Source organism: Ursus americanus, chromosome 22 (assembly GCF_024610735.1).
Source record: "Ursus americanus isolate L20-20 chromosome 22, mUrsAme1.1.p, whole genome shotgun sequence".
Lineage (NCBI taxonomy): Eukaryota > Metazoa > Chordata > Mammalia > Carnivora > Ursidae > Ursus > Ursus americanus.
Window position 1 is genome coordinate 6,260,282 of NC_142148.1, and position 54,715 is coordinate 6,314,996.

The 54,715-nt window shown below is 47.3% G+C and overlaps 3 protein-coding genes across 5 annotated transcripts; 1 reads left to right on the plus strand and 2 right to left on the minus strand.

Annotated features, from left to right (window-relative positions):
* Positions 1-3,242: 3,242 nt before the first annotated feature.
* Positions 3,243-5,699, minus strand: LOC123799391 (protein FAM209-like). Its single transcript, XM_045808467.2, has 2 exons — positions 4,821-5,699; positions 3,243-3,601 (listed from the first exon to the last, which is right to left on the minus strand). The coding sequence occupies exons 1-2, from the start codon at positions 5,067-5,069 to the stop codon at positions 3,338-3,340; spliced, it is 513 nt and encodes a 170-aa protein (XP_045664423.1). The 5' UTR covers positions 5,070-5,699; the 3' UTR covers positions 3,243-3,337.
* A 2,567-nt stretch (positions 5,700-8,266) lies between these two features.
* Positions 8,267-48,550, minus strand: RTF2 (replication termination factor 2). Of its 2 annotated transcripts, none has more exons than XM_045808430.2 (9): positions 48,374-48,550; positions 44,304-44,398; positions 43,514-43,607; positions 41,601-41,740; positions 37,635-37,713; positions 12,866-12,979; positions 10,152-10,206; positions 9,938-10,033; positions 8,267-8,982 (listed from the first exon to the last, which is right to left on the minus strand). In XM_045808430.2, exons 1-9 carry the CDS (start codon positions 48,440-48,442, stop codon positions 8,807-8,809), a joined length of 918 nt encoding a protein of 305 aa, XP_045664386.1. In that variant the 5' UTR covers positions 48,443-48,550; the 3' UTR covers positions 8,267-8,806. The 2 variants fall into 2 exon arrangements, with proteins under 2 accessions (XP_045664386.1, XP_045664385.1); XM_045808429.1 differs by having other exon boundaries at positions 8,267-8,985.
* On the plus strand, positions 18,038-37,098 carry LOC123799366 (putative beta-1,3-galactosyl-O-glycosyl-glycoprotein beta-1,6-N-acetylglucosaminyltransferase 7). 2 transcript variants are annotated; one of them, XM_045808426.2, is made up of 4 exons: positions 18,038-18,913; positions 24,636-25,664; positions 26,618-26,713; positions 29,841-37,098. In XM_045808426.2, exons 2-4 carry the CDS (start codon positions 24,695-24,697, stop codon positions 30,062-30,064), a joined length of 1,290 nt encoding a protein of 429 aa, XP_045664382.2. In that variant the 5' UTR covers positions 18,038-18,913; positions 24,636-24,694; the 3' UTR covers positions 30,065-37,098. The 2 variants fall into 2 exon arrangements, with proteins under 2 accessions (XP_045664382.2, XP_045664384.2); XM_045808428.2 differs by lacking the exon at positions 18,038-18,913 and having other exon boundaries at positions 24,524-25,664.
* Positions 48,551-54,715: the final 6,165 nt, after the last annotated feature.

The following is a 54,715-nucleotide window of genomic DNA, read 5'->3' on the forward strand; positions in this document are numbered from 1 at the left end:
TGTAACCTCTGGTTTTAAGGAACAAGATATCCCCCCACTTTTTTTTTTTTTAAAGATTTTATTTATGTGAGAGAGTGAATGAGAAAGTGGCAGAGGGAGAAGGAGAAGCAGGCTCCCTGCTGAGCAGGGAGCCCGTTGGGGGGCTTGATCCCAGGACCCGGGGATCATGACCTGAGCGGAAGGTCACTGAGCCACCCAGGCGCCCCAGATAGTCCCATTCTTGATCGTTTGTCGATATTCAGAGGGAAGGTGGACGCGTCGTCCCAGGCATCAGAAGCAGCAGGTGGAGAGATCTGGCATGTTTGTGTGTATCCGTGAGCAGCGTTACTTTTTTCTTTTTCTGTGTCATAAGTTACCACAAACTTAGTGGCTTAAAGCCCCATGCGTTTACAGTTTCTGTGGGTCGGGAGCATGAGTCTGGGGAGTGGGCTCCCCTACTCAGGGCCTCACCAGGCTGAAATCCAAGTGTTAGCTGGGGCTGTGGTCTCACCCGACTCAGGGGGTCTCTTCCTGGCCACAGGTTGTTGCTAGAACCCACGTCGTCACTGTGGTGTGACCGAGAGACCACGGGGAGGGTGTCTGGGCTAGGACGGAGCCTCACAGGACACGGTGCGAACAGGGGAGTGACCGCTCCGTCACATCGTTCAAGAGAAAGATTGACTCCACAGGGCTGCATGCCCCCCCGGGGACCCCCAGGGTTCTGTTCCCCACCTGTGCCCAGATCCAGGAGAAAGGCCTTGCAGATGACCATGCCAAGCAGGGCACCGACGGTCCTCCCACTTCTTCATTAGTCCTTGTCGATTCTCGCCAGAGCGGCCTCCCTCTCTGCAGCGGGGTCTGGCGGGGGCCCCAGACCTGGCGCTCACACTGGGTGTAACCCCCGCCTGCCCCTGGAGGGACTTGTTTCTAACCGGTAGCTGGTGTGACAGCTGTCACTCCTGCGATCGCCTTACAACCTGTGAGACTGGGGTCTTTACCCCTCCTGCCGGCCTCAAGGGAGCAACCACTGTGAGTGCCCCCCCCCGCCCCAGGTGACCACAGGGAGCTCGCGGTTACTGGTGGCCTGTCAACTGCTCTTCTGAAACCACAGAGGAACTGAGTTTATGTTAGAACGGCAGAGTTCAGTACGTTCTGAAGCTCTAGACCCCAATTCGAACACGTTTTGCATGAAAATATTGCATGAAATTGACTGAGTTCAGAAAACACTGTTGTCTAGGCCAAACTGTGGTCTGCAAAGCTCTGTGTGAGGCTAGGCAAAGACTCTGGGACACTATTTTCTAGAAATTGCTACATCCAGATGCACAGCAGCTTCTGTTCTAACGTACATCCTCGGTCAACTGCTCTAAGGAATTGTGAGGTTTTGCCTTTTCTTACTGTCCCCATCTTCCATTGCTCATGACCTGGACAGAACTACAAAAGGTGTGACTTATAAAATTACATGTTAGCCTAGCAGACAAATGTGGGAGGTTTGTGAAGTTTCCAGCTGAACAGATCTGCGTTTCTTGAACACTCTCCCTGGTTGTTAACATGTAAGATTAGCATAAACTAGGGGTTGGCAACCTTCCTGTAAAGGGCCCGTCGGTAAATAGGTCCAGCTCTGTGGGCCGTAGGGTTTGTGTTGCAGTAACTCACTCCTGCCCGTGAGCACAGAAGCAGCCACAGGCAACATGGAAGTGAACGCGCGTGGCCTCGTGCCAGTGAAGGTTAAGGACGCCAAAGTTTGAGTTTCATGTAACTTTCGTGTCATGAAATATTACTCCTCTTTTCTCAACCATTTAAAATTATAAAAACCATGATTAGCTTGTGGGTGGTGTCAAAACGGGCAGCAGGCTGGATTTGGCCCATGAGCCATGGTTTGTTGACCCCTGGCCTTTTAGATGATCTCCATTCATCTAAAATCTGGGCCATGCTGAGATCACAGGTTACACCCGAAATATTTTTCGCCTCTCGGAACGTCCTCAGAGTGTGCTGTGAAAACAGTTCGTATAGTCCCATTTGCTTGAACTTCTCAGAATACTGAAAGCACAACTCCGCTCCTTCCATTTTTTCCCACCCTGTTGAGCCAAGACAAAGAGTCAAGTGTTCAGGAGTGACAAGATGGGAAGAGACGGGCAGGTGGCTTTGGTCTGAGGTCTGACTCCCACACACCCAGGACAGAGCCTGGAAGACTTTGCCCAAATAGTGGGGATTCATGGATGGAGATTCAGAACTCCTCTGCCAGGCACACATTAATTTGGACTGAAGTAGAAATAGGGACCTTCCATTGTCTTCCCCACTCGCTTCTTCCCCAGGCCTGCACTTCTGTGTCTGGAGAACTGCCTGCTGACCTCAATTGGGGGTCAGGAAAGCTAATTTAACAGCCTCGGGTATGTGTAGTTCCCATCAGCCACACTAAAATGCCAAAATGTCCCTATTTTTAATAAGTATTATAAATATTCATACCAACTACTTTGCGAAGCCCTGGTTAGCTCACCTGTATCCAAATCCCATTGAAAATACAGATCGATTCTCTATTTCTTTTCTTTTTTTTTTTTTTTTTAAGATTTTATTTATTTATGTGACAGAGAGACAGCCAGCGAGAGAGGGAACACAGTAGGGGGAGTGGGAGAGGAAGAAGCAGGCTCATAGCGGAGGAGCCCGATGTGGGACTCGATCCCATAACGCCAGGATCACGCCCTGAGCTGAAGGCAGACGCTTTAACGACTGCGCTACCCAGGCGCCCCCGATTCTCTATTTCTTAATCCAACTACATGTTTGGTAGAAGAAGAAGTCAATACATGTCAACCATGAGACAGAATGAATAAAAAGACTTTTCTGGTGGGAAGAGAATCAAATGTTTCTAGAATCCACCATTCCCTGACATTCGCACATGTGCACACACCCTCTTAATTCAATCATTTTCTTTTAAACCTATAATTAAAGTTGGCCTTTGAAATAAATTATAAAGATAAAAATTGGCTCCATCTTTTGCACAAATAGCTACCACAAAGATAACTACTATGAATATGGTATCCGGATCTTATCCCAAATTTCCTAAGCCTAATCGTCCTCCGGGGGCCTGGGCACCAGAGCCGAGAAGGCCACCTCCCCTACTACGTTGCTGTCTGTGCTCTTCTCACCACTGACTGCTCTAGGGGAGGTGAGGAAGGCAAAAACAAAGGAGTATCTGCTGTGGTTACTGGCCTCACATTTATTTTTCCTTCCAGATTAAAAAAAAGAGGAAGAAAAAAAAAGGTGTCAACTTCGAGAATTCTTTTTCTTCAGAATAGTTTTATTGGTTTGCATATGGTTTGTCAACACTCAACTTTGTCTCTCCTACTCTGACACTCAAATCCATTCATTCAGAGTCTTCTTCGCCCCATATTTCATAGATGGTAATATTATTGTGTGGGTCTGCAGGTACCTCCAAGTTCTGAAGCTTGAGGTTACTGCTGGTTGCCATGACGACTTTCAGATTCCGCACCTTGGACAGGAATTTCACAAGGTCCATCTCCAGTTGGGTTAAGGTATTGAACGCATAGTCTTTGTTGGGGGAAGCATTTTGGTTTTTCTTTAGTGGAGAGCGAAATGAACAGCCTCGAAGGGCGGAAGGATTCTGCTCCTGTCAAGAAAGACAGTCAGGGTGAATAATATTGTTGCCTTTACTGGTTTTGACACAGTTCCAAGAGAGTCAGGCTCCCCTAAGAAAAGATGTTTCTAGCATTGCACTCTAGTCCAGGGATTGGCAAACTAGGGCCCGGTCTGGCCCACCAGTTGTTTTTGTAAATAAAGTTTTATTGGAACACAGCCTTGCTCGTTTATTTGCACATTACATAAGGCTGCTTTCAAGCTAAAACGGCAGAGTTGAGTCGTTGCAACAGAGACTGTATGTGTTGCAAAGCTGAAAGTGGCTACTATCTGGTCCTTTCCAGAAAAGGTTTGCCCACCCCTGCTCTATCAGTTTGGACACAGTGTCATGAAGTGTTGGGGCTGGATAGCAGAGAACATGCCGTATTTCTCTCCCTTTCCCCGTCTGAGACTTGTTCAGGCACTTCAGGGAGGAGTTGTTACTTCTTTACACCTTTATCCCTTCAGGACAGGTCTTTTCCCTTACCTGGGATAACGATAATCATTTCCATTCGGTCCAGCGACTTGTAAGAAATAATGAATTTCAACAACAACAACAATGAAACAACAAGAAATAAAGAATTTTTTTCTAGGGAAATTAAGAATCAGGGGCAGTGAATCTGTCTCTGTGAATAATTTTGACCTGAGACACACCAAGTTCTCGAATCTCTCCTTCATTAGAAAAAACCCCATTTAGGGGCGCCTGGGTGGCACAGCGGTTAAGCGTCTGCCTTTGGCTCAGGGCGTGATCCCGGTGTTATGGGATCGAGCCCCACATCAGGCTCCTCCGCTAGGAGCCTGCTTCTTCCTCTCCCACTCCCCCTGCTTGTGTTCCCTCTCTCGCTGGCTGTCTCTATCTTTGTCGAATAAATAAAGAAAAGAAAAGAAAAGAAAAGAAAAGAAAAGAAAAGAAAAGAAAAGAAAAGAAAAACCCATTTAATAGGATAAATATCAAGCCAAGCTTTTATTCAGCCAATCAACGGAAGGTCATCTTCAACCCTTAGCCCCGACCCCTGAGGGTCTGGGGACCGTCGTCTTCCCGGAGGACACGTCAGGAAATGAATGTGCCCGTGTGTCCCGGGACCACGAGGTAGGTGCCTCACATGTACTTCGTTCTACTGAACGGCCCCGCCTCTCAGGACGAGAACACCGTCCTGAGAGCCTGGCACGTCTGAGACGGAATCAGGGCGGGTAAGAAAGGGAGCCTTCCTTACCTTACTCTTCTCACTATCTCCTCGAAACTTCAGTATCACGTACAGTACAACAACAAAAAGAAGCCAGAGCCATTTGCTCCCAAGCCAGCCTTGGGCATGCTCTGGGAGATTCTGCCTGATCCGAAAGTGCCCTCCGCAAGGCACCTTCCCCTGGGGTTCTTTGACCTTCTCTCTCAGAGGAGAAAACATAAAGGCGTAGCCGCAGGAGAGGCACAGAGGCAAGAACAAGAACCATGTCAGCGTCCGCATGGTGAGCAGAGATGGGGGACGAAGTTGCTCATGGTGGGTCTGTTTGCCTGCTCACCTGGAGACTGGGTGCCTGGGGCCGGGCCGTTGGTGATGTCACAGAGCCCACTGTGATGACTTCCGGCCAGAGGGTGGTCGCCCGGGAGCAAGGCTTAAAGGGAGGTGGAGAATTGTCCAGTGGGTAGGAAGAGCGGGAGGATAGGCCTGTGGGACGCCAGCTCCCTGCCAGGACATTCTTTCTGACCCCCGGGCTCTACTGGGAGAGGCCATCACCTCTTTCTGTTTCTTGCCTGTTGAATCCAGACATGATGGTGAGCAGGGCGGACCCACACATGCCCCTGCGGGACGGAGAGCCGAGTGCGAGACAGAGGAAACCAGAGGCCACAGATCGGAGCCACTGGTGTGTTTGGCTTGGCCCACGTTTTTCCTGAACAGGATTACTTGCCAGTATTTAGATGCTGGGAGGGACTCAACTTTTAAAACCAAGATTTTTGGATCCTTTGAAAATAGGGATGATCTGATCACACCGGGCTGTTCTCTGCTGGAGTCAAATAGGCCCTCTGGGTGGCCGCGCTCTCCTCAGTCCCCACCACTCCCTCTTGCCTCCCACCTCCACTCACTGATCGTCCCTGAGTGTGCAGTGCCTGCGTTAAGGGTATAAATTACTTCATTAAAATTGTGATAAGAACAGAGTAAGAGAGTAGAACAAGGGGACGACCCTAGGTTAGGTTATGTAGGGAGGCTTTCCCGAAAAAGACATTCGGGTAGTTTGAGGGGTGATGAGGAGGTGGCTGGGTAAAACGGGGGCTGCTGACATCTGCAAGTGTGAAGACCCTGACGGGGGAAGGACCCAGCCTGTAGGACAACCGAAGCCAAAGCCGGGAGTAAAGCCAGGGCTCACTGGCCAGTGTGTGTGGAACCATCAGTTTTAAAAATGACACCAAACCGAAAGAATCTCGGAACACAAAGCGGCTTATACCTGGTTCCCCCGTGTCATCTGATTCAGAGTCTGTCCCTAGGAATGAAATGTTCTGCTATCATCAAGGATCCACTGGGGGCCCTCCCTGTGCCTCGAACTGTGTTGAGCTCTGGGCATTGAGCAAGAAGTTTCGTAGGACTGCTTGAAACCACAGGGGAAAGCAACTCCTCCACGCGCACAGCTCATGGTAAGGCGGAAGCCTTCCTGCAGGAGGTGGTCCGAGCGGGGCTTGCAGGGGCGCAAATCCAAAGGGCTGATTAGAAAAGTGGGCGGTTAAGTACATCCGTTCCTCACGAGGGGCTCCTTCGTAGCTGCTCCTTCGGGAAGCAGCTGGCCGGTATCTCTCCCACGTGCTAGAGGGGGTGCCCCGTGACCCTTGGGGGCTCATCCTTGGAACGGAGACTCTTGTGGAGACTCACGTGGCTCTTGTGGGAGTCGGCCCTGTTGCCGAGCTACGGCTACAGAGCATTTTGGGGTGGCCCCGAGTCTGAGCGTACCCTGTATTTTAAGTCACCCCCCCCCCCCCCGTAGTGCTCTAAAATGAGGTGGCCATGGTGCGATGCAGTGAGGGGCACAGACTTCACGTCCAGATGACCCCGCGCAACGGGAACGCTCGGGAAATTTCGTCCCACCTGATTGTTCTTAGTTGTTAATGTTGACGTAGATTTCATGATAGGAATCCCACTGTTTTGGTTTATATTGTGTTCAAAAGTCTAAAGCACTTTTCAACAAAAGGAGGGCAAGTGGAAAAGCAGGTAAGAAGCAGAAAGATCTTTGCGCCAAGACGCTCTCTGGGTCAAAAGGCAAGAACGGGTTCACAGTGTTGAGCGGCAATCTTCTCAGTTTTATTTCTTGGAAATGAAAGACCGTGGACAGCCCGCGTGTGGGAGCGCTGGCCCTCCCGTGTGCCTCCCAGCTCGCAGCCCGGCTCAGGCCCTGCGGGGCGGGCAGAGGCGGCAGGAGCCCGCGGGCGCTCCGCCTTCTCTGGCCCACACCCGCCCGGGGGAAGCCTGGCTCAGCTTCCCCTGACTTACCCACCTGGCAGGTGGCTGCGGGAGACGGCTCGGCTCTGACCTGACACGAGCTGTGACCGCGTGCGCAGTGCCGCAAGGAGGGAGGTGCTCGCCAGCCCTTCTGTGGGTCCGTGAGCCCCAGGAGACGAAGCCCATCAAGGGCTCAGCTCTTCAGGGGGGCCCTCAACACAGCAGCAGCTCAGAGCCATCACTGCCCTGCGCTGCTTCTCCCGTGTCCCGGGCATCCAACCAGGCCCGGGGGGGCCCCGGGCAAACACTGTCCGCCACCAGAAGGACAAGTGTCGCCCCTCGGACCTCTGAGGACTCGATGCCTTGCTAGACACGAAAGGCTGGAGGGCATTTCCACAGCAAGCTCCCCTCCGGGGGCTGCGGGGCTCTCAGGGGGAAGGCGCGGGCAGGCCAGAGGTGGGGTGAGAGGCTGAGGCGCTGGCCTGGCTGCCGGGGGTGCAAGGGCGGGGAGGGGGTGACATGCCGAGCTTGGAGGGGACCTTGAGGGGAAGCAGGCGGGCTGAGCTGCTCAAGTTTTGATGCTAGGGACACTGTGACTGGGTCACGGGGAAAAACTGGAGACAGTCAAAAGAATCCCCGCAGCATAAAATAAAGGCTACAATTAGGGAAATTGAAGTTGGCAGAATAATGGCTGGAACGTAAAAAATGCAACCTAGGAAACGGTTTAAGCGGGCTGTATAGGAAATGGGTCAGGAAAAGAAAATGGGCAAATCAGGTTTGTTCTGGAAAAGTCCACAACAAAAATTTACTGACGTGCATAAAATTCTAATTAAAATGCTTTTCTATTCATAGCAGAGACGCCTTGGGGCCGAGCTTCCCACTGCTCGGACACAGAGGACATGGGGATATGGTCCTCCCACCCAGGCCTCTGGCCCTCCTCCCGGGCTCCTTCTCTTACGTGTTGATGGAAACCAGCCAGTCCCGTCCACACACAACCGGCTCTAGAAAGCCGTGCTGACGTGGGGTATCCCCGGCTCTTAATTCGCCGTCCCAGGGGACATTTCAATGTCTGACATCAGCATACGCTACGGACAGGTAACAGACACCAATTTCACAGAGAATTCCCTTCATCTGAGAGAAAAGGGAACGCATAACATGGAAACGCTCTGATCGCCATCAGTAGAGAAGCTGTCATTTTCTTACTAAAACATTACGGAAGAGAGAAAAATACAGACAGATGAGAGAAAAGGCAGACTTGCTTTATTTTTCTATCAAACCCTCAGGTGCCCAACAAAAAGGCTTTCATCTTGAAAGTGATAAAGGAAGCTCCCTAAATACTCGACTGGCGAGGCCACGGCTCCGCTGGGGGCGGGGCAGGGCCCGCAGACAGACAGACGCATGGGCACAGTGCATTTAAAGCTCACTTTCTAAAGTACAGTTTCGCCTGGCCTGTTTCACTGTTGGCAGCAAAATCATGAAAATTTTAGGCAAAATGGGCCAACCGCACACCCCAGGGAATCTGGAGTCTTTATTTCGGGCATAGAAAGTGCAGCCAATGCATCTTACTGAGCCGTGAGGTGGGGATGAGCCTGTGGGAGGGGGCGGGCAGGGCCCAGCACGTCACGGCGGGAACCCGCACACCTCACAAGCAAGAGCGACCACGCCATCTCCGGGGTTTGGGAGCACAGCTTTATAACTCGGCGCAAACGGAGAGCTAGCAGAGGACGGGGCCCAGTAACGCCCACACCGCCTGCGTCGCGAGCAGCGCAGCTCGGGCTTCAGAAGCAGTAGGACGTGTGGGTGACCCAGTGGGCTGACTCCTCCTTGGAGCGCTTGGCGGAGCTATGAGTCGTGAAAAGGGACTTGTAAGCTTCCGATTCTTCGCTGTCGGCAATGGACCTCTTTGTGGCTCCACACAGAGGCTTCCCGACTTTTCCAGAAGAGCTCCCATTTGCTGCTGGAAGAACGAAAAGCCAAGTACTTTAAGGTTGGGCCTACAGATCACTCCAAATATCACATTCTTAAAAAGGAACAAAAGTCCGTTAATCTCAGGAATTTTCCTCTTCCTTTCTTGGGATAAATGTCAAAGTACATCATCTCAACGGCCAACTCCTAAAAACAGACGAAGCTACTCATTAACGTCTATCATCGAAACCCACACCAATAACTGGTTGCTATATTCTCCACTCTGGGCCCAGCCCCGCGAACGCTGTGGATCAGATCGTCCTCATGAGGGCTGCTATCAGCCTGTCTCACAGGAGCAAGAGCAGAAGTACCAGGAGGCCGGGTCACCTACCCCAGGCCAGGTGGCAACTCCGTGTAGGGTGGGGACTGGAATCCATTAAGCATTGTGGGTGCCACTCATAAGATTACATCTCCTTTTATCTAATAATAAACCTGTGTTTCCTTTCTGTGAAGTAAGTATTTTCTTTGAGCTAAAGGCAGCGAGGAGAAACGCACTGAGCTCTGGGCTATGTGTCAAACAGCCCTCTGACACTTGGCCAAGAGGCGGGAAAAGGGAAGGCTGGCTCCGAGTGCCACATGTGGTGCACACAGAACCCCAGCCTTAACGGCATAGAGAACATTCCCGCCCACCGCCCCGAGCCTCAGGCCGCTAACCAGTCTCCGCGGTAAGTGTGAGTCCAGCTCCCTGTGCAGCCTCGGTAGCTTGGCACCAAACGCACCCTCAACAAAAAAACAATTAGCATCTATGCCCAGACTCCTTCAACCCAGCTTTGGGCTAGAGTGACTGTTTCTTGGCCTCCAAGAGCTCAATGAACTACTGAGAAACATGACTTAGATGAGCTCGAGCTTTCGAATTCACTCGAATTCACTCCAGTAGAGCTGTGACATCACCACCTAGTTTAGCAGCCCTCTGAACAGCTCCCCGTGGTCTCAGTAGGACCCACCCGCACTTTTGGGAGCTGAGCTGGCTTTCTTCTCTTTAGAATCAAGGTTGGTTTCCTCAGGCTTCCCTGTCTTAATTTTTGATGGCCCTGGAGATTCTGTTAAAAAAAAAAAAGGTAAGTCAAACAAAAACAAAGCGATAAAGCATGAACTTTTGAAAGAAACAGCTCCACAGCCTTATTTTTGCTAAAACAAGGACCTCTTTTAGTGTCTTACCTTCACTGACACCTGGCTTTGAGACAGACTCTGGCGCCTTGGGTTTCTTTGCTTTCTGTAAAAAGAAAGAGCAAACCGGAGATGTGCTTGCACTCTATTCCGGTGTGAGTGTGGCTGCCGCCGTCCGGGGCCCCGCCGACAGGCTGCTGCAGTCCATCCAAGCAGGTGCTAAACCCCGACCCTTGGCATGTGTTTCCAGGTACGCGCTTCTGCTCACTCAGGAATATAGCCGGAGAGATCCGCCTGGTTCTCTATTTATATTCCAAAAACCACATTCACAGAAATCTTAAATGAAGACGCCAGATTTCCGTGATAACCATGTTACCGATGACTGGTGTACAAAGAGCAGTTCAGCACGTAATGAAGTCCAGATGGACACCTGAAGTCCAGCCAGCACAAGAATGTACCAACTCTAACCCACTTCAGTCACTCTGCTCAGAGCTGTCAAACTGCTCTCAGACTTGAGGCTAGGGACGCCTGGCTGGCTCAGTTGAAGAGAGTGCAACTCTTGATCATGGGGTCATGGGTTCGAGCCCCACGCTGGGGGTAGAGTTTACTAAGAAAAAATAAACTTAAAAAAAAAAAAGAACTTGACACTAGGCTAAAGGACACTTTAGAGAATTCTCCAAAACTCTGGATTACTCCTGTTAGGTTTTTAGGCACTAGAGTTCTGTCACTCATAACACATTGGTCAGCAAAAATGTAAGAAATGAAATTAACCATTCTAAAATCACATGGCTGTGCTGGAACGGATTCAGAGCACAGACAGAAGGATGTTTATTCCGAGAATTTAACTCGCACTTTCCTACGTATCCAAAAGGTGGCGCTAAAGACACACGGCCTAGTTATTGCAGCAGGCCGCCGTCACTGGAAAATATGGGGACCAGACCTTCCGCAGGCACTGGCCTTGAACCTGTAACACAGACTCGCAGAGAGACTTGCAATGCTTGTACACAAGGTAAAAACTGCCTGTTTGTTTCACACACGCAAGGCACACACTCAGATCCATGAGGACGAGACAACTGTGGATTTCCAAGCCTTTCCTGCACAGCTGAGGTGCTATAAAAAGCAAGAGCAGTAAGAAGTTAGGAAATGCCGTGTCCTGTCTTCGGCTGAGAGCATATTTGGGAAATATTTTGGTATCCTGGTAGCAGTAGCTAAGAGGCATTCCCAGAAGCTGCAGTGAGTATTTTGCGGAGAGGGGTGTGTGGGCCCCACTGGGCTTTGAACACCTCGGCAGGAACTCTGGGCCTGGTGACGACTCACCACAGTGGCACCGTTAATGACCATACGGACACCAGCAGCTTCCTCTGAAACACATTTTTTCCCCTTCGTGCTTTTTAAAAACGGAGTTAGATCAATGACAGCAAGGAAGAACAAGCAGATCCTTTTTGATAACTCAAAAATATCTCAAGCTTTTTTCTTTTTTGCTCATACAATAACAAAATCAGTCCTTTAGAAAACCAACGGAGAACGAGTGCACTTCTATTCCAGGGGGACAGGGTCCTGCTCTTTCCTCTATGGTGATTAAAAAACACATAACTGACAAATCTTAATCCCTACACTACTGGTAAACACACGCCACACAGAGGAAGGCTATTTTCCCCCACAACTTTAAGTCCTCAGGACACAAATGAATTTTCTAATACTTCTAGCATTCCTCTTAGTTGGGATCACAAAATTTCTCCCACATTTACCCTGAACCTCACTTCTTTTTTATTATTTTTAATTTTATAATTTAAAATTATTTTTTAAAATTATTTTTTTTTAACAATCTCTATACCCAACGTGGGGAACTCGCAACCCTGAGATCTAGAGTCGTGTGCTCTATGGACTGAGCCAGCCAGGCGCCCCTAATTTTTTTTAAAGAATGAAAAGTTTGCTGTTCACAAAAGATCATAACGATCACCTGTAAATACTTAAGAAATAACAAAGTTTGCTGCTGGATCCAGAATGGATGGCACACAGCATGACTTCTTAGCTGAGGAACTGTTGAGCCTGGTCATTATGTCAAATCATGAGGCAATGAACCCACTTAATGGGATCCTAAACCCAGGGCCACAAAACAAAGCCTTCCCGTCCCGCATCCATGCAGAGCTTTGGTCGCAGCCGTGGGTCCGGGCACTGGCCTCTGTTCCGGAGAGCCAAGGCAGCCCTCACAGCTAGGGGGACTCAGGAAGGCGGGGCGCGGCTCCCAGTCGTGGAAGGCTGCTTAGCCCCTCGCTACCTGAGGTGCCTCAGCAATGGGTGGGGATCGCAGGCTCCCGGGCCCCCCGGATCTCCAGGGGACCCCCAGGACATTCAGACATGGGCAGCAGAGGCTCTCCAGATGTGCTTTCCACTTCGACTGTACAAGCTTTATACACCCAGGGCATACTCTTAAAGTCAGCGCGGCGGCGGCGGCTGCCCCTCCCCCGGCTGCATCCGGGCGCCATCTTGGTGACCCTCCTGAGCACGCCCGCCCCACGCAGGTGCTGTCACCAGCCCCACATCAGAATGAAGCAGCTGAGTGGAGGAGGGCAGAACCGCTGTGCCCCACAGTGAGCCCTGACTGGAACCCTTCTAGAGCCCAGGCCCTTCGAGGTTGTAAAAAGCGCCTCAATCACTGCACGCCCGAAAGCCGCCCCCAGCCGTGCAGTTCGGGGGTTCGCCACTGGCCCGGCAGCACCTGAAGACTCCAGGGAGGGGAGGGGTGGACCCCAGGGCCCTGTTACCTTCCCCAGCTTCGTCCTCAGCCGCCTCTCCTCCATCCGACTCTTCAGCGTTTCCACGTCCTCCTTGGTGCCATTGAGCACGATGACGTCGTCCTCCTGGAAGGCAGCCCCACACTGCAGAGGGCAGAACACAGAAGCCACTCCATCACCACGTGGAGGGCAGCTCAGCTACCCCCCAGACGTCCCCCCGAGCCCAACCACTGCTCTGCGAACCCTAGGGAGCTTCCCGCCTGTACCCTGGCTTAGCCCGCTTCTGAGTGTGAGCCCAGCTTTGGCAAGTGCTGTGTTCGAGCCAGCGCGGCAGGCCCGAGGGCTAACCCTGAAAGGGCCTGCCTGGCTCTGGGAACCGGGAGGGTGCCCATCATTTCCTAACTACATCGGGCTTCTTCCCATGCAGGCCGGGCCCGCGGCCCCAACCTCCAGGTGTGCGGGAGAAGGGCTCCGTGCACAGCCGCTGGCAGCTGGGGGGCGTTCAGGGGAAGTCTGCGGCCAGGACCCCAGTATCTATTCCGCACTCGCTGCTGGTTCATCTTAGGAGGACGCGCTCCACCAGAGCCTGTGCTGTGCCCTCTGCACACCGAGGGCCCTGGGCCGGAAGGGAAGAAACCCGCAGAGCTTCCCCCAAATGGAGCAGACGTTCTCCAGCGTGACCCGGCATCAGGGTCTCCAGCAGCGAGGGGACCCTCAGCTGGTGTCCGATTCGGGAGCTCCGGGGTGGTGGGGGCATCACCTGCATTTCGCACCTGTTCTCAGGCGATGCAGATGCTGCCTCGGGGGAACCCTGCTTTGAGAACCCCCGCTCCAGCATTCGGGAAGATTGCCAACTGGGGGAACCCGGCTCCATCGCAGCTGCCGGCGGGGGGGGGGAACCCTGCTCTGAGAACCCCCACTCCAGCATCCAGGAAGATGGCCAACTGGGGGAACCGGCTCCATCCCAGCAGAAAAGCGGAAGGACCTGTCTGGAGGCCGGAGCAGCACTTCAGCTCTCTCCTGGGCCGCTGCCCACTGTCATTCCCACGGGAGGCGGATTGGGGGGGCGTATCCTGCATTTTCAAGGGCCCCCCTGGGGACCTGCCCCGCTGAGGAAGGATCTGAGCCAGCATCTGTTTTGTTCTGTGTTCTTCCTCCTATTGTGGGTCCCAAGGCCCAGACACACCCGTGGATTCTCGACCTCAGTTACCACATCTGTTAAATGGGCAGTAAACTGAACTCCCAGCATGGTCCGGATGAGGCAGGAATTCAGGGTGATGGTGCAGGGAGCGCAGCACAGGACTGGGCACCGACCGTCAACCACTATGGGCTACAGCTGCGGGTCTGCGCTTTCCTGGAGGACAGCGACCTATCCTGACACAGACCATCTCCAGGACACATCTCTGCATTTCTAACTAGCTTCCCTGGGCGAAACCTCACACACACGTGGCTGCATGTGTCTTGCTGGGGAAAGTGGGCCTCTGTGTCCCTTCATGGAGGAAGAGCACATGAATTCCTGCGGACGCCTCCCCGGTCTGTGTCCCTTACCATCGGCCACACAGCCTTACTAGCCTGCTGGGATAAATGTGAGCCTTGAGCATGACGTGCTGACGCCAGTGAGGCCTCGAAAGCCTACCATGGCCGGGACAGGAGCGGCCACAGACCTACTGCTCCCACAAGCTCTTTTCTACAACACATTCTTAGCACAAAACGCTGAAGCGCTCTTCTTAAAAGCTTCCAAGCTCTTCCCGGCACTTCCCAACACACAGGAGAGCCAGTGGACACGCACTGACCCCCAGGTGCTGTCTTAGCTCGGTTATTTACCGTGGTTCTCCCCTCCAAAACCCACCGCACAGGCCAAGGCCCCTCCTTTCCTAGGAGGGATCTGGTAAGATGTCACAAAGGAAGAGACCCCCCTCCCCAATCAGGGCCACAGAGAAGTCCTATGAACAACAGAAGGGGGCTGTTGTGGCACCTAGCTGGAACTGCCTTGGAGGAAAAGGAGCTTGTTTTTCGCCATCACTGCAGGGAGGCCTCCAGGCTCTGCAGGAGGAGGCCCCCTGGGAAGCCCCACGCTGTGGGAGATTTGGGTAGAGCCTTCCCTTGGGGGACCTCCTTCTTGGGCAGGGAATGAAAAGGGATCCGCAGGAACAGAATCAGGTGGTGGATACAGCCCAGCGGGGCTGGGGCGATGGCGTCAATAACCCTCCTGAGCACACAACCAAGAGGCAGAAAGAAGTCCCCATTTGTTCCATTAGCCTGCCCCCCTCTCCTTCCCCGCTCGGGGTTTCTGCGGCTGATTTCCACCAGTTCCCGGCACCCCCTTTCCTGGAGCGTCAGCAGCCTCTCTCCTCTACATGTGACTGCTCAGTTGTCTAGATAGGACTGTGGACCCCGTTCTACCTACAGGTGTGCTGCGTTGTGCCTGGAAAGCTGAATTAGCCACTAACCATAAAAAGTCGGGAACCTCTCACACTAAACATCGAGACATCTTGCTTTCTCTCCCAAATTCAAAAGATCCATTAACACTAAACCGACACTCTCAAGAACTCAACTGCTGCGACCTGAGCGGGGCTGCCCCCTAGAGCCTGGGGACATGACCCTCCCACTGGCGGCAGGCCCTGTCATGCTCCTGGTGTGTGCCTGACCCTGGCAGCTTCTGCCAGACCCCAGGAACTTGGGTGAGCAGCCCATCCCGTGGGAGCAAGTGAAGCCAGTGCAGGAGGCAGATTCCCATGCACAGTGCCAGCTGCCAGGCTGGGGCTCTTCTCTACGGACTGAAGGGTTGAGGGAGGGTTACTTTCGGCAGTGAGGGCAGGGCTGCAGCAAAGACACAGCTGACCCAAACGGATGGACCTCTCTCTGTTCATAAGGGAAAAACACCCATATTTTCCGGCAAATGTATTATTCTATGTGTACGATTACTGCACAGTTGAAATCATGTATTTGTTTTAAATTAGCTTCCTTTTATCACTTATAACTTAGATGTCCCAAAAATGGGGGAAATGGTTAAAGAAATCACAATACATTCTTAAAAACGAAGGCCAGATAGTTATTTCAGAGTTTCTGACAATGTAGAAAGCGCTTGGTAAGCTGAAAGAAAAAAACTACAAATTATATGTCCATGACCTCTGGATATTAGCTTTTTTTTTTTTTTAAAGCATTAGGAAAAAAAGCCAGCAGGAAAGTGCTGAGGGAACAGGGGCAGAATCACAGTAACAGGCTGCTCTACTGTAGGCCTGTATCACAGACAAATGGAAGAGCGGTTTCGCACGCTCTGTTCTCGCAGACACTATCTGCACGAACACCCAACGGCACGCATCTCACACCCCGGGGTCCCACCTGTGGGACCTGCCTGTTTCCCGCGTAGTACTTCGTGGCACGCAGGAAATAAACGTGTACCTGTGTGTGCTTTTACAATGGTGCTTTCCTCTGTCACACTGTAAGCTCCAAGAGGGACGGACTGGTCGTCACCCGCCTCGGCGGTGGCCCAGGGCTAAGCCCAGGGTCCTGCTCACAGTGGGCACCAGGAAGTAAGTGCCATATGCGTGGATGAAGACAGCCCGAAGAGATATTTCAAACCAGGATGAAAGGGAATAAAATTTTAAATCCAAACAGTTCCCCTGAAAGGTCGTATGAACTTCACACTCCCGACCACATGTAAGAGTGCCCATCACACCAAATAATTTGAAGAAACACAAACACTTACGTGATCGAAAAGGTTAAAGAAGATAGCTCCTTTATGGCTTTAAGAAACAAAAGGCCCCACTGCATTCCTACGGCCTCTCTCGCACATCATGCGTATATGCTGTAGGTCTACTTTATTAGGATTTTTTTTTTTTAAGATTTGTTTGAGAGAAAGTGAGAGCGAGCATGAGCGGGCGCAGTAGGGGGAGGGACAGGGAGAAGCAGATTCCTTGCTGAGCACGGAGCCCCACACAGGGCTCAATCCCAGCACCCCAAGATCACGACCTGAGCTGAAGGCAGATGCTTAACCGACTGAGCCCCCCAGGCGCCCCTATTTATTAGGATCTTCATTCAAAAAGTTTTACTTTAACCACTCTGTATAATCTGATACATTAGGCCTATTGACCTTTGGTCCATTTATCGCAATTCCTCCCGTGTGTTATTCTGTATTTCCCTTTGAGCTACGGAAGTGTAAAGCTGTATGCAGGCCACTCTACGTTCTCAGCTATCTCTTCCACTGCTTTTTGGCTTAGAGAATCTTCCTCCTTCCAGGTTCAGGATGTGAGGTCCCAGGTGAAATCCAGCACCAATTCTTTTTTTTTTTTTTTTCTGGAGGCTTGATTTTATTTTATTTTATTTTATTTTATTTTTAATGATTTTTTATTATATTATGTTAGTCACCATACAGTACATCCCCGGTTTCCGATGTAAGGCTCGATGATTCATTAGTTGTGTATAACACCCAGTGCACCATGCAATACGTGCCCTCCTTACTACCCATCACCGGTCTATCCCTTTCCCCCACCCCCCTCCCCTCTGAAGTCCTCAGTTTGTTTCTCATAGTCCATAGTCTCTCATGTTTCATTCCCCCTTCTGATTACCCCCCCCTTTCTTTATCCCTTTCTTCCCCTACTGATCATCCTAGTTCTTATGTTCCATAGATGAGAGAAATCATATGATAGTTGTCTTTCTCTGCTTGACTTATTTCACTTAGCATTATCTCCTCCAGTGCCGTCCATGTTGTAGCAAATGTTGAGAACTCGTTCTTTCTGATAGCTGAGTAATATTCCATTGTATATATGGACCACAACTTCTTAATCCAGTCATCTGTTGAAGGGCATCTCGGCTCCTTCCACGATTTAGCTATTGTGGACATTCCAGCACCAATTCTTATCCCCTCGGGGCGTGCTACCACGAAGGGCCCGGCTCACGAGCACCCAGCACCCACGGGCTGACCTTCCTGACAAGCACTCAAGGTACAGGGGACACAGCTGCAGCAGGACTTCACCAGCGGCCAGCGGCCTTTCCTTTCCTGATTCTTGCCCGATAAACCTCAACTCCTGGCACATGAAGATCTCCCTACAAACATACAAGGTCTCACCACTGACAGGCGGCACGAATCTGTTTTTATAAAAAAGCACACATGCCACACACAGCCATGCCGCAACCCCGGGAGCTTCAAGAGACTCGACTTTATCTGCCCAATTAAGAAACCTTTCTATGGCAACAGCGACACCTATTCGGCAGAAGGGCCACAGGCACAAGCCACCTGCGAGCAGGCGAAGCGAAACTGCACTCATCTGACTAAATGCCAAGCTCAGGTGCCTGGACACCTGCGTGAGGAGAAGTCTCCCCGGCGTGTGACTCCTGTCTCTTGGCTCCACGATTCTTAGATCGGTCTGTGGGAAACCCGAAGAGACAGCAAGTGAGGGAAGCTTGTAAGCCAGAGAAGGCAAAGAAGGGAAGATTACAAGCATCCAGCCGCGGAGAACAACAGAAGGTTAGAGTTGCTGGCGGTGGGGCAGCGAGGCCAGCTCAGCCACGGGCCCTGGCCCCGCCCCGCCCCTGGCAGAGCCCCGCAGCGCCAGGCCGGGCACAGCTCCCCTGCGTCCCTGAACTCAGGCCCTCTGGAGAGCCATGCTGAAACGTTTGGATTGTTCTGAATGCTATTTAGGAAGCAAACACGATTTTTAAAGGACTTTTATTATTTATCCCTTTAATGAAAAAGGGTCAGATAACCACATCTGGCCTCTGATTTTTAAAAGCATTTATAGACTTTGCCCCACGACCGCCAGGACCCTATCCAGGCTTCAGAACACCAGACCACTCTGCTGCCCTTCATCTGGGCCAGGCTGCCGTCCTGTTGCGTTTTGTAAGGCAGTGATCTAGTCCTGGAGAAATACTGAGAAGCCACTATTTTTCAATCTACGGGTCAGGACCAACAAGAATAAAATCCTCCAGGGATGAAAGGGTAACAAAACTGGCCAAACAACTCCATTCATGTGATTTCAGCGGAAGCCACGGGAAGAGAAGCACCGATGGGAGAGAAAAACCCGGCTGGCACGGCCTCGGCCAGCATTCCGCCCCCCGGCACCTGAGCAGCAGCTTCTGGTAAGTGCTTCCTTAAGTACGCCCAGGTCGGGAGGGGCAGAGACGGAGCAGGTGCACGTATTAAAATAAAATGTTTTTCTTTGCCTCCTTTATAGTTTTAAAACACAAATATTGGAAAGCCAGCAATATTTTTTAATGCAGATGTCGCAGGCATCTTTTTCTCTCAAAACCAGCCTTCGGGTTTTCGTTTCAGCCAAAGAAAATAAAAGGGAATATTTTCAAGTTTGAGACTAGAATTTTTTTTTTTAAGATTTTTATTTATTTATTTGACAGACAGAGAGAGAGAGAGAGCACAAGCAGGGGGAGAGGGAGAGGGAGAAGCAGGCTCCCCGATGAGCAAGGAGCCTGATGCAGGGCTTGATCCCAGGACCCTGGGATCATGACCTGAGCCAAAGGCAGACACTTAACGGACTGAGCCACCCAGCAGCCCGAGATTAGATTTTTTTTTTAAGATTTTATTTTTTCATTTGACAGAGATAGAGACAGCCAGCAAGAGAGGGAACACAAGCAGGGGGAGTGGGAAAGGGAGAAGCAGGCCTCCAGTGGAGGAGCCTGACGTGGGGCTCGATCCCAGAACTCCGGGATGACGCCCTTAGCCGAAGGCAGACGCTTAACGACTGAGCCACCCAGGCGCCCCAGATTTTTTAATTTAAAATGCCACCAGCTGCTCCTTCCTCACACGACAGATAATAACCAAGTCAGCCTCAAGGCCACATCCAAGTCCTCAGTCCTCTCTTTGTGCCAATCACACACATGCTATTTTTGTTGTGGTGGTTTTGAGTAGGATATCACACTGAAGTTTTCCTCTTCATACTGGAGTGGCTGAAAAATGTATACATGCTGTGACTAAGACGTCTGTTTTGCTGGACAGCTGGACAGTGCTTGAATTCAAAATTAGTCTCACATTATAAACAGAAAGAGTTCAAGAAAACCAAATGTTTTAACCTGTGGGTATCGTTCTGAGCCCAGAGACCACAAAAATAAGAGGCATCAAATTTTCATTGCTGTGGCTGGAGTGACTTTTTTAGGACAAACCTACAGTAAATGGAGAGCATTGACATTCACGGTCTTGGGGATCGACACTAACACCCCAGTCCTGCTCAAGCTGGGTCCCTCCCCTGGCCAGGCTCAGTAGGGAAACTCACATCCACCCACTCCCGAACACCCGTCCCGGTGTTCCTATGGGGCCGGGACCATCATACACCCCAACTTCAGTCCAGAAAATGGACACTAAATTGTTTCATCTGGGCAAGCTAATGTTAATGCTCTAAAACAGTAATATTCTAGAACATATGGCAAAGTATTTTAAGTTCATCTTTAAAGATGCCCATTCATTGTCTGTTTACACACAGAAACTACCTTTGTGTAAAAAAAAAAAAAGTATAAAAGATTCAGCAAAAAGTCAGAATATAGGATGTTGTCAATTCCCCTGGAAAGTCTTTATAACGAATCCCATCCCAACAAATTAAAAATGATTGCCTTTAAAGAAAGTGTTCTAGTGGTAACACACGATGCCAAACCCATGCTGCCAACTTCTGTTTCTGGCTGTTAAGGTTTGCCAGGGGGTGGCGAAGGGGGGGCACTGTGGCTGGATAAAGAAGAAGAGAAGAAAAACATACTCAGTTGGTCTAATAATTAGGGGAGTCATGTGTTTTGAAACAACTCTTCAATAGTATCATACGCTTGGGCAAAAACATAAAAAGCAAAACAAGTCCATTTTGACAACTATTAACTGAAAATCATTTCTGCTATTATATAGATTATAATGCTATAAAAAGGAAAAAAACTTAAACCCCATCCCTAACCACAACTTCGGTAATTATTTCTACTGAAAGAGACTCTCCACTATCTCTTGGATGTGGTATGTCTTCAGTCGACTGAATCTATGATCTTCAGAACATTACTCCTTGTTTGGCAACTATTTGTACACTGAACATATTCACTGATTCCGCCTCCCAAAGGCTGCAGTGATGGAGGGACTAAAAGATTATCAGGGTGTATAAGGCCCAGGAAAGGTAATTTCAGTAACTGACAGCACATAAAAAGAGACTTAGAATGCGCTCACTCACACACAAAATAATAGTTTCAGGAAAGATGTGTGACTCCAGCAACACGTGAGGAAACAAGATACTGGAATAGTAAAAATGGGTCTGGTCTGGTCAAACGCACTTCATATCTGCTCCATAAAATACAAGGATAACTGCCAGTCTTTCTAAAACCTTTATTTTTTAAAAAAGATTTTATTTATATATTTGAGAAAGAGAGAGAGAGAGGGACAGTGAGTGCATGTGCATAAGGTGGGGGGGGCAGAGGGAGAAGCAAACTCCCCACTGAGCAGGGAAGCCTGACACGGGGCTCGATCCCAGGACCCCGGGATCATGACCTGAGCCGAAGGCAGACGCTCAACTGCCTGAGCCACCCAGGTGCCCCTTTCTGTAAAATAAAATTTTAAAATATACTTTTTATGGAGGGAAAAAAGGGTCCAAAAATCAGTAAGACCACACTTCTTAATGAGCTGTGTATTCCCCACACTTGAAAAATACCACTTACATGTTTTGGAAATTAGTTCAGTGGTAGAAAAGTCACCTGTTTAATAATTACATTTTCATTATGGCAACAAAAGTCGAGTTTACATTATAGACAAAACCACAACAAGTCACCAAGAATCAAGGCTTGGAAATGTTTGCAAAACTGAAAATGGCACACACCCCCACTTAAAGAGGAACGAGCGGCCAGCCCCGAAGACGCGATGCCCGCGGGGATTTCCACAGGACCCACTAGCTGTTGTGTTAAAGCGACAGCAAGAGCTACGGCAGCGCCGGGGCCTCCAGAGGCTTCACTTACGAGGCGGGCCTGCCTGCCTGCCTGCATGAGCTTGTGTTGAAGCAACGACAAGGAAGCTCAAGTGCCGGTGACCCCGGTCCCCACGGCAGGTGGCATTCTAGAGCACACCGACCTCTCCATCACAGAGGAAAGCCGAGCTGGAAGGAAGGTGTAACCGGGCAGGTGTGAGGCCAGAATCAGAGGCAGAAAGGCGGCAGATGAACACAGCCCAGTTCACACGCCTGTCTCCATAGGAGAGAGAGAAAACACTTAGCCCAGGGATTACCCTGAAGGACAGCGGATTACACACGGGACTTGTCCTCATTTAATTATTACAAACTACTGAAAAGATCCAATTCCCTGTGGCAGAGCCAGAGTTTACATGGGGTGTGATCTGTTGGTGAAGTGGGGCTAACAACGTTCCTATGATGAAACCAGAATCTTCTACTTTGATCACAAGCCTAGAAACAAAACCAAAGAGGACAAGCCAAAAAACCTCCAAAACCTCCTTCCCACACTGCAGCGGTAACACAGGAGAAAATGCAACAAACTATGGCAGATGGGTGCCCTTTAACCAAAACGTGTAAAAGTAGTGAAAAGCTTGATTTTAAATTCAAGAAGGTATTTCCTTCTTGCTAAATTTCTAGGTTTTGTTTATCTTACAGACCAGATAGGAAAATGTGTTCATTACGGTGAGTTTTTGTGTTTATAAAAAGTACTACATAATTTATAAAAATGTCTTTAGAACAATGCCATTACGTTTCATGTTTGGGGCTATCCTCAAGCGTTTACCGACCTGGCACAGAACGCTGTAGCATGGCATATTTGGGCAGTGACTGCTTTTTTATTTTTGAAGTGGGATGGGTAAAAAGAAACTATACGAGGAAAATAAATCCATTTTTTTAAATTCACAACCCGCAATCAGCATTTACAGCTTTTACTGGCTCACAGTTGAAGAACACAAGAAGAGCTCAAAAGGCTGCCTAGTCCAGCTTCATCCAAATGGCATTTGTAATAATGACACAGATGGGCAAGGAGCCAATGTCAATGTGAGCTAGAATGCTGCTCAAAAGCAAATGGGCTTTTTAAATAGGCAATGATATGACTTTTTATGGAAACCAGGAGTCAGGGATTTGTAAACAAGAAAAAAGTCGTTACTAACGTAATAGCTATTTGACCTGATCAGACTTCTTCCTAAATTTCAAAGGTGATGATGTCTTCATGCGTTAATAATTAATTAATCAAAATGCTTTTGGTCACCTTTGCTCCTGCTAAACCTATCCATGCATTTCTGTAGGGCTCCAGAAAGGCAACTCATTATTAAATAATTTTATTACATAAAGATATCTTGTTTTTAATTAGTGAACCCTTCTCTAAAAATAATCATAAACTCAAGTCAACAAGCCAAATTCTGCGATCATAAAACTTCTTTTGATTTGTTGCTTCCTCTACTGGAAAGAGTTGTAACATGACACAGAATAACAGCATAAAATGAACTCTGAATAATGCAGAACAGGACAGCATCTATGTCCAAAATAAATATTTGAGGGTTTTGTTTTGTTTTTTTTAACCTGCCAAGGTAAGGGCAGTAACACATGAAAATATGCTCATCAGGGAAATGCAAAGTAAAACCACAACGAATGATCACCACACACCGATCAGAGTGGTTAAGATAATGAGTCCGAGTACACCAAGTGCTGGTGAGGCTGTAAGGGACTGGAACTCTCCTACGCCGCTGGTGGGAATGTAAAATGGTACGACCTCCTTGGGAAACAGCTGGCAGTTTCACTGTTAGGTATTTACCCCCAGAGAAACAAAAACATAGGCCCTATTACCACCACCCTGGAAACCTGCTCATTTAACATTCCAGAAGTTTTTACACTAAGGGCTGTTTTTGTAAAACTGCCATTGCTCTTAATTTAGAATTGTGTTTAAAGAAGAGCATAGACTTCACTGACTGCCTCTACTGTGCCAAAACAAAGTCTTGGACGCAAACGTCCTGACTGTGAGCTTGCTGAAGTAGTCGTCGCGATTTTCTATTACGTCAGGGAATGTTAGGAGATCTCCAGCATCACCAGTATTGCAAATGGCTATTCAGTGCAATGGGCTGCCTGAGTCCGTCCGGGATGGCTGTGCCCAATTGTGACATCATGTTACGGGTAAATAAGCACTGGAAAATAAACCACAGACCCATGGTATATCTTGTACTTTTGTAAACATGACCTGTGGATAACTTTTCCGTTTTCCCAAAGGCTGATCTATATTTCAATAATTTGAATACATCAGTGTTATCTGAGTCGGTAGAGGTGACCTAACCAACCACCACCATGTTTTGGTGCTAAGGGCTATAACTTTCAATGAAGCTACTGAAATACAAAAACAAAAACAAAGGGCCAAAGACTTGTGCATGAATGCTTATACTGTCTAGTAATCTCCTAAAACCGGAAACTATCTCAATGTCCACAACAGGTGGAAAGATGAACCGTGGCATGCCCACGTGATGGAATCCTGCTAGCAGCAAGAAGGCAGGGACGGTGATAAACACAATGGTGTGGATGGAATCTCAGAATCAGGACCCTAAGTCTAACATGCCAGGCAAAGAGCACACAGTGTAGGCCTCCATTTCTATAAAGTTACAGAACGTGCCAGCAAATCCAGTGATGGACAGAGCATCAGAAATTGCCCAGAGACAGGGTGGAGGGAGGATGGAGTAAAAGGGGCCTGAGGATACTTTCAGGGGGGAGGGGAATGCTTGTCGTGGTGACTGTGCTGATGCTTTCGCGGGCGTGTGCGTAGAGAAAAACGGAGCACGTTACACACCTGAAATACGTGCCCTTCGGTCAAGCTGCAGGTTGGGGGAGGGCTGCCACACCCTAAATTCTCCCTCTTGTTCACCTAGGAAGCTTAAAGGAAAACATTTCAAGCCATGGTGACGCGAAGGCCCTGGGAGCCCAAACCATGAGCCAGCTGCGAGCTACGAAGCCCGGGCTCCTCGTGTGCGTGGCCATCTGCATCTTCGTTCTTCTTTATTTACGGAATCCGACCCCTGAGGAAACAGAGGAGGAGCCCCCCTACCCAGCAGTAGTGGAATGTGGCTTTTACCCCGATGAACTGTGTTCAGCTTTATTTGAAGGGAAAGGGGCCGCCCTCCAAATTGCAAGATTTTGCAAAAACCCTCACGGTTCTCAAATTCTTGCTCATTTACACACCCCAGGAAACTGCTCTAGGATTTCCCGGGAGCTGCGTTTCATAACCAGACCCTTGTCTGCAGAAGAGGGCAATTTCTCTCTGGCATATATTATAACAATTCATAAGGAGCTGGCGATGTTTGTGCAGCTTCTCAGAGCTATTTATGTGCCTCAAAACGTTTACTGTATTCATGTCGATGAAAAGGCCCCGAAGAAGTATAAGACTGTTGTGCAAACCCTGGTTGACTGTTTTGAAAATATTTTTATTTCATCAAAGAGAGCAAGAGTGGCCTACACGGGCTTTACAAAACTCCAGGCAGATATTAATTGTATGAAAGATCTGGTCCATTCCAAATTTCAATGGAACTATGTCATTAACCTTTGTGGACAGGATTTTCCAATCAAAACCAATAAAGAAATCATACACTACATCAGAAGCAAATGGAATGACAAAAACATCACTCCTGGAGTAATGCAGCCACCAAACACGAAATCCAAGACCAGCGAAAGCCATCCTGAATCCACCCCTGAAGGAAATATCTGCATATCTCCAAATAAAAGATTCAAGGACAAACCGCCCCATAACTTAACAATTTATTTTGGGAGCGCTTACTATGTCCTCACGAGGAAGTTTGTAGAGTTTGTACTGACTGACACCCGCGCAAAAGACATGCTTCGGTGGTCCAAAGACATCCAGAGCCCGGAACGACATTACTGGGTGACTCTGAACCGGCTGAGAGGTAAGAACAATCCAGGATGAGAGTCTGTTCAGATCAGAGGCAACAACAGGAGAAGTTCACTCTTGAGTGAACACTCTCTACTTTACTATGGCTCGGGAAACAGCTCTGCATTTTGCAGGACCTTCCACGTGAGGAGTATGGGAGGGTCTTCGGTTTAGGGGTCTGAAGTTTGCTGATAGTGCGCCATGTTCCCAAACCAGCCCGGCTGCTTTTATTCCCTCTCCGGAAAGAAGTCCTACCAGCATCTGAGCACGAATCTTCAGAAACTTCTTCGTTCAGTCATTACATACTACAGCCTACCTACTAGTGCCAGACATTATGCTAGGGGCTCTTTAACAAGGAAATATTAAAGGTAGTAATATTTTGGGTGGCAGATACGATACCTCTGATAGGCTCCCTGAGAGGCAGAGGGAGATCTCATGTCCTTCTTTAAGTGGACTTCTCTTCTCTTTGCATAAAGCTGACTGGCTCCGGTAGGGGATGTGGCCTCAAGTTCAAACAGCTAAGCTAATGGGTCCAGATGACAGTGCAAACACTGAATTTAGCAGAAACCGGTTAGGATCTTCTTATAATCTCTCCCATCCACTAAAAATCCTATTTTCGAATCCCCTCAGAGGGCTATCACGGGGAAAACACAATCCCAAGAAACCCAGCATCATCAGGCCCAGGGCTCATTGTAGGCATTCCATGAGTTACCGGGGATGTGAAAGGGATGGAAGCGAAACACAGCGCCGGAACACAAGGCCAGTGCGGCGCTCCCCACCCGCCCCCAAAGCGTTAACCCTTCATCAGACCACAGCCCAACACTCGGACTGAGGCTGGACCTTCCCTCCACCCCTCCTGTCTCCCGGACTCCTGCCCGTGGAGGAAGGGGAAGGGCCGGCACAGAAGAAGTGGGAGCACAGGGCCGAGGAGCTGCCCACGCCGCAATGCCTGTTCTGCTTCCCCCCCAGATGCCCCGGGAGCCACACCAGACGCCGGCTGGGAGGGAAACGTTCGAGCTGTGAAGTGGAGACACGAGGAGGGAAGTGTTCACGATGGATGTAAAGGTAAAAATCGAACCAAACCAAAAGCAAGCCTTCCCATCTGACAAAAACTCTGCAACCGCTGCCGGGGTGATATCGCGAGATGATCGTTAGCAAGGAGGGATGGGATGAGTGAGGTTCCATTCCATGGGGTCAATTTTTTAAAAACTTATTTAATTATAATACCTAGACAGAAAAGTGCACAAATCATAAGTACTTGGGTTGATAAATACTCACAAAGTGAATACAAAACCAGGCTGCAACTTTAAATGCTTTAAGATAAAAATATGCAAGCTAGCTGGTTTCTTCCATCTGCTCCTAGAATTCAAACCCAACATTTATTAAAAAAGGCTCTGTGTCTCCCTGGGTCTCTACCAGGACAGACGCGTGAGTAACAGGTGTGTGCTCCAGAGCGGGTTCTTAAGTAGTTCTTGCTGAAGGAAGGTCTTTTTGCTTTTTACTCTCAGGAGACTCTCCCTGGGAGCTATGAATTCTTGTCTGGTGTCCCAGAGGTTTTAGTTACCAGGACATTACAGAAAAGCAAGACCTGGGGTGTGGAGGGCAGTGTCCCCCTTTGCTGGACAGGCGGGGACATCACTGGCTGACTGCAGGTTCTCAGGCACCACAGTCTCGGGGGGAAGTGCCTAGGGAGTGGCAGGACCGGAACTGGGTTCCTGTCACGCTGTTCAGGCCTAACACTCTCTGGGCGGCACCGGCTCTCCCCACCCACCTGAAGTCCAGGGTCGGATGGCTGCCCGAGAGGAGCAGACGGTCTCGGGGAGAAGATGGAGGCCAACGGTCACAGAGCGATGTTTACAAGTCCAATAGGGAGAGTTGCAAATGCTCTGGGAGCCCGCACGGAAAGGAAAACGAGGTGTCCGACCTTTATGGGGCCGCCAACCATGTGGGACAGAGAAGGCAGGAAGAGCAGAGCAGACGTGCATGCAGGCGGCCGGGGGCACAGCATCCTCTGTCCGAGGGAATCTGGCCTGCCCTTTCCGTCCACACGCGGCTTCCCAGCCACGGCGGGAGCTACGGCGCAGATACAACCCCCTCTCCTTATCGTGCATGTGTGTGTGGTCCTCGGGCTTGAGTTACAGGAGACCAGACAGCAACCGGGGTCACCCAGTTTTCAAGCTGTTTAAAAGACTGACCTAAAAGAAACAGGTTGCAGACAAATGAAAAGTGTAAAACCTAACACCAGAGTAATTCAAAGACGAGCAACTCCTACTGCCATGTGCGCAGCCGCCCTCCTGACAGGTACCGGGTCGGAAGGGCTGGAAGAATTTTCTAGTTATTTTTAATATTTTAGCCAGGATTCAATGAAGGAGCTATTCACGCAGTAAGAGGGTGACAGTCAAGCAACAGGCTAAGTTGCAACCTTGACCTTTCTTTAGAAAGCAGGTGCTTGTTGCCATTATGCACTGGGGTTGACAAGACTGGTCAATAAATGTTCGGGTGGGGGTCGGGGGCTCAGATTCGTCCTGAAAACATGATTCACTCACAGTACAAGAAGTCATGAAAGGCTGTTGCTATCAATAATAATGATTCAGAATCCTTTGAGTGACAACCTGAATATTTCAATGTTTGCCAAAAAGTCCAATTACTGTGAATCTTAATAAAGATCATCATTGCCCCAAAGTAAACACTTCAGAAAGTTCTTGCCATGGCTCACTCCAGAGCAAACCGTCTACTAGTAAAGCAGTTCTGGCCCCTGCCTTAGGCCAAGCGCTGGCGGGGAGTGTGGCAGACCCTGCCCCCTTCCAGAGTCCGGCTCTGGGCCTGCAGTCAGTCCTCACAGTGACTCTGTTGTTAACGATCACGTTCACACTTTACAGAGGAGGAACCCCAGGCTCTGAGGAGTGAGGTCACTCCCCATGTCACAGGAAGTGGCACAGGAAGTGGCAGAGCCGGGTCTCAAACCAGGTGCCACTGGCCGGTGCCCCTCCACTGGATGAGCTGACAGAGTGACAGTCACCCTGTTGTTATCAGCAACAAAGAGTTTATTTGTAATCATCAAAACAGCACGAACCTGACTCAGGACTTTTCATTCGCTTGCGTCCCCTTTCGGCTCAAACTCATGTGTGCAAATGACAGAACCATCCAGTTACAATCAAGGGGCAGCTGATTTTCTTTTCACTCTTAAGTTTTTCGGACTGCTTGTCTCATATTCAGACTTCTCAAGGGCTGAAGTGTAATTCTGAGACTCTGACACTGTACCAAGAGTGTCTATCAGAAAGATTTCAATCACGACGACAGTTACCACTTACGGAGCGCTCACCCCGCTCACAGAGCTGCTTGGCCCTTAACCGAATGAAGGCCTGCTCACTAAGGGAACGTTCTTTCCGCCTTTTTCCAGTCTCACAAACAACACTGGATGATTCTGTGCGTGCAGTCCCACCCCTTTCCTATAATATTTCCCTCAGATAGGTTTTCAGAAGTAGGATGACGGGGTTGGTGTGGAGGGAAAAGCAGGGCAGAGCTGGGCAGAGAGCAAGGTCTCCAAAATGGGTAGACCTTTCCCTCACACGCCAACGGAGCGCTCGCTTCTCTGTGAACCGAAGGGGGTAATGGGAGCCACCGCACGGCGTTGGCGGGAGGGTGACAGAGAAGGAAGTGCCGAGCACAGCGGCAGGCACATGGACGTGCTACTGAGTTCATCTGGAAGGAATGAGCACTAGATTCTATCATTCCAATTAAATTCCTTCCATTTACATCACACGCTCACTCTGCAAGAGTGAGAACGGACGGCAGCGAGGACCTGTTACCACCGCTGCGATTCTTGTGATCTACCCGCAAACACGGAGAACAAAGTTCGTGGAACCTAACACAGAATTTAGAGTGGGCCCGGCAAATGAGTGCTATTACACCTCCCTCGTGTGTTCATGACTAACGAACATTCCACAGCATTCCCTTAAAGCAGCCATTCAACATGCCAGAGACCACTGATAGAACGAGAACATCCCCGTCCCCACTGATTCAAAACCCAACACAGAAGCCCCTGTCGGAGCGATCCGGGAAGTCAGGTCCGGCCTGCGCTCGCGTGAAGCAGGGGCCTTTACAGATGACCTCGGAGAGCTGTCCCTTTTTGTGTGTGACCGTAAACTGACGAGGACACAAAGGCGGCAGGTTTTTGTGCTTCTTTCTACAGGCCGCTACGACCACGAGAGCTGCGTGTATGGACCAGGGGACCTGCCGTGGATCATTCGGTCGCCTTCTTTGTTTGCCAACACATTCGACTCGACAGACCCTCTGGTGGTGACGTGCCTGGAGCGGCGGCACCGGCTGCGGGCGCTGCGACAGGCAGAGGCTCCCGTGGAGCCACACTGGCGTTTCCCACGGGACAGTCACTTCAACGGGAGGCGGAGCCGCTGAGCCAGAAGCTGCGCACTGTCTGCTTTCTTACCAGGGCCGCCTGTTCCCGGACTTGTAAGTAACAAGAGAGCTTTCAGCCAAAGAAGAAAGAATGAGAAGGGATTCCCTGAGACAAGCTAGTCGTCAGATGGATTTAGAAACATGCTGTTGACAAGCCGTTCCTATTAACCACAGGCCACTTTTCTAGCCTTGAGGAAGAGATCACGGGAGGAAAAGTGACTCAAGGTACTGCTGGTGGCCCCCCGACCGGCCAGCTGGACGGCTGACTGCTTCCGTAAACAGGGGCTGCAAGCCAACCCCCCCCACTAGATCCTGACTCAAGTTAGCTAAGAACACATCTGATTTCTAAGATACTATTGTGTATGAGGTTCTAATAAAGAACAAACTCGCACTGGAAATGACTCTGCTTCTCTGCACAGCGCTCTCTGGCTGCGGACCACCCACTCTGTTCCGGCAAACCTAGAAAAACACAGACTGTCTACTTCCTTTGGGTAAAATGAAAACGAACCCAGAGTTGAAACACGCTTTCTTAAAAAGGTTGCCCTACGTTTCCCTAGTCTCGTGGCACTAACAGTACCGTCTGTCCCGATGGCTACGTGCCACGTCTGGGCTGCCCCATACCGATGACCACAACCATGACCACAACCACAACCACAGGGGGCTTCGGGGCATTCGAAAGGTAGACAGTGTGACTGATTAGGTGAATTTTAATCTTTATTTTAAAAAAATTTACTGAACTGAAATTCAAATAGTCACATGTGGCTGGTGGTTACCATACGGAACAGCACTGGCAGGAACGATCTTAATTCTCTCTACTCACAGATTTGGGTCTCTAAACAGTCCATGGCTTTTTCCTCATTCTGTTGAGGACTTTCTCTATATTCTCTTTCTCTAAAATAGTTTGTGGCGTCGTACAAGACTGAGAACGTGCTACTATGAAGCGGCACAACACGAAACTACTAAAAATAAAGGAAAAGCAGGAACCACGGGAGAAGACACTAAAAAAATAAACGTATAATTCAAAAGCAGAGTCCAAAGCCTCAGTAAACTGCAGCTTTGCAATGAAATCAAATCCACTCAGTCAATGCAAATAGCCCCTGGAAAGCACAAAGCTTTCCAGAAGGAAAAGAGGCTCTGAAAGCAGGTCCCACAGATCAAATTAAGTAACCACAGAACATTAAAACCACCGTTCCAACAAACATTTCTCCCACCTAGACACCTAATTCCAAGGAAAGCACACACTGAAAATGTTAAAACTGTCGGCAAGAACGCCAAGAGCCCCACAACAGCAAAGCTCTGCTTTTCTACGCTAATTTTTATAGGCAAACACGGTGCTCACGGATGTGAGCTACATTCCGAAAGTTCAAATTCACCACAATGGTGTCCTCTAAATTTTATAACAACTACTAGCAAGTTAAGGGCAAAACCCATTAAACAAACAAACAAACAAACAAACATATCTTTTCAAGTTACTTGCAACACAAGCTGCCTTCGTTTTGTTTCAATGTCGACTGTACGTTTCAATGTTCATTCAACAGCCACAGTGCTGTGGAAGGGTCTAATCCGGGCATCTACTTACCGGATGTGCCATGAGGATGAAGCACTTAGATGTCTGACTCATCTCACAGATGAGGAAACTGAGGCACAGGGCAACAGTGGGACTTTCCAGGACGACACGGCTAAGGAGGTGGAGCTGGGATTTGGACCTAAGCAGGCAGTGCGGCTGCAGAGTCCAAGCCTTCACTACACCACCTCACCTCATACAAAGAAACGAACTCAAACACAGAGCCGCCCTCCAAGGGATCAGACGTAACAGAAGAAGCCACCTTAACAAATCATTCCAGTAAAGATAAAATAATGGTAAGTAACTCAAAGGCATGGTGGAAGGAAGCAGGAGGAGATTCAGGGAAGGACACGCTGGGTTTTAGTGGAGTGCTGGGGGAAACAATGGGAGCAGAGGCTGACAGCCAGGCAGCCACCAAGGCTGGGACAGGCCAGCGAGGCCAACATAAAGCAGCAGTCTTCGCCGGCGTTAGAACCAACGAGAAACTGCTGTTCGCTCTACTCTGAGTCAGACTCTCACTGTGTTCCTTTGTAAGAACACAATTAAATCACATGCAAAAAGAACGTCTGAAATATACCACTACACACTGTCTCTTAAAGGTGACACATGAATCGGGATCTTGAGATAATTTCCCTTTTTGGGAGCAGAACCTTCTCGCTCAATGTAGACGCTACTGTTTAATTTTTCTATTAGATCTCTCTAACACGTGAGGAAGTTCAAGCTGCCTATCCTGCATGTTATGCAATTCCCTGAGTCTTAATACTTCCAAAGACCATGAAGACGGCAGAAAGCTAAAATTCCCCGAAAGAGGTCAGAGCCTGAAAAAAACTCAGCATTTGCAGACCACTTTTTGTTTTGTTTTGTTTTTGTTTTTTTAAATATATTTTTTAAAGATTTTATTTATTTATTTGACAGAGAGAGAGACAGCCAGCGAGAGAGGTAACACAAGCAGGGGGAGTGGGAGAGGAAGAAGCAGGCTCCCAGTGGAGGAGCCTGATGTGGGGCTCGATCCCAGAACACCAGGATCACGCCCTGAGCCGAAGGCAGACGCTTAACAACTGAGCCACCCAGGCACCCCTCGCAGACCACTTTTGAAGGCACCCCTTTCCCTAACATTTTCTCCCCTTTCCATTCCACCTCCCCACGAAAAGACAGCAAAAAAAGTGGTACCTGGCTGGCTCAGTCAGTGGAACACGTGACGCTCGAGCCTGAGGTGGTGAGAGTTCAAGCCCCACACTGGGCATAGAGATTACTCAAAAAAAAAAGAACCAGCATGATTGTAAATTTTTGTTTCACTTCTGACTTTAAAATATCCACACGCCCTCCTCGATGACCACAAACCCTAACTAAATGAAGTCAGTGGCAAGTCAAATGCTACTGGTCACAACTCTAACACCTAACTTAGGGATTCTCGAACTTTATAGCACATGCAAATCCCCATGGCTGGGGCGGGGGCAGAGGATCTTGTTAAAATGCAGATTTTGATTCCACAGATCTGGACAGGGACCCAGGAGTCTGTGTTTCTTCAAAAGAGAAAAACAAAAAACCTCCCAGGCGATGCCACTATTGCAAGACCGTGGCTCATGCTTTGAGTAACAAGCACACCGTTTATCTGGCAAACTGTAATTACTCCAATGTGTTTCTTTATTACAAGAAGGGAAGAAGACAATTAATTTGGGGAATTATAATTGGGGAATACAATTAATTTTTTGGCTAGTAACGTGTTTATAGTGAAAACAAACAAACGAACAAACCTAGCAACTACATCTCTTTGGACCCTATTTATGGAAATCAAGCGCGTACACCGTGTGTTTCAGAGCACACAACCGGAGCGACCTCAAACCCTTGAGTCTCTTCTAGTGAACTGAAAAACCAAATGTATAGGAAACTACAGAGTGAAAAGTAGAGAAAACGTACACCCTAACTATCCCTGAGGTTCCTGAGTTATTCTTACGACACTGGTTTCTCTAAATTTCAGACATTACTTACAAAACCAAAAGTATTTGTATTAGACTTTGATGCTGGGGCTTCATCTCACTTCCTTGACATTTCCCTGACGCACTGAGTTCCTGGAGCTGCACCTGACTCTTCCTTTTGGCAGAAATGGCTGGTGTTCCCTTCTTCCTGGGCGTCCAGCTCTAGGACCCTTCCCAGGCTTCCCTGCAGGTCGGTGTGGCCACATGACTGAGGGATGGACAACAGAACGGGAGCAGAAGTGATGAGCACTGTCTCCCAGCCTGGCCCACAAAAACCTCCTACTCTGTATGCTCCCTGCGCTGTTCCCACCAGTCGGCTGAGTGCAGAACACTCCAAACCCCAGAGCAGGTCTGAGCCATAAGGCAGCAGGAGCCCGAGTCCTTGAGTTTCCCTTGGAAGAAAGCTGCCCGACCAGGAACTTTCACTGCATTAGCCACTGGAACGTAAGGGCTGTGGGTCATACCAGTTAGTCAACCGTGCCTGATACGCTTAGTCTTCCTACACTTTAGAGACTTTAAATTAAAAGCAGGAGTTTGATTCCTGATAGCAGTACATACATTTGTCATTTATTATTTTAAAATGTCATTGTTTGGAATCTGGATCTAAAAGGAAAGTGTCTAAGAATTTACTACAATCCTTCATTTTACATATTAGAATCTGAAGCCCAAAGAAGCGATAGTCTCAAGCCAGCACCGGTGTGTGACCCAGAGCTGACACATACCAGGCTCTAAGGGTTGGTTATGTGGATGAATGACTCCCACTCAAGTGAGCCACTGACTGTCCCATGATCTATGATTTTCTAAATTGTACAGTGTTATACACTGACTGTGTCCCCTACCAAAAATTTGAAGTTCTAGTCCTCAGTATGTCAGAATGTGACCTTCCCGGAAATCAGATCGCTGTAGACATAGGTAACATGCAGTCACTGGGGTGGGCCCTACTCCAATGACTGGTGTCCTTACAAAAAGGGGAAATTTGGACACAGAGAGAGACTCCATAGAGAGAAAACCATATGAAAACACGCAGGAAGAAGATGGCCATCTCACAGCCCTTAGAAGGAACCAAACCTGCCAATACTGCGATTTCGGACTTCACGCCTCAAGAACTGTGAGTAAATTTCTGTGCAGTTACCCACTTTCTGCTGCCTTCTTATGGCAGCCAGTATTAGCAAACTAATACGTGCAGTATTCAGTCTAGCTCTGCAAAGGCCATTTTTTACGTGAATCCTGTAAGTTAAACGTGCTCATTATCTTGCTCTTCTGGCAACAGATTTATTTTTCTGAAAATTCTCTCCCTGAGGTATTCCTGGAGGACAGCCAGCATCCTGTCCTGCCTGCTGGAGGTTTCGACAGCCATGGCAGCTGCCCTCATGAGACAGAAAGAGCTAGTGCTCTTGGTTCTCACCTGCCCTCTGCTCCCCTTGTGCAACCCTGCTGCCCTCAGTTCCCCTTTCCACCTGCTTCCTTCCCTTCCCTTGAAGTGCTCAAGGTGCTGACATTTCAAAGTTCACTAGCGTCCAGTGAAACTTCTCAAGTACCAAAAAAAGGTTTCAGACTTCCCTTGCAATGCTGTATTTCCATGACCTAAAATCAACTTCTCTGTAGAGCTCTGGGCAGACAGTCCTGTTTTGCTGCCAGCTTGTTAACACGGTCACTAATGGATATGCGAGGTCAGCCTATGCAAAGGGCAGCTTCATGCCATCTGAGGGGTGGTCAACATCATGGGCAGAAGAAAATGCAAGTCTGGCTGCTTTGGATCAGTCAGTCCCCACGCCTGGCTGCCTGCTGGAATCATTCTGGGAACTCTTAAAAGCAGGATTCCATGCGGCTCTACCCCAACTGTGAAGATTCAGACTTAGGGGGTCTGAGACGGGGAATGGGAACTTATGTTACTGTGGAGAGCCTACCGTGCAGCCTGGTTTGGGAACCACTGATTTAGGGTATTTGGCTTCTCTGATAAATTTCAGCTTTATTTCCCACCTTCTCATATTTCTTTTCTTTCAAGCAGACTTCCAGAATGTATTTGCAAATGTGTCTAACACATAAACAATACCTTCCATATTATGTGGGGAAACACACACACACACACACACACACACACACACACACACCCCTGAACACAATGTATACAGGGTTCCCCTCCTGCCCGAAGGAGCCCCAGGCCAGCCACGAGCCGGCTCCTACGGTGCTCCTCCCACAGGAGCCCTGAGCAAACCTGCTGCCAAATTCCTCCTCCTGTTCGGCCCCAACATTTGGGCATCCTGCATGGCCCACGCATTTACGCTCCCACAGGCGTCAACGGCTCCTCAGTGCACACCCACCTGGACCTGCTCCTTGGGCTGGCCCTCGAAGTTTCCACCATCCTGTCCGACTCACTTCCCAGGCCTCTCTCCCTGCTTGCACACCCCGCCCTGCCCACGTGAGGACGACACCTCACATTGCAGTTCCGTCTCAGCAGGCCGCCTGGGCCACTTTCTCCTTCTGGTGTGGCAAGTGCTCCTCTCCCTCCTCCTCTTCTCAACAGCCTTCTCCTCTTCCACCACCCTCACCCACATCCTACCGCCACCACTTGTGGCATGTCCCAGAGCCTCAGGCATCCCTGCTGACCTACCATCAGTGTCTTGATGTATTTCTGTAAACATGCCCATTGCTTCTAATTTTACTTAAATTTACTTTAAACGTTCACTTTATACTCCTGCCATAAATATCAAAGCAGCACCCCTTGCCACTACAGCAGCCTCTCCCCCTCTGGGACATCACCCTGTGTTTCCTTCCCAGCATTAGCACCTCTCCAACTGGACTGTGGGTTCCATGAAGCAGGGGCTGTATCAATCTTATCCCCCAGGCTGTCCCACCGTACCATGCTTAAGACACCCTCACAGGTGTTCCGTGAAAGTTGCTGAATGAAAGAACAGCTCACAACAGGGAGAAGCAGGATGAGGGGCCCAATGAAATCCAAGCAGAGTCAATATGGGAGAAAACACAATCAGGACCTGTTGGCATCCATGACATCAAACCAAATGGTAGCTTTTCCGTGGCCAACAGAACACCAGAGACAAATGTCTGGGTCTGCGCTAGCGCCACCGTGAAAGCAAGGCCATCAGCATTTCCGTCCTGTGAGCTGCACAAGTGAGCGCCTACAAGTGTTTGCCCCCCTGTGTGAGCACTGACCAAGGACCTGCGACATGCTCTGCAGGTGAGAGGCGGACAAGCCTTGCTCCTTGCTCTCCAACACTCACGGTGGAGCACAGACGATTGTGAGCGCAGCGAAAATACTCTGGATGACGCTATGATGCTGGATACCTGTCATTATACATTTGTCCAAACCCACAGAACGTACACCACCAAGGGAACCTTAAGAGATCTGGGGTGATGGTGTATCGATGTAGGTTTATCAGTTGTAACAAATGTACCCCCCCACCCCCAGTGGGGACATTGATAATGGGAGAGGCTGTCGGGGGGTGGGGGGCACAGAAGGAATAGAGGAAATCCCTTACTTTCCTCTTAATTTTGTTATGAAAGCTACTCAAAAATAAATAAATTCTTACAGAAAAAAAAAAAAAAAAGGAAAAAACACAATTGACCCAGTCCAGTGGGGAAACCATGACGTAACTACCAATTACATTCTGATGAGATCAGTGGGATAACAAGGTGCCCAGGGAATGGGGAAGGAGGCTTAGCAGCAAGGGTTCACAGAGGAAGCAATCGCTCTAGAGCTAAGGTTCAGGGGGGCTTGACCTCCCCGGGCTGGCAGGTCAGGGGAGAGAGAACAAAGGCACAGGAGGTGGTCAGGGAGCGGCCAGAGCTCGGCCTGAGCTGGCCAGATAGGCAGGGACACCACAAAAGGCAGTCTGAGTCTACATCTAGCAAGGCTGAGCCATGGAAGGTTGTAAGCAGAGAAACAACTAATCAGATCTGTGTTTCAGAAAGAATTGAAGGATGTTGAAATGACACATGGAGGGAGGGACCCTAAACCATCTGATTTCGTCAGCTACCAAGACGGAACAAATGATGGATGTCAACAACTCACTGTGTGACAAACTTCTGCTTTTATCTCTTTCAAGGCTCGTTCAGAAAACACACAACCACAGCATCGCAGGAAGCAAAACCTGGAGAAATAATCCAAAATGGAGGATGACTTAAATAATAATTTAAAAATGGTCACCCAGATTATTAGTTAACATATGTTCAGGTCATACAAAGGCCAAGAACTACAAAGAGAAAAATGGTCACATTTGATTCCATTAAGGAAAAAGAAATTCTTTTGTCCCATATATATTTATTTATGTACTACCTTATAGATAGATAGATAGATAGATAGATAGATATGCCAGAAATATAGGCCATAGTCCCATTCCTGGTCCCTTTTAATAATCCTTTAGAATAAAGTCTCTCCTACAAAAAAAGTAAATACGTTAAAAAAAAAACCCTACAAACATACAAAGTCAAAATATAGAACAGGACCTCTGGGAGATTATTTTATATATATATATATATGAGATTCACGGTTTATATATATTCAAAAAGGTCTCCAAAAGCAAAAATAAACGATGTATTAGAAAAATAGGCAAAAGCATGAACATGAAGGAGAAATATAAATGGCCAAAACATATAAAAGATGCTTAACCTCCACTATTAATTAAAGAAATTCACTGCAGAACAACGATGTGGCATGCTTTACGTATCCGGCTGCAGTGAGCGAGACTGACGTCATCCAGCTGAAAACAGAGGACAGAGGCGCATCTGTTGGTGATGGGCACAGCACGGTGCGTCTTAGAAGGAAAATTTGTCAGTATCGAGGAAAGAACCACTTTTCAGAGCATCTACAGGAACACGCTCACGAGTGTGCAAATGCATAAATATGTGTTTATGAAGTTGTGTAGGACAGTGCAGCTTGTAACAAGGAAAAAGAGGAAGGCACCTAGATGTTCATCAACAGAGCAATGGTTACATAAATTATGAACACTCACACAGCTATTAAAAGGAGTAGAGTAAATCTGTATGCAAGGCCATGAAAACATGCTCACATTAGACAGAGAAGTAGGAAAAAAAAGAGGTTAGAAGATATGTATAATATGTTTCCACGACTGGAAAGATACACATTTATTTCTATTTCTACTGGCAGAGCAGGGATGTGCAGAGCGTGTATGGCGGTGCTGAGCTGGTCTGTGGGGGTGTGTGAGACTCCAAACAACTAAGAATGTTGCTACTGGAGGCTGGGACTGGGGGAAAGGGGCAAAAATCACATGCACATTCTACTTTACTCCAATTCCTTAGGGATTATAGTGGATACAGACTGCCTTAACAAAACGCAATTAATAACACTGCACTACATTCATTTACTGTTTTAGGACCCCCCCCCCCAAAATTCTATTTTATGGATGCTTACTAATTAATAGTTTAGAAAATTATTTTTTTAAGATTTATTTATTTATTTGACAGAGAGAGAGAGAGAGAGAGAGAGAGAGAGAAAGAAGCAGAGGGAGAGGGAGAAGCAGACTCCCCGCTCAGCATGGAGCCTGAAGCGGGGCTCAATCCCAGGACGCTGGAATCATGACCTGAGCCGAAGGCAGCCGCTTAATGACTGAGCCACCCAGGTGCCCCAGAAAATTATTTTTCTTTAAACAAAGGCTCGATGTTTTCATTACACTAGTCATTTATTTCTATTTCTCTCTGTATTTAAATCTTTATTATATAAGCTCTATTTTATTTTATTTTATTTTTAAAGATTTTATTTATTTATTTGACAGAGATAGAGACAGCCAGCGAGAGAGGGAATACAAGCAGGGGGAGTGGGAGAGGAAGAAGCAGGCTCATAGAGGAAGAGCCTGACGTGGGGCTCGATCCCAGATCGCCGGGATCACGCCCTGAGCCGAAGGCAGACGCTTAACCGCTGTGCCACCCAGGCGCCCCCTTATTATATAAGCTTTAATAAATGTATGAAGTCACCCCAAATTCATTTCCTGTGTGCAGGCCCAATATAGCAGGAGGGCAAAGCCAAAACAGGCAAAGCTCAATTAACTGGGAAGAGAGGAGAGAGATTAACCAGCGAAAAAGGGGAAAAACTAGGGAAGCCACGATGGGAGCAACAGGCTACAGATAACCCCTGCTCAAGACCCCAGAGTTGAGTCTGTTTCTGCCAAGTTCCTCTTTTGGGGTGAACCATGGTTTTCTTAAAAAGAAGTGGGAAGCCAGACACAAAAGGTCATATACTGAATGATTCTATGTATAGAAAATCTCCCGGGGCACCTGGGTGGCGCAGTCGTTGAGCGGCTGCCTTCGGCTCAGGGCGTGATCCCGGCGTTACGGGATCGAGCCCCACATCAGGCTCCTCTGCTATGAGCCTGCTTCTTCCTCTCCCACTCCCCCTGCTTGTGTTCCCTCTCTCGCTGGCTGTCTCTATCGCTTCAAAAAATAAAATTAAATTAAATTAAAAAAAAAAAAAAAGAAAAGAGAATCTCCCAAATAGGCAAATCCATGAAGACAGAGCAGACTGGTGGTGGCCAGGGGCTGGGGCTGGGGGAATGGGGAGGGACTGCTTTGTGACTATGAAGTTTTCCTTTGGCGTGAGGGAAATGGAGGAAAATGGAAGCAGATGGAGGCTGGTGGCTGCAGAGCACTGTGGCTGTACCAAACACCCCTGAAACATGCACCTTAAAATGGTCACCACTATGTTACAACTTAAACCTTGAAATAATGTGTGTGTACACCACATACAGAAATACACACCAAAGTGGGATGAGGTGAGGTCCCTGAGTCTGCTTCCCCTAAACTTCGGCTTTTTAATTAATTACTTTTTCTTTCTTTCAGCTTTATTTAGGTACAACTGACAAACACCCATTGTCTATATTTAGGGCGCACAACTTGATGATTTGAAATATGTACACACTGAAATAATCAGCACTATCAAGCCAATTAACATATCCGCCACCTCACAGAGTTACCACTAAATGATAAACTCTGAGAGGCTTCACTGATTGAAGTCATACTATATGAAGAATATAATCTTTAAAAGCTCCTTGGGCCTAAAATTTGACTTCTCTCCAAATCCACAAAGCCACAGGTAACGCCACTTCAGGGTATGGTGGTCACGCTCTCTGGCACAGTTTGCCACGCATAGCGCACACACATCCGTTAAACGGATGTGTACAAATGTGCCAGAATGCTCCAGATCCAATGTGGTTGTTTATAGTTCAGTTTTTATTTACTTGAGATTCTCCCCCCACTTCACCCCCGCCCGTTTCTTGAATGAAAAGAGTAAAAAAAATACTACCTTTCAACAAGTAATATGTTAGATGGAAGATTCCAGATGGCAGGTGGGACTACCAGTTATTAAAGATATTTCTAAATGGTGGGAAAACAGTTGAAAGCTTTGGCTTACTGAGACATTCTACAAAAAGACACCTACTAACCCATTCAACATTCATATCTTTTAAGGCAGAAATATACAGGTCACTTATGTTTGCTATAGAACTCTTGACCTTAGAATTTCTGGTGCTCTAGTCGGAGGATTTGTTCGCTACAAATTCAAAGCAAGTTATCATTATCAGCTAGGTCTTTAGCTGACTGATTGACCACACATTATGTGACAGTTTTCCACTGTATGGTTTTCAGCAATTATAAGGAAATGGGAGTTGTCTGATGTGCAACATTTGTCCTTTGCTTTCCTCCCATAAGAAAAGACCAAATAATCCAACTCAAGTCTTGTAAGTCACAGGAGAAATTTTTAAAATCCCTCTTTACTTTAGGTGCTCCTACTCTCAAGAACAGAAAGCACAGACACCAAAGTTGAGTGGACTTGCTGGGGCACCACGTTATAAACAGCTGTTAGGGAATGAACATGGTCTTATGCCAGCACCGCCACTTCTAAGGCACTACCCAAAGCAAAGGACACCTTAAAGAAGAATGTGTGATTATAAAGGTACAGCACAAATGCTAAGAACACCAATATTACCCAACCAGACTCCACACCATCTGCCCCACATCTGTTACTGACCTGTGCCGGCCATTCATCTCCAAGCCCACAACGGGGCAGATGAAACGTGCCCGCTGGAGGTCATCGTGTTTGTCACCTTTTGTGTTTCCTTTGTCCCCTTCCCAGGCGGGATTATCAGAAAGCCTTAGTTCTGTCACATTCTGTGAAAAACCATCCACAGTTAAGAATTCATCTGATAAATGGATCATGCTTAGCCTCAATAACCACCTAAATCGACCGAGAAATTGTTATTCCAGTCCTTTCCCATCCAAACCTCTTCTTCCTAGCTCCTTTCCTTTGGCTGTCAACTGTGACATGGATAAAAAAATTAAACCATAAATTATGATGGAAAACAAGGGTTTTAAAATTCACTGGCAAATGAATTAATTTCTATTTTACAAATATTTTCATATTTAAGGAAAATTACCTTTGGCCATGAGAAATAACCCCGCTAAGAGAAAGCTTTGTATTAGTTTCATCCAAAAAGGAACATTTTCTTTCCCTGTGAATGAATCCTCACGGAGGCTGTTCCATATTCCTGGCGGCCCATGTTTATTTAATAATTGAACAGATAGTAAAATCTATGAGGCCACAGTCTAATGAGTCCAAAGCAGAATATTAGAGCCAGAGAATACTATCATATTCCAAGATCTGGCCATTCAGGTTTTCAAAAGCTTGCCTTCACAAGGAGTGATAGAATGGCTCCACTTTAGCATTTGAGCATTTCTTGACATTTAACAGTTCCACCCTGATTTCAGCACTCCGGAGAGCAACTGAGTGCCTCCAAAGGAAAGCCACCAGGCCTACAGTCAATACAGTTAGCTTCCTGGTTGATAGCTGCCATGTGTCTCACCAAGTTCTCTGCTCAAGAGTATTTGTGGGCTACTAATTGACAGTAGTGACTATCTTGCATATTTGCATGGTTTTATTTGAATTCTTCTGCCTTTACAGTACTGATTTCTTGGAAGTCTTTTCTTTTCCATTAAAATTAGAAGTTCAATCACATACCTTGAATATTATTTTAAATGTAGAACTGTATAAATTAATTTCAATGATAATCACATTCTTGATATAAGATAATTATGCTACCATGGGTTTTTTAAGAATGAATTCTCCTCCCCAGATAAAAGTGACAAAAATCGGCATGGTATTTCTAAAGCACTACTTTACCTACATTTCAGAATTACTAATTTGCCTGAAATTAACATATCTTGTATCCTGTAATCCCTCCAAGAATTCAAACAAAAGGCCTAATATCATTAAAAAATTTCCAAAGAAAGAAAAGGAAAACCCAAAGCCTTATATGGGGAACCAGGGAATCTGGTTCTGGATTAGGTGCCTCATTAGCTGTGTGGCCTCAAAAAGTCATGGACAGTGAGTATTCTCACCTGTGAGAGAAGGTGTCTGACAAGGCTGATGGTCCTCAAATTCTCTACCACTTTCCTGATTTTTCTCCCATCGACCAGATTTGCAAGATTTTGTCCTCTCGACCAACTTCCTTTACTAAAAAACTCGTTTTTCCGTTTTCACAAAAGAATTTTAACTGCCAATCAGAATGTCTAATCAGCAGGAGATACCACACTGATTTCACAGCGATCTACCTATAAAATTCTCCAAGGGTCTTCCAAATCAAAAATTCAAGTAACTGAGTTTTAACTACAAAAATGATGTCTCCAAACATTTATACATCACATTAAGAGTTTTCAAAGTTCTTTTCCACATATTAAATTATAACAGATTTATAAGGCAGGAAGGACAGGTATGGGAACTTCTGGCTTGAGCTTTAAGTGACCTGCCCCAAATCATATTCTCATTAAGTAGCTGGGTGGGACTGGAATTCCAAATTTCTGAGTTCAGTCTATAAGGTACATGAATTCCATAAAATAAAGTTAACCACTGAGACCCCTGGAGAACTTCAGAATCATCAGTCTTACCTTAATGCTTTTAATGTGAGATGCTGCCTTCCCAAGAGCCTTTTCAGAAGATTTGTCCAATAGAAACTCAATGACGGCATCTTTGTTATAAAGTCTGCAACAATAAGGATAGTCAGAACATTCTGGCAACAATCAACCTCCACACAAAGGAGTAAATTCAGTACAATCCAAAGTCATTTACATCTGATAACAGAAATGCCCTGCATTATTAAAAAGTAAATTAAATCCTATCTCAACTATTTCCAGAGTATACAAAGAAAGAAACTAGTTTAAATCAAGGGCTGCAAACTGGTGGTCTGAGGGCTGAATGTGATCTGAACAGGACCTTAAGAATTGGGAAATTTAACATAAAAGTACACATTTTCAACTTTTCCTGGGAAAAACAATCAGAAGTTCTGGAATCACTAGGCCTACATTCTTGAACTGCAACAACTGGCTGGAAATGAGTAGCAGCAACCCTTTTAGACAGGACACAAACTCTCCAGTTTCCTCAAGTTCCCACCATTCCCTAATATCCCACAGAGTTCCTTCATGCATTTGTTTATAACTGACCTCCTACTGGCCCCTGAATTTTCAGATCATAGATTAAATAAACCAAAATGAAGAGAAAAATGCAGAAGTATGTTTAGAGACAGCAAATGATAACCTAGGCTTCACAAATTTGAGATAATTCACATTTCATGAATCAAGAACTGCATTTACACATTAAAATTCTTTTTTTTTTCACATTAAAATTCTTTTAAAAATTAATTAATAAAAACTCATCTCAATTAAGTAAAAGGAACCATACCTGCCAAGTTCGCAGGCAACTATTGGTCGCCTTAGTATTTCTTGACTTAGAGTACAGTAGTTCCATTGGGCCACTAATTCAGCATCTTTGTCAACCTACGAAAAGAAAAAAAAATCCTTTCAATTAACTTTCATCCCTGAAAGACATATGGTCCACAGGTCTACATATAAAGGCTTATTTAGTTATACAACATGTAATGATTTTTGTCTTTTAAATCAAAGACAGTGACACATGAAGTTGGGACTTAAAAAGTCCAAGTAACTAATACCATGTCAAATCAAGTTCCCGCTAAACGGGACACCTGAAACAAAACAGTTCCCATCTAGTCATTAAATTGCTTATGCAAGCTGCATATAAGAATTAGTATTTGTGGGGCGCCTGGGTGGCACAGCGGTTAAGCGTCTGCCTTCGGCTCAGGGCGTGATCCTGGCGTTATGGGATCGAGCCCCACATCAGGCTCCTCCGCTATGAGCCTGCTTCTTCCTCTCCCACTCCCCCTGCTTGTGTTCCCTCTCTAGCTGGCTGTCTCTATCCTGTCGAATAAATAAATAAAATCTTAAAAAAAAAAAAGAATTAGTATTTGTATCTATTTTTTAAAGTTTATTTTTTTAGTAATCTCTACACTCAACGTGGGGATTGAATTCAAAACCCTGAGATCAAGAGTCACATGCTCTTCCAACTGAGCCAGCCAGGTGCCCCTAGCATTTGTACCTTAATAGTAAGTAAGAGAAGCCATACAGAAAAAAATGAGCAATACAGGTTAATTTCTATCAATGGGAATGGCTCCAAAGTTTTAGCTGAATTTAAAGACTAAGAATTTAGAAAATAGATTTTTTTTTTAAGTCCAACACAAAGATTATATAATTCTTTATAAAAATCACCAATTTAACACTGTTCATTAGGGGGCATATCAAATCCTTACCCACACTCTGAAAATCCAAACACAAGACCTTCTATTGCCCTCAAATGACATTTCACCTATATAATATTCCACATCCCACTCTTTTCCCCTCCTAAAATGCCAAACCTGAATAATATAGTAGGATGGCACAAGTGGGAGAAAATGGGAAGAGAAAAAAAAATAAGGAAAAATTTCCTTAAATTTACTTTTTGCAGTAACAACTGCTTAAGTGTTCACTGTGTGCGCCAAGTGCTGTGTTAAGCAGTTTCTGTGACTTAATCTTTCAGCCCTCATAAAAACCCTATAACTTAGTATTTTTACTTTGTTACTGAGGAGATGGAGGTACCAAGAGGTTATATGTCCAAGGTCTCACAGCAAGTAGATGGAGGAGCTAAGATAAGAACCCAAGCAGGCTGGCTCCAGCAACCATGTTTTATTTTGTTTTGTTTTAGATTTTATTTATTTATTTGAGATAGAAGGGGGGAGGGGCATAAGGGGGGAGAGTCACAAGCAGACTCTGAGTTGAGTGCGGATGCCAAGGCAGGGCTCGATCCCCCGACCCTGAGATCATGACCTATGCTGAAACCAAGTGTCAGACACTTAACCGACTGTACCACCCAGGCGCCCCAGAGACCATGCTTTTAATCACTACTTTCCAACGCTTTTCTATTATTTCAAATAGAACAAAATAAAAACAAAACCCAAACTACAACAACTGTTATTCTATCCATACCCCAGACCCAAGAGCCACACTTTGGCCGCTTAAATAACTTTTATCAAAATTCACAGTGTAGCTGAGCCCCAAGAAAAACCTGCCACTAGTGAAGTCGATTTACTACATCCTTAGCAAAGTCAAAAAAAGCCATGTTCAGCAAGTCCAGGATCTCCCTTCTGGATCCCTCACCTGCTTTACCCATAGCCCTTTGCTGATTCAAAAAATAATTGGGAGAGCTGGGGACAGGGAGAAAAGTGATAAACCGATCCTTATCCAGGTTACTAAACCCAAAAAACTTCGAAACTTTTTTTTTTTTTTTTTAACCAGGGTCTCTCTTCTTTTCAGGGCAAGGTCTTAAATTACAGCAATGATTTTGCCAGCCCAAACACACCATATGAGTGATCAAAACTATTAAATTATTATATATCTATTTGAAATGTAAGCAATGCAAAGGCTGAACTCTGTTCACTGCTGTGTCCACAGACCCTGGAATGATGTCTATGATAAGCATTTAATAAAGTATTTGCTAAATAAATAAGGATAACAAAAATCCATCCTGCCTGAGTACTCTGGTTGTCTGGGATCACCCTTTCTTCTTTTCTATCCCCTTCTGACACCTTGAAAAGCTTTTCATTAAGCTACTCCTCTTCAGCCCTGGCCACAAGTTAACGAAACTAGCTGAATACTTTTTTGGCAAAAGTTCTCCTGAATGTTAACTATCTAGCATTTGTCTATGCATCTGTAGGTGTGACGAGAGGGCACACTCCATCCTCTTGAGAGTTCTTTCATTCTTGCAGCAACACATTTACCAGATGTCTACTGTGTGGTAGACAAAAGTAAGACACAAAGTCTCTGTTCATGTCCGAGAAAGACAGACAATAAACAAACGAAAACAGTGATAAGCACTATAAAGAAAAGTAAAGCAGCAAAGAGGATAGAGAACGGTGGAAGTGAGATGTATTTTGGCAACAGTGGACGGAAATGACATCTTGAGGAAAGAACTGAATGAAGTAAAGAAACAACTGATATGAACATCTCGGTGAAGAACACTGTCAAGTTGTGGAAATTATACTCCAGGCTAAGAAACTAAGGCCTGGATGGCTGAAACAAAATGAAAGACCTGGAGAGGGGTAGAAAATGAGGTGGGGAGCAATGCACCTGATCACACAGGACCTTGTGGGATTTTGTTCTGAATATGACAAAAAGCTGCTGGAGAATTTTAAATATAGTAGTGATATATGAGATTTACCTTTTAAAAAGATTTTCTAACTGCTGAATGGAGAATATATGGAGCATCCACGTGTGCCAGGCACTGTATTAGGTACTTCACATGCCTTGTTATTAAAAAGTAATTACTAATGGGGGGCACTTGGCTTAGCTGGTAGACCACCTGACTCTTGATCTCGAGGTCATGAGGTCAAGCCCCATGATGGGCGTAGAGATTATTTATAAAATAAAGGGTTAGGAGTGCCTGGGTGGCTCAGTCATTGGGCGTCTGACTTCGGTTTGGGCCGTGATCCCAGGGTACTGGGACTGAGCTCCGCGTCAGGCTCTCTGCTCTGCTGGGAGTCTGCTTCTTCCTCTCCCACTCCCCCTGCTTGTGTTCCCTCTCTCGCTGGCTGTCTCTCTCTCTCTGTCAAATAAATAAATAAAATCTTTAAAAAAAAAAAAGGGTTAAAAAGTAATCACCAATGCTAACTTTGAATTCCTGAATAAATGGTTGGAAATCCTGGCTTCATTACATATCAGTTGTGTGACCTTGGTCATGTCACTGACTCAATTTCCTGTTAGTAGCATGAAAATTATTATATACAATTTTTCACAGTTATTACCTGTGAGAATTAAGAATTATCCACTCATTCACTCACTGTATTTACTGTGCCAGGAACTGTGCTAGCTGTAGAGGGGAAAAGACGAAGACTGCGCCACAGGGAGTTTATCTTTCTCTGCGACTGACATTAATCAACCATGAAGGCAGTGTGCTGGGTGGCAAGGTAGTTTTTTAAGAGAAGGACCGGATCTCATGTGGATAAGAGAACCTTTGGGACGAATTCCCGGGAAAAATGAAGTTAAGTGTGTACAAAGCTCAATAAACAGCGGCCATTTGTATCATTGTAACTAACGGCAGAAAGCTTTAAATACCGGCCCTGCCACTTACTAGCGTTGCAACTTTGTCCTCTTGGCCCTCAATTTCTATGTCTGAAAAGCGAGGATGAGGACAATACGTGCCCACAGGGCTGTTGTGAGAACTGTACGAGCTACCCCGTACTAAGCTACTGCCAGGTGAACGGCAACAACAAGCACTCAATAAAGGCCTGATACTAATAATGTTGTTAATATGAGTTCTCCTAATGAGATAAACGACCACGGCAGCGTCAGGAGCCCCGTTAGCTCCGCGCCTCCCCCGCTCGGGACCCCAGTACCGACGGTCCCCACCGGACCCACGTCGCTGACCTTCTCAACCTTCTTCGGCCCCTTCACCAGCTCGTGTCTCTTGGGGATTGTTCCTCCGTCGCAACCCATCGCAAACCAGGAGAGAGCGTCTGCAGCAATACCCCGCAGCGACCACTGCCGGGGGTCCCTGGCGACCGCTGAAGTCACTTCCGGCGCGCCGGGATGACGCAATACGCCCGACGCGGCGCAGTGGGGCGGATCCGTTGCCAAGCCCCGGTTGCCATGGAGAGCGTCGCTAGGCGAAGGGCGAGGCCCCGCGGCTAGGGCTGCGTGAGCGCAAGCCAGTCCTCGCCCGCACAGAGGCTGGTGGTGCGTCCCGGGCTCCCAGGCCCGGCCCCTTCCTCCCTTCTTCCGGTGGGTGCAGAGTTTCTGCTGCACCGTGGCGATCGCTCGCTGCGCTTCGGGGGGCAGGGGTGACTCAGGAGCACCCCCCTTTCTTGAGCCCCGTCCCACCCTAGCGTGTCTGACTGTGGGTCTGGCACATCCCCGGGCTGGGAGCGCTGCGAGGGAAAGGGCCGCATTTTGTTAATGCAATTAACAATGCAAGTGAATGGCATCTGTTCTTTCAGATAACAATTAGCTGTTTAAAGGAGAACTTTTTATGGAGCACCACTGTGACTTCAGCACTCACAACAAACCCTGTGATGTGGTGTTATAGGAGATTCTGGAGAAGTAAGATTCTTTAAGGCCGGAAACTTTGACACTGCCATGCGTACAGTCCATAGGGGAAAAGTTGCAGAGTCTGTACGTGCATGTGTTTGATTCGCAGCTTGCTTGCTTGCTTGCTTTCTCTAAAAAAAATCAGGCATAGTGAACAGAGGCAGATATAAAACCCACACTGATGTTTACCTGCCTTTTCCGAGAGACAGGTTGTATTACCTTTGTAATGAGAGCACAAATCCCTTGCAAAACCCCTGCTAAAATCAATGACTGTCTGCTTCTGTGCTGTTGACTATCTTTCTAGCTGTTTCTTAATTATTATAAATATTAGGGGGAAGTCTAACCACAGCGAGTAAGTTGGACCTTCATAATTGGATGTTACCTTGCTGACCAAAGTGGGACGTAAAAAAAGAATCGGAAAATATTCCCCAGTTGGGAATATCTGTGAAAACTTCACAGATTGTAACATTGGATTATCTGTTACTGCAATTAATGGGAATTAAAACAATATAATTCCTTCAGTCAGTTGATCTCTCATTGCCTAATGATTTATTTTTATGCCAGTCACAGAAATTGTGAACTCTGTGGGGGTAGGGACTTTGTTTTAGTCCCCATTGTGTCCTCAGTGCATGGAGGAACCTTTGGGACACTCACTATTCATTTCCTCAATAAACCAAAAAGGACTTACAGACACATTCAGGGAGGGTGACAAGTCCAGTTTCAGCAGACCCTATAACTGGTAAGTACTATGAGAATCCATTTACAAGTAAGGAAATAGAAGCCGGGAAAGATCAAAGGACTTGCCCAAGGTCCCACAGCTAGTAAGAGGGAGAGCTAGGACTGGGTTGCAAGATTAGTTTTCTCCCCGCTGTCCCCGAAGGACAGCAAATCAGGTTACAAAATAGCATAAATGCAGAGATCTTTAGACAGACTCTCAAACCAGTGCTCTTTTCTGGCGACTAAATCATCCCCTCACCAAGTTCATTTGGAGAAACAAAAATAAAAATAACCACTCTTTATTAAACCATGACTGTGCCCTGGGAGATTTGGAGGCATTGTTTCCTCTGTCTTCATAATTTAAGGGCTATAATGCCTTCCGTTCTCCAAATGAAAAACCTGAGACTGAGGTGTACAATCTTGGGTCAGGGGCACACAGCAGTTGAGTAAAAGGAGTACAAGATGAGAAGCTTTCTCGGATGAGGCCCATGTGACTACAAATGCCGTGTTCCTTAACTTCTCCCCAAAAGCTTAACTGGATGGATGTTGAAGCTCGGGCAGCTGGATTTTTTTTTTCCTCTTCCTCCTTGGTTTCCTCATTTAGAATATTGGTTTTTAGGCTCTTCTGTGCTGCAAACTATACACGCTTAAGCTTTTGTAGAGTTAATATCAATAGCAACTAATTTGGGTTGAGAGCTGGCTGAGTATCAGGTATTGTACTCAGGGCTTTCCATGGTTTGAGCCATTTTGTTCTAGGCACAGTAGACGTATTGATGTCATTAGCTGCGGTTACTTTCCACTGCCTTTGCTGAATGAACTGATATAGGATTTTCCCTTGCAAGGATCCTTGGTGACAACTTTGCCTCAAACTGTGGATTTAAAGGGCAGGAAAGAAGGGGCGCCTGGGTGGCTCAGTCGTTAAGCGTCTGCCTTCGGCTCAGGGCGTGATCCTGGCGTTCTGGGATCGAGCCCCACATCAGGCTCCTCTGCTGGGAGCCTGCTTCTTCCTCTCCCACTCCCCCTACCTGTGTTCCCTCTCTCGCTGGCTGTCTCTATCTCTCTCTGTCAAATAAATAAATAAAAAATCTTTAAAAAAAATAAATAAAGGGCAGGAAAGGAATAAAACCAGGAAAGAGAAAACCATTGCCCTCTGGCAAAACCAGTATTTCTTAACCTCTTGGACCTGATAGAGAATGTGATGAAAACTTTGGACTTATTCCCCCAGAAAAATATCCAGTAGTACATAGAAAATTTTGCTACAAGTTACACATCTAAGTATTTCATGCATCACCCCCTAAGGCCCAAGCTAAGAACAAGTACTTGAAGTGCTCCTACTGCCTGTTACAATCTTTCCCAAATGCTTCAGCCTTCTGAACCTTTGAGGGTTTCATTTCCATGTGCTCTCCCATAGCTGTAGTTTATAATTCTGTCTGGACAAGGCAGATAGGCCGAAGACTCATTTCAAGAGTTAGCTTGAAAAAACAACAACAAACAGCTGTATGTTAGGATTCTTCAAGACTTTCGTAACCATCACGTAAGGTTACACTCCCAAGGATGTCCCAAAGAGGGTTAAAGTCAAATAAAGTGGAAAACTAGAATTAATCCTGACATAATTCGAGACAAAAAAAAATACTTGTAATTTGCAGTTTTAGGGGAATATTAAATATATCGCAGGAATACACAGGCTTTCCATGAACCGGCCTCTGGCTACCCGTCCCAGCTCATGTCACCCACTTTCCCTTCCCTCTCTTGGTTCCAGCCGGTTCCAGCCGCACTGGCCCCTTCTCTCCCTTGAGAGCTCCAGGTTCATTTCCACTCCTGGGTACTCACCTTGCTGTTCCCTCTCCAAGAACACTCTTTGTCCACTGTTTGCCAGGCTGGCTCCCTTGAGTGACTCAGTGTCTGCTCCTGACATGGGGGGCGGGTGTTTCCACAGAGCTTCTTCCCTGACCTCTCCCAGTAAAAGATGGCTTCCATCCACTACCCCCATTTTGATTTAATTTCTTCATTGCACTCACCAGCCACTGACCTCATGTTATCAATTTACGTTTTTTTTAAAGATTTTATTTATTCGACAGAGATAGAGACAGCCAGCGAGAGAGGGAACACAGCAGGGGGAGTGGGAGAGGAAGAAGCAGGCTCACAGCAGAGAAGCCTGATGTGGGGCTCGATCCCATAACGCCGGGATCACGCCCTGAGCCGAAGGCAGACGCTTAACCGCTGTGCCACCCAGGCGCCCCATAAATTTACATTTTGATATCTTGTTCACCATGGACTTCTTTGCATTGGTTGTGATTTTTTTAAATACTGCACTGAAATACAATGTATTTTGATTACTCAGTTTTTGGGCACCCCCTTATATTTTGCATTCAAAGAGAGTGTCTCACTCACCCCACCCCTTCCTGGCCCTGGTTTTCCATCCCCCTCCGCTGGAATGAAGACTGCAAGGTGCAGAAGCTTTGCTTTTGTCCCATGCAGCACCTCTAGTGATCAACAGAGGCCTGGTAGGTTGGAGATGCACGATAAATATTTGTTCAACGAATGAGTGAAAGGAAAAAGGCGTTCGCAGATCACCTACACCAACGGGCAACTTTCGAAAATGGGCAGCTTTTGGAGGCCTGGGTGCATACTTGGGCAAAATTTTTAAAAAGATGTTTTAATTAAAAAAAAAAAAAGATAGTTGCCCCCAAACCAGAAACACGGCTCCCCAGTGCTTGTCATACTGGAAGATCTGTCAGCTAGGCTTCTCACCACTTCCATCCTCCTGATGAAATTAACTTAATTGAGGTCAAGCTGCTACCACCACAACCCACCATTTCCTCGAGGTAGGCCTCGAGAGGAAGCAGCACAGAATTCTGGGCATGAAAGAAAACTACTTAGCAAAATGTTGCTAAAAGTTGAAAAATGTGATATTCTTCTTTTAAATGTTTTTCAGAAGCAATTATCCTATCGAATTAGAGGAAACTCAGCTCATAACTGCCGTCTTTCAAAAAAAAAAGGGAAGGAAACACATTTAGCTAAAAGCAGCAGCTTTCATTATTTTCAACCCAATGGTTTTGTACTTTGTCAACAAAGGCCCTTGGTTTGAACTCGTTTCAAAATACATGTAGAGACAAAATATTATATAGACAGATATGTCTCCATATATGTTTATCTACTTGCCTATCTCCATACATACATCTATAGTATTCCGAAAGCAATGGAGATCTATTGATTACCTGTTAGAGCCTCTCACGTGTGAAGGACCGATGAGTTAAAACCGCTAAAGCGTTAGAACAGAGTCTGGAGTGCAGTCATCCCGTCATAAACACATGCTGTTGTTATTACTGGGGAGCAAAACTCGTCTTGCCGGCTGGAGCAAATGTGTTGGTGCCTCCCTGCACACCTCCCCCTGTGCCCTTCTTCCAACAACATTCTCGCCTTGGGTTGGGGCCCCTGTTGGGACACAGTTCTTGGAGCCTTTGCCTTTTTGCATGTCCTTTGAGCAGAGGCCCTGATGGCATTTTGTCCTGAATTGCATCTTCAAGGTGGTTTTTAGCAAACAGCCGTGGAAGACAGAAACCGTGTCTCTCTCCAGAGCAGAACGGCAAGCTTGTCTGCTGTCCAGCGTCATAAAGACAGTGTCTCCCTCAGAGACAAGGCTTGCAGGGTTACACAGAGGCCGTTATGAAAGACTGCGGCTGCCGACGCTGAGTTCTTTGGCTGGGACACAAACTCAGTGTGTGCACAGCCTCACCTGCGCCCGCCTTTGCTCTGCCCTGGGACTTGGGGGAAGGTGGAAATGATGTAAAGAGGCAGCATAAGCTGCTTGTGAGGCTGTGAGGAAAATCCTTTGTCTCTGGGCAGAAGAGGTGACACAGGAGGCCTAAATAATCTCCTTCGAAAGCCTGGTTTGCAAGGTTGGCCTTTGGGTGTTTAGGAAAACTTGGATTTGGGGAGAGTTCCCACCACCCCAGAGCTGTTGAGAATGGGTCAGGTACCAAAACTGTTTGTACAAACAATATGGTTCACGCTGGACACCTGCTTGCCTTCAGAGATTCTGGAATTCAGGGATGTGCCACGTAAAGCCTGCCTACAAGATCAGCTCCATGGAAACCCTGGGTGTGAGGCTCTCGTGACCTTCCCTGGCTGGCAACATCTCACGTGTGTTGTCACAGTTTGTTGCTGAGGGAATTAAAAGTGTCCTGTGTGACGTCGGAGAGAGGACTCCTGGCCACTTGAGTTTCCTTTGTACAGCACGCTTTGAGCCTCTCCCTTTGCGGTCTCTTTTCACTGTAATAGATCAGAGCCGTGAGTACGAACATAATGCTGAGTCTTGGGATTCCTCCTTGCAAATCATCAGACCAAGCCGTGGTCTTAGGGACCCCAGATGTAGTCTCTGATCCCAGAATCTTATGTCTTCTTGCAACATCCATGAAATTGGCTGGCTAACTTGTTAATTTAAAGCAGGGGGATCTCAGATGTGTCATAGTTCTTGCAGGGCTCTTCTTTCCCTCTCTCAGAACACATGGGAGAGAGAGAGTGTGTGCGTGTGTGTGTACATGTGTGAACGCACCTGTGTGGAGGTGTGAATCCGAAGTCTAGGTCAAGCTGGGTACTACATGCCCTCCTTGTCATGGGGCTCTCGGGGGGCAGGCATCTGCTCTAAGTTAGTCTAAGCAGAATCAAGCCTCTTTCTTCTCTTCTGGCCACAAACCAAAGACATAACCTGGGGCAGCCACCTTGCCATCATGACAGCGAACGCAGAGAAAGTGGGACTGAGAAACTGGGCACCCACACCAGCCAGCCTTGAAGCCTGTCTGCCCTGAGTGATTTTTAAGATACTTGAGTCAATCAACTTCCTTTATTGCTTAAGAAAGATTGGATATGGTTTTTGATCACTTGCAACAGGAGTCCTAACGGATACAGATCACAGCTGTTTAGAGAACATGGTCTCTCTGTTCTAGCAAGCCTCACAAAGATGCG

Coding starts and splice junctions, on each gene's coding strand:
- RTF2 (XM_045808429.1), bottom strand. CDS start 48,442: ATGGGTTGCGACGGAGGAACAATCCCCAAGAGACACGAGCTGGTGAAG. Junction 37,714..41,600: donor GAGATGAATGGCCGGCACAG/GTCAGTAACAGA, acceptor TTATTTCTCCAG/GTTTTGCTTCCTGCGATGCT. Junction 10,034..10,151: donor AAAGCCAGGTGTCAGTGAAG/GTAAGACACTAA, acceptor TTTTTTTAACAG/AATCTCCAGGGCCATCAAAA.
- LOC123799366 (XM_045808426.2), top strand. CDS start 24,695: ATGAGCCAGCTGCGAGCTACGAAGCCCGGGCTCCTCGTGTGCGTGGCC. Junction 25,665..26,617: donor GACTCTGAACCGGCTGAGAG/GTAAGAACAATC, acceptor CTTCCCCCCCAG/ATGCCCCGGGAGCCACACCA. Junction 26,714..29,840: donor TGTTCACGATGGATGTAAAG/GTAAAAATCGAA, acceptor TTCTTTCTACAG/GCCGCTACGACCACGAGAGC.
- LOC123799391 (XM_045808467.2), bottom strand. CDS start 5,069: ATGCGGACGCTGACATGGTTCTTGTTCTTGCCTCTGTGCCTCTCCTGC. Junction 3,602..4,820: donor GAGATAGTGAGAAGAGTAAG/GTAAGGAAGGCT, acceptor CTTTCTTGACAG/GAGCAGAATCCTTCCGCCCT.